Raw genomic sequence first — 72,089 nt, 5'->3', positions numbered from 1 at the left:
TATTTACTTTTCAATATATAAAAAGGAGCCTACCTGTAGGAGCTGTGCAATATTTATTAAAAAATAATTATACTTTGAACACCACACTCGCCCAGCCCAGCCCAGCCAGGAAATGCCCAGAAAAATAGACATGTCTTGCAACAATCCCTGGAGGATAAGAAATCCACAACCATTCTTTAGACCAGTGGTTCTCAACCAGGAGTCCGGGGCCCTCTGGGGGACCGTGAACAGGTTTCAGGGGGGCTGCCAAGCAGGGCCAGCGTTAGACTTGCTGGGACCCAGGGTAGAAAGCTGAAGCCCCACTGCATGGGGCTGAAGCCCACAGCCCTGTGCCCCGCCACTTGGGGCTGAAGCCTGAGCAATGTAGCTTTGCAAGGGCCCCTGTGGCGTGAGGCCCCAGGCAATTGCCCAGCTTCCTATCCCCTAATGCCAGCCCTGGTTTTTATATGCAGAAAACCAGTTGTTGTGACACAGGTAGGCCATGGAGTTTTTATAGCATGTTGAGGGGGGTGGGAGGGGGGACTAAGAAAGAAAAAGGTTGATAACCTCTGCTTTAGACCACAGCAAGCAATAAATTGTATAGTGGAGGACTGTGACAAAGTGCTGGGAAGCAACAGAACTAGCAATCTGATCACTGTTTAATCAAGCAGCGAAGAGTCCTGTGGCACCTTATAGACTAACAAACATCTTGGAGCATGAGCTTTCGTGGGTGAATACCCACTTGGTGCGGGTAACATGCATCCGACGAAGTGGGTATTCACCCACGAAAGCTCATGCTCCAATACGTTTGTTAGTCTATAAGGTGCCACAGGACTCTTTGCTGCTTTTACAAATCCAGACTAACACGCCTACCCCTCTGATATTTGACTGTTTAATCAGTTATGCTGGGCAAGGGGGCTGATTAAGGAGAGGAGTTCCTGATTATCCCACTGCATAGGAAAGTTCCTAACTATCCTACTGCATAGGAAAGATAGGAAGTATGGCAAGAGATCGCCCTGTCTTCACCAGGAGATCTTCAATGATCTGATACTCAAAAAAGAGTCCCCAAAAAGTGGAAACTGGGTCAAATTACAGAGGATGAATATAAACAACATAAGTATGTAGGGACAAAATTAGAAAGGCCAGGGCACAAAATGAGATTGAACTAACTAGAGACATAAAGGGTAACAAGAAAACATTCTACAAATACATTAGAAGCTATAGGAAGACGACAGACAGGATAGGCTTGTTATTCAATGAGGGGAGAAAACAATAACAAAAAATGTGGACACGGCAAAAGTATTGAATGACTTTTTTGTTTCAGTTTTCACCAGAAAAGTTAGTAATGATTGGACATCTAACATAGTGAATGCCAGTGAAAGCGAATTAGGATCAGAGGCTAAAATAGGGAAAGAACAAGTTAAAAATTACTTAGACAAGTTAGATGTCTTCAAGTCAGCTGGGCCTGGTGAAATACATCCTGAACTTTTCAAGAAGCTGACTGAAGAGATATCTGAGCCATTAGTGATTATCTTCAAAAAGTCATGGAAGACAGGAGAGATTCCAGAAGACTGGAAAAGGGGCAAATATAGTGCCAATCAATTAAAAGGGAATAAGGACTACCTGGGGAATTACAGATCAGTCATTTTATCTTCAATTCCTGGAAAGATAATGGAGTAAATAATTAAGCAATCAATTTGCAAACACCTAGAAGATAATAAGGTGATAAGTAACAGTCAGCATGAATTTGTCAAGAACAAATCATGTCAAATCAACCTAATAGCTTTCTTTGACAGGGTAACAAATCTTGTGGATAGGGAGGAAGCATTAGATGTGGTATATCTTGATTTTTCGTAAGACTTTTGACACTGTCTCGCATGACTTTCTCATAAACAAACTAGGAAAATTCAACCTAGATGGAGCTACTATAAGGTGGGTGTATAACTGGTTGGAAAATCATTCCCAGAGAGTAGTTATCAGTGGTTCACAGTCAAGCTGGAAGGGCATATCAAGTGGGGTTCTGCAGGAATCAGTTCTGGGTCCGGTTCTGTTCAATATCTTCATTGATTATTTAGATAATGGCATAGAGAGTTCACTTATAAAGTTTGCGGATTATACTAAGCTTGAGGGGGTGCAGGGGGTCGCAAGTGCTTTGGAGGATAGGATTAAAATTCAAAATGATTGGACAAACTGGGGAAATGGTCTAAAATAAATAGGATTAAACTCAATAAAGACAAATGCAAAGTACACCATTTAGGATAGAACAATCAGTCACACACATACAAAATGGGAAATGACTGCATAGGAAGGAGTACAGCAGAAAGGGATCTGGGGAGGATCTGTGCTGATACAGTCTGAGCTGAAGTATTGTGGCCTGTTCTAGGTGCCACATTTCAGGAAAGATCTGGACAAATTGGAGAAAGTCCAGAGAAGAGCAACAAAAATGATTAAAAGTCTAGAAAACATGACCTATGAAGAAAGACTGAAAAAACTGAATGTATTTAGTCTAGAGAACAGAAGACTGAGAGGGGACATGATAAAAGTTTTCAAGTACATAAAAGTACAAGAAGGAGGGAGAAAAAATGGTTCTCCTTAACTTCTGAGAACAGGTCAAGAAGCAATGGGCTTAAATTGCAGCAAGGGAGGTTTAGATTGGACATTAGGAAAAACTTTCTAACTGACAGGGTGGTTAAGTACTGGAACAAATGGCCTAGGGAGGATGTGGAATCTCCGTCACTGGAGATTTTTAATAACAGGTTAGACAGACACCTGTCAGGGACGGTCTAGTTATTGCATAGTCTTGCCTTGAGTGCAGGGGACTGGACTAGATGACCTTTCAAGGTAGAGTAACCATAGTTCCCAAACAGAAAACAGGATTCCATGTGGGGCTAGCCCTCCCTCCCCTCCCCCTGTGTGGGGCTGGCATCACCGCTCACCCTCTCCCCACAAGTTCCTCTACAACCCAGCTTTTTGACAAAGATGGGTATTTGTCCCATTTGCTCTTGCCAACTGATCAAGTTGGCAAGGGCAAACAGGATAAATGCCCCCTTTTGCCAAAAAAACTGGAACAGCCAGGAAAGGGCTTAAAAAAGGGACTGTCCCTGCCAAAATGAGACATATGGTCACCTTATCTCGAGGTCCCTTCCAGTCCTACATGTCTTTGATTCTATGATTACCAGATCAGATTGGGGCTGGGTAGCTAAAGAGCTAACTAGCACATTTCTTATGCTTATAAGAAGCACACAGGATCTTTTTCAGGGGAAAAGGCAATACACCTCATTTACTGAAGATGCAACAATTAGCATATGCATTCAATCACACCACACACACACTGTCCTGCCAGTCGATGTTATAGTTACCAGTCCATAGTCTGGATCAATCTAGTAGCCCGCTAGGTTGATCACGTGTAGGTGGGAGCTGAGTTCCATCGGTCGTGACAAGATGCTCCAGGGAAGTCTTGGCAGGACAAACCCAAAGTTTCATGGAAGGCACCCTGTTTATATAGTGGGACCAATGAGTTCTGCACTGTCTTGCTGTTATCAATTGTTGTTTGACAAGTGCTTGTTTTCTTAAATTGTCCTTCTCATCCTTTATCTTGTTCTTTCATCAAGTTCCTCAGAGAGTTACCCCATGCTGGTTTTGATCACAGCTATCTTGTCCCCATTGATAGATGCCTGTCTTATCTTTAGAGTCGTCAATCTGCCCTCCTCTGACATTTCAATAGGGGCGTGTTGCAGCCTCCTGGTGCCCTTGCGTCTGTCTCCAGTTCCTCCCTAGCACATCTGGTTCAGCTATGGCCTTCACACTTCTCTCTTAACACACATTCCTCATTCACACACAAAACGGAATTAATTTACACAGAACATTTTGAACAGGAACATCAAGTTGCAATGCAAAAAACCCCAATCATGGCATTCTTTTACTTATTTTAAAATGCTTAAGCCTACAACAAAGTGGTGACCCTCAAAGGTCTGTTACTGCCTTGAAATCAGTCCAGACACAAAGAAATTCTGGCTGATGCATCTCTACCAATGGCGCATTAGGCCATTCCTTTCTCCTATTCATAAAGAGGTCTCGCAAGATATGGTCAAATCATACGTCAATACATTTAATACATGCTACATTATTATCTTCTTATTCTTTATCCTTCATTCTAAATCATACAAAATACAAACATAAAATCCTACTACTACACATTAACAAGGACACTGGATAAAAGAGCACTGGGGAATGGGGGGTTGGGGAGGCGGGGTGGACAGGAGAGTAGGCTGATGGGTGGACAGGTGGGTTAGTAGGGCCTGGCAAAAGGGAATTCTTGGGGCAGACACACCTCCCCCCTTTGGAGAAGGGGTAGTAAAGCTGGATAACATTGTAAAATATTGTGACTGCACTAGTATGTAGAAGTTGTTTGAGAAAAACATTGTAAGTTATATTATCAGGTATCTGATGGAGAAAGAGGTAACCCAGAGAAGCAGTGATGGTTCCCATGTAGTATATAAGCTATTTAATAATTCTCACTCCTAAGAAGATCTCTGAGCAGTCTCTGCAAAGCAAAGAGGCCAGGAGCACTGGGTGACAAGGACTCTTCACTGAACTTCCAGATGCCAACCCCTCCCATTTAAACAAGGGAACTTTTAGCTTTCCCATCTCGGCTGATTTCAACTGCAGCAGTATCACATGAGAGGAAGAGGAAGTGAGGTCACTGCCTCTGTACATTACTTTTTCAACTACTTTAGAAAAATGTGTTGTCTGTTTCTCCATTTGTGGAGATTACTGTACTGCCATAATCTTTTCTTGGCATAAGACATCTCTGTTTTTAAAGACATATAAAGATTTTCTTTTAAACTACATTGAGACCATTTAAGCTACCTCCTACATGAGCATCAAAAGTCAGTTACCAAGTACATATGGTGCTCCAAAATGAAAAGACGAAGAAGCAACACAATATAACGTGGTACAAAGATGCCCACTGCAGCATGGTATAACCAGAGATAGAAATGAATTAGCTAGCTTTAGTCATCTTGCCAGATCACCACACCACTCAGGTAGGAAACAAGATTGGAGAAACCTACAGAATACTAACAGATCTTGGCATAACCCTCCAGTTTAGTTCTAACCCTCTGAAAAATGTTAAGCTATCAGATTGTTTGGAATATACTATTGCCGGTGTTGTCAGAGTAATCCAGGACTACCTCATCCTTTAAATAAACTGATGCTTAGAGCGAGAAGACTTGCCTGTAGAATGCTCCATTTCATTTCTCACATGCAGTAGCCCAGCTAATAATTATTCAGTAATTTAAATCAAGGAAATCGCATGCAGAAGGATTATACTAGAAAACTGTCTATCTTGTTTGACAAATTTATAGAAGCCCACAGACATGTAACCACAACATTTGTTTAACTGTCAAAATGGAAAAAACAAAGACAAGCTGAAGGTCCCCTGTTTTTATTAACCTTACAGATTCTCCAAGCTAGTCATAATTCTAATTCTTTACCTAAAGGCCGATAGTTATATTATCAGGTATCTGATGGAGAAAGAGGTAACCCAGAGAAGCAGTGATGGTTCCCATGTAGTATATAAGCTATTTAATAATTCTCACTCCTAAGAATATACGTTTACAGGGTTGTACTCTGAAGTTTTATTCAGCTTATGTTTGTATTCTGCTGGACACTTGTCTAGCAACATTGACAATGCATGGCTGTGCAGAATTGTGTCTAGAAAGGGTTTAACTCTAATTCCAAAAATGAGCCCTGGTGAAAACCTTCCATGTTATGAGGCCACAGCAAAACCTGTGTACTGTATCCACCACATGGCTTCATCTTCAGCAAAGCAACATTCATTAAAAGCCTTAAGTCTACAGCAATTTGCCTATGGATGATACTCTTTAAAGAGAGCCCTCCTAAAGAGTTACTCACCCACATTAGGCTGTTAATACTCTAACAATTTCAGGTTCAATATAGATTACCACTTTTTTTTTAAGTCAAGTATATGAGCACATGTTTTATGGTAATGGAAGTACAATACCCATCTGTGGAACAGATATTTAATAGCTAGGGTGTTGCATTCTATCACAGGAGTACTTGTGGCACCTTAGAGACTAACATTTATTTGAGCATAAGCTTTCGTGGGCTACAGCTCACTTCATCGGATGCATAGAATGGAACACACAGACAGAAGATATTTATACATACAGAGAACATGAAAAGGTGGGGGTTGCCCTATCCACTCTAAGAGGCTAAATAATTAAGATGAGCTATAATCAGCAGGAGGCTGAGCCATTACACACATTGAATCTATTTCCCTGTGTTAAGTATCCTCACACCTTCTTGTCAAAGTGCCTGAAATGGGCCATCTTGAGTATCATTTCAAAAGTTTTTTTCTTCCTGCCGATTATAGCTCATCTTAATTAATTAGCCTCTGAGAGTGGATAGGGCAACCCCCACCTTTTCATGTTCTCTGTATGAATATATATCTCCTCACTATATGTTCCATTCCATGCATCCAATGAAGTGGGTTGTAGCCCATGAAAGCTTATGCTCAAATAAATTTGTTAGTCTCTAAGGTGCCACAAGTACTCCTGTTCTTTTCGTGGATACAGACTAACACAGCTGCTACTCTGAAACCATACTATCACAGTGTTTCTCCAACTTTTTCAGGTTGGCAACCCCTTATTTGAAGTCAAAATTATTGCGACCTCCTTACACTAACTGTATAAGCATCAGTGATTATGCTAAATCTGCATAATTAATGTGTCTGTGTGTTTAAAGAGTTTGACAGAGAATACTTGACCTAGAAGAGTTAAATTGTGCAGAGAATGGGGGAAGTAAGAGTTTCTTTGTTTCGATTGTAATAAAATTTTCAGCACCTGGTTATCCCCCTCATGGCCGTTTGTGATTCTCCCCACCCTCAGAAACACCCACCCCAAGGGACATAACACACCAGTCAAAACATTTTTCTAGTATGATGATACAATGTTTAATTTGCAAATAATGAGGGAGAATGTTTGTTTAAACCTTTCCAATGACATATAAAGATGCATAAGAAATTCTCTATCAATCTTATTACATTTTGTAAATGTTTATTTTTACATAACCTCAATTTGGGGCCAATAGCATATAATTGTTATTTTCTTGTACATACAATAAAAGAAACAGACCATTATCTACAGTAATAGATATTGCCTTATGTACAAGCAGGGCCAGCTCTAGGTTTTTTCCGCCCCAAGCAAAAAAATTGCCACCCCAAGCTCAGGTGGGGCTGGGGCTCGCAGGCAGCACTGGAAGCGGAGGGAGTGATGTCACCTTCTCCGAACACCTGCAGGGGCTTTACCCCCTCCCCCTCCCAGCCGTGCAGAGAAACCCCAATATAAGAGGTGGCACAAGGCAGCGCAGCAGCCAGTGCGCAGCTGAGGCAGTGCAGCCCCGGCTCGACTCGCCCTCTCCTCCCCAGGTAGCGGCTGGGCCCTGGCAGCTCAGTATCCCAGGGCAGGGGCTTCCCCTTCCCACTGTGGCTGGGGGTGTGGCACCCTCTCCCCATCTAAGTGGCGCAGTTCCGAGAGCACAAGTGCCCCCCCCCAAAAAAGGATGGCTGGAATGCCACCCCGGAAATGTGCCACCCCAAGCACATGCTTGCTTTGCTGGTGCCTAGAGCTGGTCCTGTGTACAAGTATTCTTATTAGCATTTAGCTCAAGGGAGAACACCAAATGTTCTATTCATTTCCTAGGCTTTGTTTTCAGAAAAGGTACTGACAATCTTAGCAGTCAGAGCTTGGCTACACTGGAGAGTTGCAGCACTGGTGGTGGCTTTACAGCGCTGCAACTCACTCCACACTTGCAAGGCACATACAGCGCTGTATCTCCTTGGCTACAGCGCTGGCTGTACGCCACGTCTGCCTGGGGAATAACGACTGCAGCGCTGGTGCTGCAGCGCTGGAGTGCCAGTGTAAACAGTGATTAATCTTACTACGCTGTAACTGACCTCCGGAATTTTCCCATAATGCTTTTAACTAAAGAACTCTCTTTGTTTTGTTATGATGCCTCTCTTTGGTTTGTTGTGAACTCGGGGCTCCTGGAGCTGCTTATCTAAAAAACAAACACCGCTCCTGTTTGCTGTGAATGAGGCAGGCAGAGGGATGAATGTCCACAGCTAGTGTTTGCTTGAGGAGAGAAACAGCACGGCGGGCGGGGGGGGGGGGTGGAAGGGGAAGGGAGTCCCTCGGAGCAGCTGCTTATCTGGTCTGAAGGCTATTTGCATTTAAGAGTGTGGGGGAAGTGGTCGGACTTTGCAAGGCAGGGAACTGACACAGTGTCGGCTCCAAAAATCCACTCTCTCTCTCTCCCCCACGCTCCCTGTCACACTCCACCCCACCCCCCTCTTTTGAAAAGCACGTTGCAGCCACTTGAATGCTGGGATAGCTGCCCATAATGCACCACTCCCAACACCGCTGCAAATGCTGCAAATGTGGCCACACTGCAGCACTGGTAGCTGTTAGTGTGGCCACACTCCAGCGATTTCCCTACACAGCTGTACGAAGACAGCTGTAACTCCCAGCGCTGCACACCTGCAAGTGTAGCCAAACCCTCAGTTATTCATCCCTGCAAAGACACTTGGGCTATTGTCAGAATTTCCCAAATCATCTCTCATTCCAAAACTGCAGAAATATGAAGTAAACTTTCTGTCTCAAAGAAACTGCCACATTTCCAGCCCACAATCACAGATCTCAGGTCTTCTCTTCAAGTATATTTTATAACCCCTACCAACTTATTCAGCGTAGATGTTTATTTACTATACAAACACCAAAAATATAAAACTAAACCTGAATATGTTACGCCTCCTTATTTTGCTCACAAGTACAACTGCAGGTCCTTATAAATATGCTATTCTTCTTTTTGACATACCACTCTCACCCTAAGCATTTCATAAATATTCAAAGTTAAAGGAGATCATATATAACAAATCTCCTCTTCTATTACTTCGAAGAAAGGATGCCAAATGGCATAACAAACTGTAAATCAGTCTTTGGCACTCTCTATCCATTTTCCTAAAACTACAGTGTCCTAAATAATTCACCTGTTTGTTAGGATGACAGACATTTCCACTTCCAAGCAATAACACGATTTGCTCTCATAATTAAATGAGTGCATAATTCCCAATGTAATGTGTTAGGGAGAAGATCTAGCTCCCAATCCTTGGGTCTGGCCAAGCAGGACCAGGAAGGTGGGAAGGGGGCAAAGATGGTTCAACCCACAGTGCAAGTTAGGGCACCTTCAGGGTTATGCTAAATTAAGCCCAGCTGCAACATCTTCCGAAGGTTTTTTCCGGGTGCTGCAGATTGCCAGAGAACAGCAGCATTCTGGACACAATGCACCCCCTAAGGTGGGGTGGCCGAAAGAGGATGACACAGAGCCAGCTGTGCTGGCACTTTGCTGACTGTGGCGATTGCTATAAATCAAAGGAATCCTCAAATAGCCTGCAGCAGGGTCCAGGATCTGGCCCCTTGTAAATTAACTGAGGAATCTAAAGGTGGAGCTCTCCTCATGCTCCCAAGAATCTGATCTCTTATTGCATTTGGGCCACGTTTGAACTGAGGGTGCCCTTTTAACATAAAAGGGATTTCTTTCTTTACTCTTTCTTTCTCTACTATCTGTTTATTCACACTTGTGTCAGTGCACTTGAACAAAGCAGTATTTCGGTTATTGTTTAAAAGGTAATTCCAGAGCAGCATTAAATAGTGATTTCAGATCTGGGGGATGAATGACTAATGCGCCAACACAGCCGTGGGACCTTGAGCCAAGTCACTTAGCCACGCTGGGCCTCAGTTCCCCTCTGTAAAATAGAGATAATAGCACTGTGCTGCCTCACACAGGGTGCTGTGAGGACAAGTTTGTGAGGGGCTCAGATATTATGGTAAAGAGGAACATTCTATGTACTATAGATAGATGACACCTATTGAGGAGGTGGGGAACCAGTGAGGTCTAAGGCTGTACGTATGCTAAATTGGGGTGTATCTTCACAGCACAGTGAGCTCAAGTTATCACTCAGCTGTTATCCTTAACTTGACTCTTGTTCACACAGAAAAATCTGTAGCTTGCCTTAGGTGGTGCTTTAAATGCAGGATAGCTATCTCGTAGTGGGGCTGGGGGAGGGTTTGAAGCTCCCATGGTTCTGATGCTCCAGTCAGTAATGGAGTGGGAATGCAACTGCATGACTTACAACTACTCAGCAGCAGCAAGTCTAGTCACTGTATGCGGCTCACCGAATCTCTCGGTGTAACTTCAGTGTTGTTCTGAAGTGTGGCCGCTTTTGCTGGAGTGAGGCTAGCTGGAGTGCTGTACCTTGAGTGTACTAAGTTGAACTGACTGTGCTGTGAAGACAAACCCTTAGAGTTCAGCTAACCTCAGGCAGTTCTATTGAGGGGGGGCAGAGGGAAAGGACTGTATTTTAATGGCTGCTAGTGGAGAGGAGAATGCATTTAACTTGTTCATTTGGACAAGATATTTCCCTAGCTGGAATGATCCCCTCTTCCTTTGCCAGATATGAAACCCAGCCCATTTCAACCCCAGAATGTAGCCTTGGACTAAACAGACAACAATAACTTGCATCTCAGAGCCCCTTCTGTAGCTCTCATTTAAGTTTGAGATAATACCTCACAGTAAATGTGGAGAGCTAAAGGACAAAGCTCTTGTGTGGTCACTGAAAATAAATTAAAAAGAGAGAGTCTCAATTTTATGCTTAGGGATTCAGTGGCCCAAGTATCATTAGCACTGAGCACCTGTAAGGCTAAAGCCCTGCCTATAAAAGAATACCCCCAAAACTGAAGGTATTTCATTAGTCTGGAGACAAGAAATGTCCCGTATTGAGAACTGAAACTGAGCTGTTAGATGCCTCATGATTTCCTTATGCAACTTGTACATAATCGTGCTTACTTGGGAAAATTTAATTTTCCTTTAGTCATGGCTTATGTCGAGTGAGTGATATGAAATGCATATGCAAGTCAAAACTTCCTTCCTTACTTCTGCTCTTTAGCAGACTGAAAGAAGTTAAAATTTAGCAAATTTTCCCTCAAAAACTACTGTAAGTATCCTACCAGCTCAGATGATAACCCACAGACACTACACTGTCTTAGTTACACTTCCTAATAAAATACCCTCTTGTGTCTTTGTAGAAAAGAGGAATTCTTTTAAATGATTTGGTATACTCAGAGGAGATTATGGCAGAGGAACGTCTGTATGAAATGACAATGTTATGCCATGCTTAGATTGTATGATTTTTGGGGCAGGGATTGGCTTTTCCCCGTGTTTTTACAGCTCCGAACACAATGGGGTTCTAGTCTTTGACTTGGGCTTCTAGGCACTACGGTAATACAAATAATTACTAATAATAATGTCAAAAAGACAACTTAGATACGATGGGTGATATCCTGGCCCCACTGAAGTCAGTGGCAAAGTGTCAGAGTGCAATGCTGGTGCAGGAAATATGAGGCACCACCACCACCATCTCCATCATCCCCAATACTGAAATGGATACTAAAAGCATAGGCCAGGCTTCTGCTGCACTGAGCTTGCTCAGTTCTCCCTTCTCACTTCTGCAAACTGATAAACACAGAAAGGCAAGACAAAGTGAAGATTAAAGATGTGCAGACACCACATGTGGTACAATCATGCAACACATATGTATGGCAATCGAGTGAAAGGGGAAGGGATACCATTGGTTTTGTAAGAATTGTTCCCAGTGGCAAGTTTTCATTGCAATTGACCAGAAAAGCCTCAGGATCTTTAAAAAGATATGGGTGTCTCTGCACCTGCAGTAAGAATACAGTACTATAAATCTGATTCTCATTAAAGATGGAAGAATAGTCTCAATCATCCAACTGCCCCTATATGATAGTCAAGTTACTTTAATATTCTGAGCATCCTCAGTTCTTATGGTTGTTTGCAGTTAAATCTGTATCATATTGACTTTCTATTTCCTGTTGTTTATGGGTACAGCTACACTGCAATCAGAGATGTGATTGCAGCTCGGGCAGGCATACCCACACTAGCTTTAATCTAGCTAACATGGATAGAAACAGCAGTGAAGACCATGGCATCAGCGCAGGCTGTCCAAGCCCACCTGGTCCCCCTGGATACACGCTCACATTCCTAACCTGTGCTGAAGCCTGCATTGCTACATCTTCATTGGTATTTTTAGCATGATAATTAGATTAAAGCTAGTGTGGCTAGGCCTATCCAGGCTGCAATCACACCTTCGAGTACAGTGTAGACATATCCTATGTAAGGAAATATGGCACAAATTGACACTATGTACCCTTCATCTTTCACAGACATAATTCATGTTTTTTTAAGACAGTATGTTCTAGAGGCTAGAGAACAGGGTTCTGAGTTGGGCATCTGACTCTGTGGCTTTGGAGAAGTGACTTAACCTCTGGATCGGATTCTGATTAAATGCAAACCCAAATAGAAACATTTCCATTATTCGTATATTTTAATATCAATGGAAACCGCTTTTAAAACAAATAAGCAGTCCGGCTGTAGTGTCTGCAACACAAACATTGCAGGATTTAGAATCTGAAGGAGAAACTGACTTCACTGCTTTTCATTGTCCAAGTGGAAATAATGCAAAATATGAAACAGCATAAAGTGTGAAATTTGGATTTTTAAAAAATCTTTTTGTTTAGCTATGCTAGTAAGGTTTTAGTTACACAGGTAAAGAACTGTGTTTGTTGGCAGTACAGGCTTCTAACACTGACAGTGTCCCATCAAAACGGAGTACAGTTTGTAGAAAAAAATAGTTCTAAGTGAAAGAGGAAACAAACTGCCATTTTGTAGCTGCCTTCTGCGACACTGGGAGCAAAGTTCCTTTCAGAAGCCAGCACCAGCCATAATGCAGCAAGGGCCAGCTCCTCAATGGTATTTAGGAACCTAACTCCCATTGATTTCACTGGAGTTAGCTGTCCAAATATCTCGGAGGATCTAAGCCTGATTTCTTTTCAAGATGTGCTTTTGACAGGTGTTTTCAGCCTTTCACTTCTCATGAAACCCCACCCCCAGCATTCAAACCACTACTCGGTGGTATTCCAGAATCCTTTGTGACAGCTCTCAGGGCTCTTCCAAGGTGAACCAGCACAATGACTTCTGAAGTGCTCCTTGCAGAGAAAGAGCACATCCCCCAAATGCTAAGAATACCTGACATGTCTTGAGGATCAAACTCAGTAAGTTAACTCCTAGTTGATTAGATTTATGTCTGAACTACAACTTGACTCGATTCCATGCCACTTCCTATGCAAGGATAAAAGTGCCCTTTTGTGAAATCACTTGGGCTCTCTCTGAGCACAGCAGTCTACCCACACACTACCAAATGTAGAAATGGGGCCTTCCTGTGCAAATGCAGGGTTTTTGTAGTCCTGGTGGGGACACAGGTATTTTTGTGAGCATATCCACTGTACCCTCATTGGAAATGTTGGCTCTTAATAATTATCCAGCTTTCAAAACTGCATGTACTAGGAAACAGATCAGAAATAGCCATTTCCTCCGGTACTGGTGCAGTGGGACATCAAAAGATAAATGCAGAGAAAGAGCATAAGATAATGTAACAATACAAAACCTTATAAACAGGATGAGCCACTATTTTCGTCTCTCTTATTTTGCTCAAAATAGTTGATCTGAGAAACAAACAAATTTGTTTCCCATACATTTGTCAGCCATATGGAAATAAATTCAATAGAGATTCAGTTTCTATTTTTCTTTTCACATAAGGGTGGTCCTGCTCCTGCTCTCATTGAAGTTCACAGAAGTTTTGCTTTTAACAATAGGAACAGGGACAGGGCATGCAAGAGCATATGTTGTTTTTTCTACATTCAGTTAGTTGCTCCAGTGTTATAGATCAAATAACAGCACTTAGCTTTTTAAAAGAATGATGTAATGTTTTCCTGTAAACTTCCTGTTTAACTTTGTGGTATTGCTCCAGAGAGGAAATATTGTTCAGTTTACTGAAATATGGATTTTGGCAATACAGCATCTTTGAGCTGCCCTGAGCTGGCATATTGAGAAATAGTTCATGTTACAATCTTGATTCTTGCATTCAAATGCATGCAAGATTCTGAGACGACAAAAATAAAGCATATAACCAAGAAGTTCATCTTGAGATGAGAACTGTCCTGTAATAATACATCCTCCAAAGCAACTTGTTACTAGATACCTAGTCTGCAGCAAGGCACATCTCTCTATCACCCAGCCTAGGTCACACTATAGTGGCTTCAGTAGTAATCCCACACCCACTCTTGCAGTGTGGAATGGAAATCTGTTAACTATAATGCTTCCAAGGTTGCACTGACTTTAAGATAATGATTTCTATTCTATACTATTGCACATAGGGTCTTATACCACCCTCATCACCATAGTATACGAGTACCTTCCACTGGTGCATTATGTGACATGACTAACATCAGAGCATGTGTGATTTGTTCTCTCTTTCATTGTCGCCCCAGGAGGAGAATTGTGTGTAGAATGGAGTGTTGTCTTTGATAGGATTTGTATTTTATTTGTTTGGAGTTATTTGATGTGTATGTTGCTATGTGTTTATATTAGAGAATGCAAGGTGGAAAAAGAGCATTTTGCCCTTGGAGTGGAAAGTTTATGATGGTTCTTAGTTCCTGTGGGAGTTCATTGCATGGTTTCGGACAGGCCCCTGAGAGAGCTCTGTTTCCTACACAGGTGAGATTTACTCTTACGGTAGAAAGTTCTATTGTGCCCGAGAAGCAGAGCTGTCAAAAATATTCTTCATCTTGGAGCTTTACACGATCTGTTAGATATGCTGGCCCCAGCAATTGAGCACCTTGAAGATAAGGACCAAAACCTTGAACTAGACTCAGTATTCTAAGGGAAGTGAGACTAAAGAGCGAAGGACGCATTTGATGTGCTCACAGTAGACCTATATTCCTTTGTCATCTCTTATCTGTACTATAGCAATGATGAGAGATGACAAAGGAATGGATAACTCAAGCAAGGTCACCATCTGCCAGGAGGAGACAGTCTCCTAGCCAACCCGAGATGTTGCCATGTGATCGCATGGTGTCAGTGAGGCACCAAGCGAACTCCGAAACGACAGTTCTGCACAGTGTGCCTGAATGGATTATCATGGTAATCAGCAAAAATGCAATGCAGGAATTTCTCCTACAAAAAGCCAGGCCCCTGCTAGTTTAGTTAAAGGAAAATCTCCAATAGCTGTAGGATGAAGAACTGTGTGAAAACTTCATAGCAAATCCCCTGTAAGTAGGAAGAATTCACATTTCATGATGGAATTGAAACTCACCAAGGTTTGCTGAGGTGTGCCACCTCCCCACAGCTACATAACCCACATATGTGTGCTAGATTCAAAACTGCCTAACAGACTGACGGTTCATCTCAAATAAAGACGATGTCACGGGTTTATTTACTCCCACACAAACTTTGTGCTGGAGGAAAGAAAGTCTCCTGCCGTATTTGTTTTCAGGATATCTTCATGGAAAAGAATAGATCACTTCTCAGGGGGTCTCAGTCTGCGGCAGAGAATTCAGTTGCCAAATTTAAGATTCTTCTTCTATTTTATCTCCCCTGAAGGGTTCCTAAGGATGGAGCACTTATGAGGAAGTGGGAGGAGAGTTGGCTGTGAATTTACCAGTGAAACAGAGGATGGAAAATGCCAATTCACTGAACCTGAAATGTTTCACGGAAACCTATCAGGTTCATCAAACTTTCAACAAACCACAGGCGGAGTTCCAGTGGAACAAATGCTTCTCCTTCTGTCTGCACACTTTTTCCCCAAGCACACACACATATACACAGAGCTGCAATTGATTCCCTAGTCCCTGAGTTTGCAGTAAGGGAATCCCTGAAACCACATGGTTTAGCTTCAGATCAGAGCTTGCCATGTAGCCCTTTGCCTTGGGCAATGGTTTCGATAGTTTCCAGCTATCTCACTACACAGAAGGACTTAATTGCTTCTTTCACTGAGCACAATCATTGGCTTTAACCAGGTTTGTGATTGTCTGCAGATCAAAGACCTACTTGACAGCAGCCATTCTTAGAATCGTAGGATTAGAAGGAACCACAGGGGTCATATAATCTAACCCCCTGCCAAAATTCTTGATTTGTTGTGCCTAAACCATCCAAAACAGATGGCTATCCAGCCATTAACACCTACTTGTATAAAACCTTCTAGTATAACTATATTAATATCTTTCCTTAGTTTGATTTTCGTATTAAAGAGACAGCAGTTCTGGAGAATCCTAGAGATTGTTTTAAAAACAGGAATACTTGTGGCACCTTAGAGACTAACAAATTTATTTCAGCATAAGCTTTCGTGGGCTACAGCTCACTTCTTCGAATGCATAGAATGGAACACACAGACAGAAGATATTTATACACACAGAGAACATGAAAAGGTGGAAGTATGCATACCAACTGGAAGAGGCCAATCAATTGAGATGAGCTATCATCAGCAGGAGAAAAAAGAAAAAAAACAAAAAAAAACCTTTTTTTGTGATAATTGAGATGACCCATAGAAGGTGTGAGGAGAACTTAACATAGGGAAATAGATTCAATTAGTGTAATGACCCAACCATTCCCAGTCTCTGTTTAAACCTAAGTTAATTGTATCTAATTTGCATATTAATTTGAGTTCAGCAGTCTCTCTTTGGAGTCTGTTTTTGAAGTTTTTTTTGTTGCAAAATTGCTACCTTCAAGTCTGTCACTGAGTGGTTAGAGAGGTTGAAGTGTTCTCCCACTGGTTTTTGAATGTTATGATTCCTGATGTCAGATTTGTGTCCATTTATTCTTTTGCGTAGAGACTGTCCGGTTTGGCCAATGTACATAGCAGAGGGGCATTGCTGGCACATGATGGCATATATCACATTGGTAGACGTGCACGTGAATGAGCCCCTGATGGCGTGGCTGATGTGATTAGGTCCTGTGATGGTGTCACTTGAATAGATATGTGGACAGAGCTGGCATCGGGCTTTGTTGCAAGGATAGGTTCCTGGGTAAGTGTTTATGTTGTATGGTGTGTGGTTGCTGGTGAGTATTTGCTTCAGGTTGGGAGGCTGTCTGTAAGCGAGGACTGGCCTGTCTCCCAAGATCTGTGAGAGTGAGGGATCATCTTTCAGGATAGGTTGTAGATCTTTGATGATGTGCTGGAGAGGTTTTAGTTGGGGGCTGTAGGTGATGGCTAGTGGTGTTCTGTTATTTTCTTTGTTGGGCCTGTCCTCTAGTAGGTGGCTTCTGGGTACTCTTCTGGCTCTGTAAATCTGTTTTTTCACTTCAGCAGGTGGATATTGTAGTTTTAAGAATGCTTGATAGAGATCTTATAGGTATTTATCTCTGTCTGAGGGATTGGAGCAAATGTGGTTGTTTTGATACAGATAGTCCATATTGTTACAGTAAAAGGATCAAAAGCCAACAAAAAAATAACTCCAGAGGATAGCTATTAGTAGGAAACTGGCTACAAATGATTAAGTTTTTTTCCTGAAAAAAAATGTGTCAACTTCCTGCCAAGTAGTTTTAAAAGGGTTATCAGTACAGTCCATTTTATTATGGGCACTTAATGCTGTAAGGCTTTCTGTGGAGATCTATGACTATTTTGTTGCTACAGTCTGTTGTCGGTTGCTGTGACCCAGGGAGCCCCTCAATACCAACTGGCAGAAGGCCACCAAACCATAACTCATATCATACCTGACACACTCATTGCACCAACTACTGTTGTCATAAGCTCTATCTAAAAGGTGTTGTGTAAGGTGTCATATGCAAATTGATAACATATTGGTAATTAATATTACTGTGTGATGTATGTACGATGGTGTATAAAGAAACAGATCTGTGCTGGAAATTTGTTCTTAAAATGTGTTTGGCAGACAGTGCCTAAGCCTCGCCTGGGGGCAGGATTTCACTACCCGCCAGATCGGCGGGTAGTGATCAATCTATCGGAGGTCGATTTATCGCGTCTAGTGTAGATGCGATAAAATTGATCCCCGATCGCGCTCCCCGTCGACTCTGGAACTCCAGCTCGCGAGAGGCAGAAGCAGAGTCAACGGGGGAGCGGCAGCAGTTGACTCACCACCATCCTCACGGCCAGGTAAGTCGACCTAAGATACGCTGACTTCAGCTACGCTATTCGCATAGCTGAAGTTGCGTATCTTAGATTGACACCCCCCACTCCCCGCTAGTAGACCTGGGCCTATGCAAAGGCTGTTTCACAGACTTGACTGTGTCTCCAATGTAAATTAGGCAAGGTGTGAGCTAAGACAATAAAAAGCACATTTGCATGCAAGGTAAACAAAGCCATCGGGCAAGCAAATGAGGGAAGATGACCCCTTAGCCATCTTAACAGGGGATGGAGATTGCACCCCTCAGGAAGCCTTCCTGCCTCTTAAAACAGGGTCAATGAACTTTGGGATGATATAAACAGAGGCAAAAAGCCATTTTGTCATCCATCATTGGAGGGACGATTGGATACAGGACCCTTTGAGCCTATGAAACTTGGGTCTGCTAGTCTGGAGGGGGATAACTTGAGGTAAGCAAGGAAACTACTCAGGAAAGATTGTAGCTTGCTAGAATCAAGTTTTAGTCATTAGAAAGAATGTTTGTTTTATTTGTAACCTTTCCTATCTCTTTCACGCCGATGTGTAATCACTGAAACCTATGTTCTTTGTTAATATATTTATTTTTATTTTATTACAAAACCATCTCAAAGTTGTGTATTAAACTGAAGTATGGGCCTTCAGCCAATCTATCAGGCTGGTGTGTGTGCTCTATCCCCTTGGAGGCAGTAAATTTAATAAGTTCTGTGAGGGTCCAGTAAGAGGGGCTGACGGTGTCATTCTGCAAGGAGTAACCAGGCTGGTGGAAGCCAGGGTAAGGCAATTGTGCTGTGAGCTGCATGCTGCTGTCAGGGCTCTGGGCCAAAGCTGCACAGGACAGAAGCACCCAGGGTTACAGGGCAGGCAGCAACACAACAACCCCTTACTGGTCTGAGTGAAACCCCAAACACTACAGTTACCTTGACTCGATGACCTCTCGAGGTCCCTTCCAGTCCTAGAGTCTATGAATCTATGATATTTTATACTCATATAGCATCATTTCTGAAGGATTACAAGGCACTTTATCAACATTAACATGCTGAACCTTTTCACCCCCTTATGCAATAGTTAAATCTTATTTCTATTTTACATAAAGAAAAACTGATGTATAGAAATGTTGTTATTGGAGCCATCTCGGTCCCAGGATATTAGAGAGACAAGGTGGGTGAGGTAATATCCTTTATTTAACCAGCTTAAAGCTTGTCTTTCTCACCAACAGAAGTTGGTCGAATAAAAGATATTATCTCACCCACCTGGTCTCTCTGTACAGAAAGATTAGCTGACTTACCCAAGGTTACAGAGGAAGTTGTGGGAAAGCTGGCAATAAACCCTAGACGTGTTATGTTCTCATTTTGTACTTTAATCACAAAGCTCTATTTTTTCTTTACTTTTTGTTTTGTTTTTCTCTTGAGAAATAGCTGACTTTTAAAATATATTCTTTTAGGTATAGAAATTTGGTTTTATGCAAGCATAGTCTCTGGCTCCCTACCCAAGTTCTCTCCCATGTGTTGTCTTCACCATTGTTTACTGTATTTATCAATTTCAGTGTTCTGTAGACTAGGGTTTATAAAGGGCCATACTTCAGTGAATTTGTTGGAAGAAATTTGAGTTTCATCTGGGATTGGGGTCTAATCATACCCACAATTGGGATAAAACATGAGAGTTAAGAAGACTGTTAACTCTCTTTTGAAACAATCAGAGTGTGTGTTGGTAAAATATCTAAGGCACCTAATGCAATCTCAGAATCTTTATTTCTTTTATACCAAAAGCCACTTCTCTCTGGAGGCATGCTTACTGGATAGGACTGGAAGTTAGCTGATCTATATAATCCATGAGATGCATGGAGCTATCAAGAACTATGGTTCTGATTCTGAGCCATATCTCTGGTGTGACACAATCTAAGGAAAAGAGGGTATCAAACTAATGCCTCTAGAATTCTAGAGGTAGCTAGGAGCTAGGTTGGACCCTACTGTTTTTTTTAATTTACAGAAGCTGTCAATAATTTTGTATGGAGCTATCAAGCATCCCAGATTAGCCTAAGTGCAAAGGCTGCCAGAGGAATCTGCCAGGATTTTGTCCCCTTTAGGCCACTCAAGTAGAATGAAGAGACCGGAAAGCAGCCCAAAATTAGGCCTGTATCCAGTATCCAGCCTGTATCATGACACTAACTCCCTCCCCACTGACCTCCACTTCACCAGAATTCCCAGCCTTTACCACCTATTTGTCAGCTTTTCTCCCACATTGCCCATTGCACGTGGAGAAGATGCTCTGATAAAATCCAATCAGCCACTACCTTATCTTCCCTCAAATCCCTCCTTAAGACTCACCTCTGCCATGATATCTACAATCCCCAGACTGCTGACCACAGCTAGGCAGAGCTAAGATGTGACTATTTTTCTTCCCCTTTCTATCCTTTCCTACTCCCTTCCTCTGTACTTGTATGGCCAATAAAATTAATTAATTAATTTAATTAAAAACCCTGTAACTAACAAAACTGTGCCAATTCTTCACCAATTTCATTTGCCAGTATGCTGCTATATCTCCATTTCCCTGTTCTTCATCTGTTTTGCCAGGACTACCCTTAAAAGTTTTACTAGTATAACTTTTTAGTTAGGACTACACATTTTTACCAAAATTGTTGTATCAGTAAAAGCTCCAGTGTACATGCAGATGGATAAAGGTGCCTTATGCTTGTATAGTTATTCCCTTTCTATATAAGAATAAGCTATATTGGTATAATCCTTTTATACAGGTATAATTGTACCCACTATACTGGTATAGTTGAAGTGGCACATCCTTTACATGTAGATAAACCCTCAGTGTCATGAAATTGCAAGGTTTTCAGGGCAGAGATTGTCTCTTTATACAACACCCAACATAACAAGACTTCCACCCTGACTGGGGCGTTTGGCTGCTACCATAATAGAAAAATTTACTGCTAATAATAATGGTTATTGTACTTCCACCAAAGTCTGTGTATCACTGCTTGCGTTAACACTGCAGGTATTCAACAGGAAAGCCTGTGTCTGCAGGGCATCAGAGGTAGGTATCCCAGTGATACACGCACTGCTGTCCAGCATGATGCTTTTCAGGAACTTTTCACAAAGTATTGCGAGATGGAAATGACTCACACAGGGATTTCTGGAAGCTAGGAGTCAAGTTCCCAGCATACAATTTTCTCCATCCCATAATGCCATCACTGTCCCATAATTTTTGTGTTTTGTTTATTTATTTATTTTTTAAATTCCACAAACCCATTCAGCACTTTTTGGTGTCTGTCATCTCTGAGAGAAGCATGGAGCACACTGAGCTCTGCACTGTTCTCATGACGTTGCTGATACAGGACACATAACTGCAGCACTTCCTGTGGGTTTGCAAGTGTGCAGGGCCAATAATCATCTCTTGCTATGGAGGACTGTGACTCTCAGCAATGTGCAGGACACAGTGGATGGATTTGTGGTGAGGCAATAGACAGTATGCTGTGACTCTCTCCAGGGGTATCTCACCACCACCTACCTGCCTTTAGCGTGAGGAAGTCCTGTCTGTGCCTGCTGTGAATCAGCTCCCTGAAACCACCAGCCTCTGGCAGCACAAGCATTACCTTCCAGGCCTTGCTCTCTCTGTACAAGTAGTGATAGCCACACACCAAACCCTTAATCCTCAGAGCATTCCCTGTAGTGTCCAGCCCCTTATCCACTGAACACTCACAGCATTACCAAGCCTGCTGTTCCCAAAGGAACAGTACACACCAGCTTGTAAGATTCAACTCAAGACCACCACTTTGCTTCACACCCCAGTAGTTGGGTACAGTTATAGGGAAAACAAGAATAAGTTTGTTATTAAAGAACAGAGATTCAAGTGATAATGAATAAGAATATAAAAAACAAATGACTATGTATAAAACAAAATCATAATACGGTTTCTAGAGACTAAACTTAACTAGCTAGTTACTCTCTTGTCTAAAGACATTCATCTCACCTAAAGCATTCATCATTCATCTCATTTTCAACTAAGCCTGGTTTTGACCCCTCTTTCATTAAGTAAACTCTCTGCCCATTTTCTTCCTAGGTGAAGGATGACAAGGTGTATTATTTGTCCCCCAAATATAGTAGAGCAAGCCTTTGATTTGAACCCCAAGATAGGGTCCCCCACCTGCTGTTTGTTTCTTCCTGTTATTCTTCTCCTTTTGAAGTTTTTGCACTCCATTAATATTCAGTTCAAACTGGTGAGAGGAGACCATTGTGAACTACACAAGACTTAATTTAGATGCAAACAGACAGCTAGATAAACATTTCTATCTGATGAAAACCTGTTTTTCACCTTTTCTCATGACCAGTCCATAGACACAGACCCTTAAGAACATAATTGTCAGTATGTTTACATAATTCCTCACACAACATCCATGCATGCATATTACAATTAAATTGGTGACCAATCTGACACTGGCTTTTATTTTAAACCTTACACAACACTTTCTAGTGAAGTAGAATATGCATGCCAGACTCACAAGATCCCTGTAACCCTTCTGCACTCTCTTGCCAGTTGGCATTAAGAGGTTCTTGGGTCTCACATGCATATCCCTATTTGGGCACCAGTCCACCTTGTCAGAGAGTACATCAACAGAAAGGGCTACCTTTCTATGGTTATGCAAGAGTTGGTGGATTACCAAAGGTACTTCACCAATATCAGTGTGGGCTGGTCAGGAAAGGTGCATGACACTTGAATCTTTAAGAACACAGAACTGTTCAGAAAGCTACAAGCAGGGACATTCTTTCCCAACTGGCAGATTACCACTGGTGATATGGAAATGCAAATAGTCATTCTGGGGCACCCAGCCTATGCCGTGGTCCCCTGCCTCATGAACCCATACACTGGCCACATTGACAGCACCAAGGAAAGATTCAACTACCAGCTCAGCAGGTGCAGAATGACTGCTGAATGTGCAATTGGTAGACTAAAAGGATGCTGATGGTGTTTACTCACGGGATTGGATCTCAGTGTGAAAAACATCACAATGGTTATAGCTGCCTGTTGTGTCCTTCATAATATCTGTGAGGTAAAGGGGGAAAAGCTGCTGCCAGGGTAGAGGTGGAGTAGCTGGCTGCTGACTTTGAACAGCCAGACACAAGGGCCATTAGAGGAGCTCAGCATGGAGCTGTGCAGTTGAGAGAGGCTTTGAAGGAGCACCTTAATGCTTAGCCGCAGAGTGTTCTGTGCTGGACTGTTCTCTGGTTCTGGAGCTTGGGTGCAGGTAGGAATTGTGTAGTGCTTACTGTACATTTATAAACATGACTGTGTATGTGTTCCTGAACATGAGTCATGTGATGTCCCCTGTACATTTACAAGTACTGTGTGTCAGAGACAGGGAGGTGGATGGCCATACCTAGTGGTCAATCAAGCCTAATGGTCAGAGCAGGAGTTGGAGCCTAGGGTGAGAGCCAGAGTCAAAGGCCAGATGCCAGAGCCACAGGTCACAGCCAGAGCCAGGAGTTGGTGGCCAGGGTCAGAACTGGAGTCAGAGAGCAGATACTAGAGCCAAGAGTCGGAACCAATGTCAGAGGTCAGAAATTGGAGCCAAGAGTCGGAACCAGGTTACCTGGAGAGAGGCAAGGCAGGAGCAGGACTGAGGCCAAGGCAGGAACAAGCAGGCACAGGAGCTCTAACAGCTGTGGGCAAATGTTTTGAGCAGCCACTGAACTGTTGCTGTTGCTGTAGCTGTACTTAAGAGCTGGTCTGCTGCCTCTTCCAACCGACGAGTCAGTGTAGCCAAACAGGCAGCCTATTACAGGTCAGCTGTGCATGTTACACTGCCTGGAGATGGGCTGTGCTGCAGACCCTACTTCCTGACATTTTGTGCTTTTAATACCACTAAGCGTTCTGCAATAACATGCTGTGAATGAGATCATAGAATACCAGGGTTGGAAGGGACCTCAGGAGGTCATCTAGTCCAACCCCCTGCTCAAAGCAGGACCAATCGCCAGATAGATTTTTACCCCAGTCCCCTAAGTGGCCCCCTCAAGGATTTAACTTACAACCCTGGGTTTAGCAGGCCAATGCTCAAACCACTGAGCTATCCCAATGAATAAAGATAACATTATTCTCCAAAAACAAATTTATTGAGTGGCAAAACTTGTGCAAAAAACAACAAACTTTTAACATAAATGAATGAAATGGGATTTTAAAATTGGAAAGACTGCAAACATTTCTGTCCATTTCTGTTCACAATTGTAGTCTGTTGTGACTACATAGGCAACAACCGTGGTTCTCAAAGGTCTCTGTATGTGAAGCTGTGGTTTTCTTTGCTGTCCCTAGAGTGGAAGCGTGGGGGTACAGATGTACCTTGTGATGCCACATGGTATATTGGAGAGTTATTAGCAAGGAGTTCTCCAAGGACTGAAAAGGGTGGTCCTGTGGGTAAACGGGGATCTTCAGCATCTGTGTTTGCTGCCCAAGAAGACCCATTATGTTCTTGCGCATTTATCTCTCCTTTTCTTGGTGGGATTCCTGGGCCCTTCACCTGTCTTTCTCCATGCTATCAGTCATATTTGCCTTCTAGGACCACTGTTCACAGTCTGATGCAGCATTGGCTTGTGGAATCTCACTGAATATGTTCTCTTCTTTTTCCTCATCAGTGTCAGGCATTCTGTGGATGTGGAGGGCACTCCCCTCAAGGCCACAATAGCAACAGCAGCTGATAAAAACAGACAGATGGATCACTGGATTTACAGTCACAACAGAAAGGGAAAGATATATTTCAAAACTCCCTTCCCTTACTCCCATAAAACCTTTTAATAAGACATATTTATTGGCATTTCAGCTTTGGTGTGTCTCTGCACAGCACCACTCCACAACCCCAGCCATGTAGTATCACCCACTTAGGAGTAAGGTGAAGGGGAAGGAAGGAATTTCAGTTGCACAAAACAATAAAATTTCAATCCCTAAACTATGGGTATGAATATATGGCAATGCACTGAGTATTGGCACTATTTTCCACCACTGGTTGTAGTTTTAGCTGATATTTTACTCCTGAGGGTAACAAAGCCAAAGAGAGCATAGCTGCTACTGGCATCCTAAAGCAGCTCATGCCCAAATGCTGCCAGTCTGTTTACTGCAATGGTGCCAGCCAAATTCATCCAATAGTGGTGTGGGAAAGTGTCCTACTGCAAAGGAAGAAAAGACAGCCATCTCTAGAAACCTTAAGGAGAGGATTGCAGAGTACCTCCATGAAAGTTTTATACAAATTTCTCAAGAGGATACAAGAAACATCCCTTTGAACATAAACAAAGTGCTCTGCATGCTCCCCTTCCCCTCCTCACCCACCGCCTAACCCAACAGGGGAATGAAAAGCAGGTACGATCTCTACCTCTGTTTGTTGTACCACTACCTCTCCTCGTATGAATAAAACAATGAAAAGTCAATACCTATGTCTTGGTAGCTTGGGGATGGGCCAGGCAACATCTTTAAATTTAATAATTGGAAGGAAAAACACATGTACACACATACCCAAGGGCCCTTCCCCTTCATTGGGCTCCTCCATGCATGGCTGACAGGACTGGCTAGACTGTAGTGTAGTCGTGAACAGGTCCTGGCTTGTGGTACCGCTGGAGCCCCCTGCTGCATCTCCCTCCTCCGCTTCCATCTCCTTGCTGTTCACAGCAAGGGTCTCGGTCTTGGGCTCCTTTGAGGTATCCGGTCCACAATTGTCTGCAGGGTGCTGGTGGGGTCTCTGCCAAGTATGGCATGCAACTTGTAAAAGCAGCAGGTCTGCACCTCAGCACAGATTGATTGTTGTGTTCCCGGGTTTTGTGGTGTGACTGGTGCAATTCCTTCACTTTCACAGCTGCAGATCTCTGTCATGCTCCTTTGCCGGCAATCTGTTCATAGGTGTCCACATTTCTGTGTCTGGTCCATAGCTGTGCTTCCACAGCCTCTTCTCCTCACAGGTGAAGGAGATCTAATACCTACTGTCTATTCCAGACTGTACCGCACCTAGTCCGTGGAGCTAGCATGGTCAGTTGGAAGTTGCACGCACCAAAAGACTGCTGTTAGGTGTGCTCCCCAAGGTGGACAATCAGGAAAAGGCATTTCAAAAATGCACGGGGGGGCAGGGCTTTAGCCGGGGAGGGGGGTGGCTTCCAATCTCCATGACCCCTGGGCAGTGGAATTCATAATGGTGCCCAGAGCAGTCACTGTCAAGCATTGTGGGACAGCTGCAGGAGGACTGTTAGGGTCAGCACAGGTGTCTACCTGCCCCAGTAGATCGACCATGGCTACACATTGAGGTGGTGGTTTTACTGTGTTGCCATAAGAGGGCACTTATGTCAGTTGGAGGCATTTGAGTATAGACACATGCACAAAGGTCAACTCAAGGCGACTTATATCAACCTAACTTTGTAAAGTAGACCAGGCTTAAATGTAACACCCCGTTTCCTATATATTCTTCCAATATTCTTTTTACATGCCGCAACCACTGAAGCTTGGATCCCCTCAGCTTTTCTATCATTTGTACCACCTTCACATTCCCCCTAATTTGTTCATTCCAAACATTGTCCATTTTTATAACACCAAGCACCCATCTTAACATTTTCATTTCCTCTATATTCAAGATCTTCTCCTCAGTGCCCAGCATTCAGAACCGTACAAAAATGCAGGCCTAATTAAAGTCTTGAAGATCTTACTTTTCAATTTGATGGACATTCTCCTAATGCAGATTACTCCACTTACTTATCTCCATTTAGTCCATGCCTTTCCTGCTCTGCTAATAGGTTCATCGAGTTCACCATTATCTCAAATTATCAAACCCTAGGTACTTGAACTTCTGTATCTTTGGTAGTGGCTCATCCCCCAGACTTATATTTTGTTATCTTCCTGCAATTTACTGAATCTAGAGACCATATACTCTGTTTTATTTTGGCTGGTTTTCATGACATTTTTTTCAAGTATGTGTCTCCATTTCTCTCAATCTTCTTCCACTTTTTCTTTGCCATCTCCCCGCCCTTCTCCCAGCACTAAATCATCTGCAGAAAGCATGTTCCAGGATACCACTGTGGATGTTAAAGTGCATGAATCACCAATGTGAACAAAAAGGGGCTTTCTCCACATAGCCTAAAGAATGACACAGTCATTGGGCTAAATTGATTTTTTTTAACTGGTTGTTGGGTCCCAAAGAAAGAATTTGAACTGTATAGGTCTGATTTTGTTAGAAACTTCTTGATTATTCCTGACTTTTGTATATATATATAAACTGGAGTTTCATCTCTTTCAAACCTTGGTTTAGAGTTTTCTTTAGACATGGGAAGAAAGTTAAACAGAAGTAGGAGGTAAATAAAATAAGTTTTCAAATAACTACAAAGTCTTACTAATAACAATTTTAAACAAGCTTTCCTGTCAACAGGCTTTTCTGTCATTGACTGAAGCTATCTACATTATAGCTTATGTCAGCAGAATTTATGTCCTTCAGGGATGTGAATAAACTACTCATTTGAGCTTGAGCGACATTAATTACACAGACATAAGCACCAGTGTGGACAGTGCTATGTCGGCGGGAGAGCTTCTTCTGCCACCAGCATAGCTTCTGCACTCACGGAGGACTTAGGGTTGCCAGGTGTCCAGTTTTTGACTGGAACCTCTGGTCAAAAAGGGAAACTGATAGCGTCCGGTCAGCACAGCTGACTGGACGCTGAAAGTCTGGTGACTTACAGTAGCCAGCATCCACTGCTGGGGGGTGGGAAGAGCAACAGCTGCTGCTGGAGCCTGGAGGAGTGGCTCTGTTTAGCAGATGCTGCTCTTCCCACCCCCAAGCCTGACAGAGAGAACTGGCTGGCTCCCAGACCAGCCTCCAAAGTGGGTACCGGTGCCATCTGGAGGGGGGGTGTAACCTGCCTTCCCCCCACCACCCTGCTGTGCCTCAATTCCCCCAGCCCCTTGCTCTGGGGACCCCCCTGCTCCGCTGTGCCCCAGTTTCCCCTCCCCAGTCCCTGGCTCCAGGGACAGACCCTCCCCTTGCCCCACTGGACCTGATTTCCCCTCCCTAGCTCCTCGCTTCAGAGATGGACCCTTCCCCCTACTGTGCCCTGACTTCCCCACCCCACCCTTGGCTCCAGGGATGGACCCCTCCCCCTGCCCTGCTGTGCTCCGATTTCCTCACCACAGCCCCTTGCTCCAAGGACTGACCCTCCCGCCTGCTCTGCTGTGCCCTGATTTCCCCACCCCAGCCCCTTGCTCCAAGGACTGACCCCGGCAATACCCTGCTGTGCCCTGATTGGGCAGGTGAGCAGGCTCCACATCAGCTCCTCCCAGTCCAGATACAGCAGCAGGGGCAGGGGTGGAGAGCAAGGAATGGAGGGGGGTAACAGGTGGATGAAGAGGCGGTATTCAGTTTTCAGGGATTAGAAAGTTAGCAACCCTAATGGAAGTGGTTTTATTAGGCTGACAGGACATACAGTGTCTTCACCAGACAAATTGCAGTGCTGTATGTGTAGATATGCATTGAAAGTTCCAAGTAAAGCCTGATCCTCAGGTAGAAAAAACTCCATAGAGGCAGGGGCGGCTCTAGACATTTCTCCGCCCCAAACACGGCGGCACGCCACGGGAGGCACTCTGCCGGTCGCTGGTCCCGCGGCTCCAGTGGACCTCCCGCAGGCGTGCCCGGCTCGGGGAGGTAGTCCACCTGCGGGAGGTCTACCGGAGCCCTGCCTGCCGCCCTCCCGGTGACCAGCAGAGTGCTCCCCACGGCATGCCGCCCCAAGCACGCGCTTGGCATGCTGGGGCCTGGAGCCGCCCCTGCATAGAGGTTTACAGGCGCTCTCCCTGCATAGTGCTGGAAGGATGAGACCCCGGCTGTAGCTAAATCTCAAATTAAACATCTGATTTAGTTGGGGTTTGTATGTTAATCCTAAATTCTGTAGTGCTGCCTTTCATGCAAGTACCTGATCTCTAAGAGCTTTACAAATAAAACTTGACACACCCAATCATCGAATACAATCAGAGAAGATTAGGGTTGGAAGAGACCTCAGGAGGTCATCTAGTCCAACCCCCTGCTCAAAGCAGGACCAACCCCAACTAAATCATCCCAGCCAGGGCTTTGTCAAGCCAGGCCTTTAAAACCTCTAAGGAGGGAGATTCCACCACCTCCCTTGGAAACTCATTCCAGTGCTTCACTACACTCCTAGTGAAATAGTTTTTCCTAATATCCAACCTAAACCTACCCCACTGCAACTTGAGACCATTGCTCCTTGTTCTGTCATCTGCCACACTGAGAACAGCCAAGCTCCATCCTCTTTGGAACCCACACCCCCTTCCGGTAGTTGAAAGCTGCTATCAAATCACTCCTCACTCTTCTGCAGACTAAATAAGCCCAGTTCTCCTAGCCTCTCCTCATAAATCATGTGCCCCAGCTCCCTAATCATTTTCATTGCCCTCCGCTGGACTCTCTCCAATTTGTCTACATCCATTCTGTAGTGGGAGGCCCAAAACTGGATGCAATACTCCAGATGTGGCCTTACCAGTGCCAGATATAGGGGAATAATCACTTCCCTCGATCTGCTGGCAATGCTCCTACTAATGCAGCCAAATATGCCGTTAACCATCTTGGCAACAAGGGCACACTGCTGACTCATATCCAGCCTCCTGTCCACTGTAATCCCCAGGTCCTTTTCTGCAGAACAGCCACTTAGCTCATTGGTTCCCAGCCTGTAGCAGTGCATGGGATTCTTCCGTCCTAAGTGCAGGACTCTGCACTTGTCCTTGTTGAACCTCATCAGATTTCTTTTGGCCCAATCCTCCAATTTCTCTAGGTCACCCTTCAGTGTATCTACCTCACCCCCCAGCTTAGTGTCATCTGCCTACTTGCTGAGGGTGCAATCCATCCCATCATCCAGATCATTAATGAAGATGTTGAACAAGGGAGGCATTTCTCCACACAATTCAGCATCCTCATTCTCTGTAAAAAAAAATTTAAATATAATTTAAAAAATAAATCAGGTGCATTTTAAATCTCTTCTTAAAGGAAACACAATCCAGTTGAGTAAAATACCCACATTTAGGAGATGCATTACATTCTTCAGGACAGGGAAGGAGCATCTTTTTGTTCTGAGTTTGTCACAGACTGTGACTGTGGGTTTGGCTACACTTGCAGCTGTACAGCGCTGGGAGTTAAAGCTGTCTTCATACAGCTGTGTAGGGAAAGCGCTGCAGTGTGGCTACACTGACAGCTACCAGTGCTGCAATGTGGCCACATTTGCAGCAGTGCTGGGAGTGGTGCATTATGGGCAGCTATCCCAGCGTTCAAGTGGCTGCAATGTGCTTTTCAAAAGAGTAGGGTGAGGTGGAGTGTGACAAAGAGCGTGGGGGAGACAGAAGAGAGAGTGGATTTTTGGAGCTGACACTGTGTCAGCTCCCTGCCTTGCAAGTTCAATTGACCAGTGTAAGTCAGTGTCATGTGAAATAAACATGGTTCCTGTCCCTGAAAAGAAAAAGAAAAAGTTCTAAGGACTTGAAGAAACACAGCACCAACCTTCAATCATTTTAAAAGTTTCGACCCCTTCCCCCACCTCTCTCTCATTCACTAAATGCAAATAGCCTTCAGACCAGATAAGCAGCTGCTCCAAAATGGACCCAGCCTCCCCGGGCTGCTTCTCTCCTCAAGCAAAAACAGTCCCCCCCTCCCTGCCTCTGCTCCAGCAAACAGTAGCTGTGTTTGTTTTTTAGATAAGCAGCTGGGGGGGAGCCCTGAGTTCACAACAAAACAAAGAGAGGCATTTTTTACTTAAAAAGCATTACGGGAAGGTTCCGGAGGTCAGTTATAGCATAGTAAGATTAATCACTGTTTACACTGGCACCCCAGTCGTTATTCCCCTTGCAGAGGTGGAGTACATGCAGTGCTATGTGCCTTGCCAGTGTGGACGGGGAGTAAGTTACAGCGCTGTAAAGCCACCACCAGCGCTGCAACTCTCCAGTGTAGCCAAGCCCTCACAGTAGGGCCATGAACCTCAGCTGGGGCCCCAAGGCGCTAGCAACAGAAATAACGATTGGTGTAATGAAATGGGGGGGGGCAGCGTCTCCTTCTTCCCCCTGAGAAATTATACTCTCACATATTAATTACTGTGATGGGTTTGCAATAAAACACCTAGTGCCCGCGGTTGGGCCAATCTGCCCCATGTTATTTGCATTGCAGCTGCCCTGCGAGGCCCGGACCAGGCTGAGGTGGGGGCATTCCGCTGGAAACTGCACAGACCTAGAAATGAGCCCTGCCAGGCCTGTTTTCACGCTGTCCGTGGGCAGGAACCACACACACAAACACAGCTGCCGGCTGGGGCGCGCGACCGCGGCAGCTGGCGGCGGGTGGGGGGAAGGGGCTATGACGTCACTCCCCACACCGCCCCCGCCGGCTCTCGCGCTAGCGCTGCCCGGGTTTCTGGGAAGAGTCGCTGCTTCGCTGAAGCCCGGAGGCGTCTGCGCTGCGCGGCGCGAGACCGGGGCGTTCGGGCGGTGGCGCGAGGCGCGCGGCCGACGGCAGCACGAGCCCGGTCGCTGGAGCCCCCGCGGGAGGATGGCGCCGCCGGAGCTGCTGCTGCTGCTGCTGCTGGGGCCGGCGCCCCTCGGTGCAGGTGAGCGCGGCGGCTTCGCCGGGGGGCGGGTTGTGGGGTCTGCGGCGCCCCCGCCCGGCCGCGTGTCCAGCCTGCGGCCTCAGCGCCCCCCCGGCTCTGCCTGGCCGGGCTGGGTCTGCCGCGCCCCGGGCCGCCAGCGGGAGCAGCCCCGATAGAAGCGGAGAGACAGGGCGGCCCCGGGCGCCAGGAGCGATGGGCCCAACGGGCTGTTAAAGTGGGTTCCTTAAACTGCCCTGCGGTGCCTTTTATTTAGCGTGACAGGGGCCGCAATGTGGGTCCGTGCCGTTCATTGGGGAGTGAATTAAACTAAACCGAATCAGGCTGTGTCTACACTACAGGATCGCCCACCTCGCTTCTCTTGGCGTACAGCCAGCGCAGTTATTAAATCGTGTGTGTGTGTGTGTGTGTGTGTGTGTGTGTATATATGCAGCCTTGGCGCTTTGTGTGGGCGGTGAGGGTCTTCACCAGGAGCCTGTGTATCATTGTATTGTCAGTGTGGGGGAATTGCGGGGTAGCTCCTGAAAGCCTGTAACCATAGAGGTGAGCAACCCTGTGTCTACACTGAGGCTGCCTTGACCCTAATTGCATCCCGAGGTGACGTGTTGGGGGAGCGGGCTCAAACAACCCCCAGATTTTTGCCAGGATAGGTGTTGGGCTGAGTGTGACTGAAGTGATGTGCTTAGGAGAGGCACCAGCACCTAGTGCTCCTGCTGAGCCCTGCTAGGAGGTGCCTGGGGCAGCCAGGAGAGTCTGGGCGGCTCCAGGCCCCAGCACGCCAAGTGCGTGCTTGAGGCGGCAAGCCACGGGGGGCGCTCTGCCGGCACCGCAAGGGCGGCAGGCAGGCTGCCTTTGGCGGCTTGCCTGCGGAGGCTCCGCTAGTCCTGCCTGCGGGAGGTCCGCCGAAGCCACGGGACCAGCGGACCCTCCACAGGCAAGCCGCCGAAGGCAGCCTGCCTGCCGTGCTTGGGGCGGCAAAATGCCTAGAGCTGCCCCTGCTGGGCGGGCATCACAGCTCCACCAGAGGGAGCACGGGGAAGCCCACTGCCTCCCATCCCTTCCTCACCCACAGCTGCAGTTACCAATGCTTGGCAGTAGGTGGCTGGAGCCTCTGCCCGCAGCAGGGAGGCAATGGGAGAAGAGAAGAAGGAGCTGTGATGAGAGTGGAGACAAGTTGGTGCCAGCTTGGAGTGGTTGTGGGAGGCACAGGCAGGGCCGGCTCTAGACCCCAGCGCGCCAAGCGCGTGCTTGGGGCAGCCTGCCGCCAGGAGGGCCGCAGGCGGTTCCGGTGGACCTGCCGCAGGCGTGCCTGTGGAGGGTCCGCTGGTCCCGCGGTTCCAGTGGACCTCCCGCAGACATGCCTGCGGATGCTCCACCGGAGCCGCGGGACCAGCGGACCCTCCGCAGGCACGTCTGCAGGAGGTCCACCGGAGCCGCTGGACCGGCGACCGCCAGAGCGCCCCCGCGGCGTGCCACCCTGCTTGGGGCGGTGCAATTGCTAGAGCTGCCCCTGGGCACAGGAGGAGTGGGAAAGGGCCCAAAGGCGAGGCGTGAGGCGGACATGTGCCCCCACCAACCTTTAAATTATGCCCAGCCCATTATCAAGAGTTAAGTGTCGCCTCCGATTACATCGACCGTGACGCCACACTGCTCAGGGAGGTGGTGTTACTATATTGGAGTAAAGAGGCACTTGCATTGGCAGGAGCCAAATTTAAGTGAAAACACTTTCACAGCTAGGTCAACACAAAGCAACTTACGTTGACCTAGTCCTGTTGTGTAGGCCGGGCTCTGTGACACAAGGTGGGTGAGGTAATATGTTTTATTGGACCAATTAATTTTGGTGAGATAGACAAGCTTACACAGAGTTCTTCTGGTCTGGGACAGGTACTCAATGTCACACTTAATTACAAGATGGAGCAGTCATGGTGGGGAAGGAAGGGAGGAAAGATGCTGGAGTGGGAAGGTTAGCAGGTTATTGATTGTTGTAATAAGCCATAAATCCAGTGGCCCTATACAGTCGATGATTTTTAATGTTTAGCAACGTTCTAAATTTAAGCTCCCAGGCTTGTCTTTTGAAGGTGTTGTGTAGGTTTCCTTTGAGAATGAGGACAGAGAGGTCAGATATGGAGTGATCACGTTGTGAAAAGTGTGCACCCACTGGGTGATGTGGTATTTTTGTCTTATTTTCTGTGTGAGTTCATTCGAGAGTGTAGTGATTGTCTGGTTTCACCCACATAGTTGTTGTTTGGGTATTTAGTGCACTGGATGAGGTACATCACATGTGATAGGCATGTATGGGACCCATGGATCTTGAAAGGAGCGTTGTCGAGGTTGTTGGTCATTGTACCAGTAGAGAGATGTCTGCAAGTTTTGCATCTGTTGTTCTGGCAGGGACTGGTGCTGCTTTGAGTTGATGTGTCCTGATCTGCTGAGAACTTGCTTCTGATGAGGGGTGTGTGTGTGTTGCTGGGGAGAGGATGTTTGAAGGCCGGGAGAGGAGGTTCAGGGAAAGATTGAAGTATGAGTTGTAATTGTTTGATACCCCATATAGGTTCCATTGTGGGATGATAGGTGACAACTTAGTTCCTTTTTCCCCTTAGGACTGGAGAGTTGTTAACAGGCCACTTCACCTTGAATGGTCCCTTGAGATATGTGGTGACTACCTATGCTGAACAATCTGTTTCCTCTTGTATTTTGCTGTGCCACTCTGAGGGCTTGTCTACACCATGCAGCTTTTAGCGACAGGGCTGTGTCGACACAGCCTTGCCAAAAAAGGGTGTTTACACAAGCCAAATTTTAGTGACACTTTGTCATCACCTTTGCCATCAAAATACTTCCACCCCTGCAAGTGGCATTCAGTTTGTCGGCAGGAGAGCGCTCCTGCTGACAAAGCCGCGTTCACACTGCCATTTGCTGTGGCAAAACTTTTATCTTTCGGGAGAAGCTTTTTTAAGCACCCATGAAAGACAAAAGTTTTGTGGACAACTTGGCAATGTAGTACCTTTCCCAGACCTGAAGAAGAGCTCTGTGTAAGCTCAAAAGCTTGTGTCTCTCACCAACAGAAGTTGATCCAGTAAAATATATTACCTCACCCATCTTGTCTCTCTAATATCCTGACATCAACATGTCTACAATACCAGTGCATAAACTGAATTAAGGCCACTTCAGTTCTCATTGAGGGCAACCACACTGGGGTTTAATGTGGTTTAACTTATGCACTTCAAATTCACACTTGAATTCAGATTGATTTTTCTTGAGTGTCCTTGTGTAGACAAGCCCTATGATTCTCTGTCCACTGTAAACCAGTAACACAAGCCCCATTGGAGACATCCTTGACTCCTCCATCTCCCTGTTCACCGTAGCCAGCTACATCAAGGTAAAGCTACAGATTGCTTGGTCTGCACTCATGTTTTATGACGTGTCAGCTATCATGTGCTAGGTATCACCTTGTAAAAACAACTCCATTTTTCCTGGGGTAGATGTGCTCTAAGAGGGCTTTTGAATTGTGTTCAGGCAAGGGCTTGTGTGCATGGCGGGGTAATGCACACTATAGTGTGCAATTTCTGAACCATACTAACATATTGCACACCAGCATCTTGGTCCGTGTAGACCCTGCTGGGGTTCATTAAAGGTTTCCTAGTGCACTTTAACATAGGGCTGGCTATATTATTTTATCACAAGGGAATATTTGAATATAGATTGAGCAGATGAAGGGATTTAAAAAAAATCCATGCAACCGTGGATGGTTATGTAATGCAGAGTGATAATCATCATGTGAATTATCAATCTGTTTGAATTAGGACTCCCCCCTTTAATGATTTGGCACTCCTGTCTGTATACTTTATTGGCTTTTCTTATTGTAAAATAACTCTCAGCTAGTGTTCATATAGGGACACTGAGCACTTTCATGTTCTTCCACTTGTTCACAATATTAATGTAAAAAGTGATATTAATAAAGACAGATACAACTCAGAGTTTGAAATAAAAAACAAAAAACGCCTTGATCACACAAAATACTATTATTTTTTCTTACATTTATTTTAGTGTACAACTATTGTTGGCATTTGTGAGTGTATCTCTGTTGCAGTGGAGAAAAGAAATGGGAATTCTCAGGTCTTTACTGAAGGAGTTGGAGTTTATGGGAAAGGATGTATGTTTCATTGGGTGTTAAGAGGGGAAAGAGGCATATGGAAAGGGGTGTACAAGGGTGGTCTGCCTATCTGGGGAGCTGGCCACCAGTGACATTCCTTAGACATTACTGCTACACTTGTGTTTGGTGACACACTCAATCTTGTGTGTGTCGTCTTTTACAAAGATAAACTCTTTAGTCGTCCTATGAATAGATGAAATAACCTTTAAAACTGGGGCTGAGACTGAAAACAAACACAAGATAACTTTAGATGTGAAAATAGTTTCTTGTGGTTGTCTGAAGTTTCTTTTCCATGATGTGTTAATGTCTGACTGTAATATTTTCCAGTGAAATAAACTATTTGTGTGTGAGAGAACAAAAGGGAACCCTCAAATAAATGTTTGTTATGAAAGTGCTTTGAGGATTTCTCTGAAGTGAACTTAAGGGTGCATGGTTTGGGCAGGACTGCCCAGAGGGGGAGGGCAAGTGAGGCAATTTGCCCCAGGCCCCGCAGGGGCCCCCACGAGAGTTTTTCGGGGGCCCTGGAGCAGGGTCCTTCACTTGCTCCGGGGGCCCCAGAAAACTCTCTCAGGGCCCGGGCCCCCGGAGCTTCTTCTGCTCCGGGTTTTCAGCAGCAATTTGGCGGCAGGGGGGTCCTTCCGCTCCGGGATCCGCCGCCGAAGTGCCAGGTCTTCGGCAATTCAGCGGCGGGGGCTCCCTGCCGCCGAAGACCCCAGGCCCCCTGAATCCTCTGGGCGGCCCTGAGTTTGGGGACTTTCCATGTGTACATATGTACAAATGGAGTGAGATATGTGGCAGTTCCTTTGAAGTCAAAAGGACATGGCCAACTTCAAAATCACACTTCTGTCTGGAGTTTTGTACCACCTACCGTTATAGTAATCTTAGGGAGTAACTTGTAAGTAAAAAGTCAATGAAACATTTTTTCTATTTAGTTTTGCATTTGACAGCACTGTGTATAGTTAGTTTTACTGATTCTCTTGGATAGCCAGCTAGCTCCTAGTCCTGCAAACATTCACATTTATGCTTAACTTCACACCATGAGTATCCAGTTGAGTTAGTTGTGAATTCAATGGAACTACTCGTGTGCACGAGGCTAAATGTGTATAAGTGTTTACATAATTTGGGGTTTTGGTCATTTTCACCTTAGCTGAAAAAAACATTGTAAACGTTAAGAGGAGAATAACTTTGAAAAATAAAATCAGGACAAGCTCTTTAAAGATGCTCTATCAGAAACTGGATTTTTTTAAAGTAATCATTTAAAAACATTAAAGTTGACAATGTCCCTTTAAAGATAACATGAGCTGCTTTAATCTGCTTGTGTTAAAATAGACAATGCTTTTTTTTTTTTTTAAAGTAAAACCTTTATAGTGTTAGAAGGTGAATGCTTTTGTTGAAGAAAACAATATGCTAAATTTCATGTTGTTCTTTTCACCCAAACCATAAATAGCCCTCCCTTTTTACACCTCTGCTCTCTGGCCCTGGAAATATCCAGTCACTCTTTAGCTACAGTTTTTCCTCTTCCACTGTTACTAGTCTTTGCCATAACATGGTGTCTAGCTAAAGTAAGAGCATATGTTTGTGGCTGGAGCTGCTCTGCTAGACAGATGTTTGATTAGTAAAAACGTTATTTCCTCCTTCCTTCCTGATCATCATACAACATAAGCTTCTTAGCATACTGTATATGGTTAACTGAAAAGAGTAGTGAGTTTGAATGTGTTGCAGAATTTCTTAGATATAGTCCAGGGATTCTCAGACTCGGGGTCACAAGGTTATTACATGGGCGGTTGTGAGCTATCAGCCTCCACCCCAAACCCTGCTTTGCCTCCATCATTTATAATGGTGTTAAATATATAAAAAAGTGTTTTTAATCTAAAAGGGGGGTTGCTCTCAGAGGCTTGCTGTGTGAGAGAGATCACCAGTACAAAACTTTGAGAACCACTGATATAGTCCATGAAGGTTCACTGAACTTCTTTCTCTCCAATTCCTGTGATCTCATGAATTATGGCCCCAGGAGCTAACACTTTTCTGCTGATAGCACTTGACATCTTTAGCACCCTCCCCCCTTTAAAAAAAAAAAGAATTTGGCAGATTTTTCTTGTGGGATACTTGGTTGAACTTATGACTGTTACATTGGACAAGCATGTTTTCTAAAATAGATTTTAAAAATTTGTTGTAACAAAGTAAAAGGGATACAATCAATATTTGTATATTAAACTAAGCTTTATTACTGATATCCCATTAGAAACGTAGTGTATTTCTATTCTGAAAAGTGGCTGAGAATTTTTTTGAGATTCCTGATTTACTGCTTCAGTGAATTCCAGCTCAGAATTGCTCAGTTTGTGTCTCCCCCTACCCATTCCCTGCCCTTCCTGTCAACCCCTGCAGTCTAAGCCTGGATGCCAAGCCAAAAGTCAAGACTACGTTCTTTTTGGCTCACAGGTCATTACCAGTAATAAATATTCAGTTCAACCGCTGCCCTCTATTACACCTGTGACCCCATTGTCTTCAATTAATGCCCATAGTTAAACCTCTGCTACCCTATTCCTTTCACTGAGGGTTGCATAATTCAAAGACAATGATGTCGCAAAAGTGGTCTTGCAAATGGAATTTATTTAACCACTGTAATGTTACATGAGTAAGAAAATAATCTTTCATTCTCTGTTCATTTTGTTTATCTCTACTTTTCAGAGCAGACAGTAGTAAAAATGTGATCTTTTTCACAAAATTGTGCTCATATGTTCTTGCATACATACAGAGTACAGATCTGCTGAGGAAGAAGGAGCCATTTTTACACACTCACCCTTCAGAGTGGAAACACTTAAGTTTTGATCTGAAAACAGATTAGATTTTTCTCTCATCAACTATGCAACTTCTTTTTTCTAATATCTGAAAATGGAGGCAGCTTTCTGGAAATCCTCTACTTCCTGTGTACTGGCAGGGTGGTATGTTCTTGTGCCATGCATGCTCTGCACCAGGGATCGGCAACCTTTGGCACGCGGCACGCCAGGGTAAGCCCCCTGGTGGGCTGGGCTGGTTTGTTTACCTCCTGCGTCCGCAGGTTTGGCTGATCGCGGCTCCCACTGACCGTGGTTCGCCGCTCCAGGCCAATGGGGGCTGCGGGAAGAGGCACAGGCCAAGGGATGTGCTGGCCGCCGCTTCCCGCAGATCCCATTGGCCTGGAGCGGTGAACTGCAGCTAGTGGGAGCTGCGATTGGCCGAACCTGAGGATGCGGCAGATAAACAAACCGGCCCAGCTAGCTAGGGGGCTTACCCTGGCGGGCCGTGTACCAAAGGTTGCCGATCCCTGCCTTGCACTATAGAATTAGGTAACAGTCTTTCCTTCCATTTCTTAAAGGAATATTTTATTAAAAAAGTGGGATAGTTGCTGTCTGAAGAGTTACCATATGTTATGTATAAAACAAATAAAATAGAAAGCCTGCAAGTTTCATTTTGTTTATCTCTACTCTTACACACGCACAATAACTGTGTCTTCCCTTTGCCTGCCACTATTTTCCTTTCTTCAAAATAACAACAAAAAATCTGTTCGAGACTGATTCCCATTTCCTCCCCATCTCCAACCTCCTGAAATAAAAAGATGCAGAGTATTGGTCCATCTTCAGTCTCTGCTCATCCTTGTTTGTGTCTTGATGCATTTTTACCCTTTTTATGGAGGAGACTAATCTGCACTACTCTTGCTCAAGAGGAAATGTTGCATTGCTGCAAAGGAATCCCAGGGTCATACTGTGTGGAGAAGTCTTTGTGGTGATTGCATCTCAAAGTATATTGTAGCAGGGAGAAAGCTCATAGATCTTCTGGGTCCATTTTACAGCTGTGGAATGGTAGAAAGCAGCAGAGGCACATCTAGTAGAGCTTCTGCCCAGATATCCAAGTGTTGAAAGCTGGCACTGCACTTGCTTTTTAAATGCTTTGGCTGACATGCATTCAGAACCAGTGAATTCTTCCATGCACGTCTTGAAACTCTGTATAAAAAGAGAAAAAAATGAATCCCAATTAATAGAGATTTCTCCTCTGTAACAAGCTAAGAAGCCGTGAATTATCTTGCTATTTCAATAGGCTTGAGTACTTTTTAACTGTACTAAACTTGGTATTCTATTTTTATTTTTAACATGTAAAGATTACTGTTGTGGAACTGATGTCACACATCCTTAAACTTTGTGCACAATAACATTTTCCCCAACCTCTTCCTGTCTCTCCCCCTCTCCCTGCTCCAACATTTTTGTAGGCCAGATGAATCTGACGAGCCCTCAGAATGTTCAAGTCGATGTTGTAAACACAAATTTCACTCTAAGATGGAGCTGGGGTAGTGAGAATGACTTCAGTGTGACATTTTCAGCTCAATACCAACGGTAAGCTTACTATTTTACTGTGAGCCAAAATTATTTGACATCCATTTCTACAGACGGTAAGAAGGGGAAAAAACAAAATAAAAACCCACCACTGCGGTTTGTTTGTTTATTGGTATAAAAATTCTTTAAAATAAGCAGAAGAGCACACTGGTGAGCCAAGAAAAGTGATGCTTTTATAGTGGTTTGTGCGCTTCTTTTCATCACTGTGTATAGTTTGAGCATGTAGCCGCATTTTTAACATTGTAACTGTTTTTGGTTACAAGAGTTTCAAAACATTGATGTTAGTGTTTTGAAGTGGTACTAATCTTCTTTAATTCACGGAGCTTTGGGAGTCCTGGCCTTCTAGCAGTGCATCCTTACACCCAGGCTGTCCCAAAGTGTGAACTGCTAAATTTGGGAATCTACAAGCATTTTAGGGGAATTTCACTACACAGTGCCTAGTCAACATCATCAACTGTTGTGACTCTGGCTGGTGCAGTAGTCCTCAGTAGGCTATGCATGTTTGTTGCAACACTTGGAGTATCCAGAACCATAAGCCACTGTTACCTGCAAGGCAAGGTTAAGACTAGCAGAGTCTCAAGGTGTATGCTGGTGAAGCCGATAGACTGATGTGGCAGGGAGCTGACACACAGTTTAAGCTCCAGCAAAACTCTCCCTTGCTGAGGGGTAAAATGCAGAGAATCCCAGTTCCTGAACCCCCTAGAAAACCATTCCCCTACAGCATCCAGACCCTGTCACTTGGTGCCCACAGAAATACCAAGTGCGCTGTCTCAAAAAAGACAGACTACGCACCAGTCTGTTGGCTCAGCTGAGATTGCACACTTCACTTTAATATAACAGCACTGATGTGATTACGAAAACTAAAATTAAATTTATTAATGAACAGAGATTTAAGTGACACTAATCAGATAATATAAATAGAAAAGAATACAAGTAAAACAAATAAAACACGCTTCCTAGTGTCTATAATTTAACAAATTACAATCCTGGTCTCAGGCAATTTCTCACCTACAGTCCATTTTCAGCATCCTCAACCCATGTTGTTGGGGGACCTACCTTTCAGATTCCAAGTGTGTTTGGCCCCTTTTTGTCTCTTAAGTGATGGATGCACAAAGGAGTCCCCTTTCTTTCCTTTTATAATCTAGAAAACCTTTGAAACGTATTTGAAAAATAAACCTAGGAAAAGTTCCTCTCTCCTGTTTCTTGTTCTTCATGGTGCAGGTGCCAAGCCCCTTCATTCTCTGGTCAACCTGCTTATTCAATTGACTTGATCATTTTGTTTACCTTAGATGCAAATGTACTTTTATTGTCCTTTTCTTGTAATCAAGCCATACTGTTTTTCTCATCTGCCTGTTAGCTTGATCCATGGGGCAAGTATCGGCAACCTTTGGCACGCGGCTTGCCAATCCCTGATCTAGGAAAAGCTTGTTTATCAACTGCCTCCACAACATTTTTAACATAAGAATGGCCATACTGGGTCAGACCGTGGTCCATCTAGCACAGGATCCTATCTTCTGACAGTAGCTGGTGCCAGATGCTTGGGAGGGAATGAACAGAACAGAGAAGATATCAAGTGATCCATCCCCTGTCCTCCATTCCCAGCTTTTGGCATTTTGATGATTAGTGACGCTGTGATTGGGTGTAAAGGCTGCACACGGATGAGGAAGGGGCCAGAGAGGACCTGGCAGCAGGGTTAACCCCACCACTCTGGCCCTGTCAATCATGGCTGATAGGGAGGAGGTCTTTAAAAAGGAGGAAGCTGCAATCAGCAGTGGGGGAAAGAGCAGGATCACCCTAAGCAGCAGACTGCAGGAGTGACTCCTGACGCTGTGGAGGGAGCTTCTGGGCAGGAAACCTTCAAACTGACCCTGAGGAGAGTGCAGTGGACTCTCAGGGCAAGACAGACAAGCTGAGCCCATCCCAGAAACCAAGCCAGAGCGATTTCCCCAAACCCATTGCACAGGGGCTGGATTGTTGGCAGCACTATAGACTTGCCACTTCCCCCACCCCCATTTGCTGGGATCACAAGGAGGGAGTATCCTTGAATGTGTGGGAGTTCTTGACTTTCATTTTGATCTTCCAGTCAGAGAGACTTAAGGATCTCCACAAAGGGATAGAACCCCCCTGGTAATAGTGGGGAAGTGGGGCCTGGGTTGTGACCACCCAGTGTAGTTCACTGGATGTGGTCAGGTTCCCCCACTGCCTGAGCGAGGAACCATCAAGGACTGCATTATAGACACTCGGAGCATGGGGTTGTGTCCCTGACCACCTTGGCTAATAGCCACTGATGGACCTGTCCTCTGCAAGAGCATATTAAGAACATATTTCCAGCATATGTGTATATATATATATACATATGCTGGAAATATAACTCCTTATACACAACTCATACGTACATCACACAATGATATTCATGACAAGTGTCACCAGTTTTCATATGATACATTCCAAGACATTGTTGGGCTAATTATTCTGACTCTGTGTTGGTTGTAGTGAGTTTACCAGACCTGTTGGGATTTATTGTTACATAACCATGTGCCCTTTGCCAGTTGCCATAAAGGAGCTCTTAAGGTCACAGTTGGATGATGTGATGACTTATGTGTGGGGCCCTCCCAGCCATGAAGTCTGCTCTCCTCTGTGAAATCTGCCAGGGAGGGGCAGGGCTGGGGGCACCCCAGCCTGGGCTCCTATCATGCACCAGACTCTGGCTGCTAGTCCTGGTGGGGCTGGGGACTTGCTTGCTTTTCTCTTTCAGGGTGCTCCTGGGGCCGGTGAGACCCACCTCTGGGAACCTCCCACAGCTGCAGGAAGCCCCACACCTCCACTGTGTCCTTCCCCCATCGCTCCCCAGCGGTGGGCAGAGGAGTCATTGTACATGGAGCAGCAGCAGAGTTTCTTGCAGATTGCGGGGGGAGGGTGGGTCCCAGAGGTGGATCTGACCCAGCCCTGGGGGCAGCCCCTGCAGGAGAAAAAACAGTCCTATATCCCTCTCCAGCCTGGCCAAGACTAGCAGCTGGAGCCTGATGGATAATAGGACCCCCCCGGCTGGGGTGTCCCCAGCCAACAGCATCAGAACTGGGGTGGCTAGGGGGCCATGTCCCTCCACTGTTTAATGTGGGCATAGTTTGGGGGGCAGAGGGCAGCATTGCCCCCACAAACTGCAAGACTTGCATAGTTATCAGCTCCCCTGCTGCCTGCAGTGTGCAGTTGCTGTCCCCTGCCCCCAAACTATGCCCTTGTTAAAAAGTGGGGGGGACATGGCTCCCAGTCCTGCAGTTCCAGCGCTGGTGCCTCCCCCACACTTCTAAAAAGGTTCTGGCACTCCTGTCCCCAGCCCTGCCCCTTCCCATCTCCAAGCCCAGTGCTCATGAGTTAAAGGGGCATTGGACTGGTTGGAGGGGGGGCATGGTGCCCCCAACCACAGGGCCCTGGGCAGTTACCCACCCATAATGCTGGCCCTGCCACCCCCCCCCCAAAGTGATGGTCCCCACCATACCATGCAACCTTCACATCAGCGCTGCCCCCTGTTCTCCAGCTGCCCAGGTCTGAAGGCAGCATCTCCGTCAGCAACAGCTCAGATGTAAGGGTGGCAATGCTGCGACACCCCCCCCCCAATAGCCTTGTGATACCCCTCCCCCACAATCATCTTATTGGTTGGGACCCCTATGCTTATAGCACCCTGAAATTTCTGATGCAAGTATCTGAAATCATGAAATTGACTACTTTTAAAATCCTAGGACTGTGAAATTGACCAAAATGGACACTGAATTTGGTAGGGCCCTAATTATGTATCCCTGTGTATATCTGTAGGTCTGTACCTGTGATAATTTGAATGTTCTTAACATATTGAAAAAGTGCAAAATAGCGAATGCTAGAAACTTGAGAATTTCACTATGAAAACACAAAATTATGGTTCCCATTGCAGCCAGGACACTGACTCGTGGTACTTCTTTGTGTTTGGGAAACACAGTAGAATTAAGTGTCTGAAAATTCATTCCTAAACTGATGCACGCCTATGAAGCAACCGTGGCATAGTTCCTGCAAATCATATATTTCCTGTGTAGATGTTCCCCAGTATTGGTATGCATATCATTTGTAAAAACACATTCAGTAGTAACGGTGCATACAGAAAGAGAAACATTGGCTGGTTGATCTTAATTTACAAACTTTGGTCATCAGATTAAACTGTTTGTATATCCTTATTTTCAGTTAGCTCCTTTTTTTTTTTTTTTTTTTTAGTTTGTGCTTCTTGCTTCTTTCTAATGTGACTACTATTTCTCATGACCCTTTCCCAACAAATAAATTCACAAATTTGTCTGGCTTAATAGCAACTCCGTAATTAAGATGTCAGAGAAAGAATCATATTATGTATTTGAACATGAAGATTTGGTGTGCTTCTCTTTATTTTTTGGGTGGGAGAAAGGTGGCTTCAAAAATACAGGTTTACCTCAGAAACATGCAACTGTTGAAGACAAAATATAGTGGTTATACAAGTTTTCTCTCAGTTTTCCAGTTTTTTCCTCTTTTAATTATGAGTCTCATCTCTCCCCTATTATTTCTGCCACTTCCTGATGTCTGAATTGTCTTTTGGAGACAGGTGGTTTTTGGTGAGAAGCCCAGTTCTGATAGGATAGAATAGTTCACTCTCCTGTGTTTTCATTTTATTCGGTTTTCTTTTTCCCAATTGTTGTTTCTGATTTCCTATTCTGCCTCCTTTCCTTCATTTCTCTCCTTCCCTCCTCCAGTCTACTCTCCCCTCAGCTATACTCTTTACTATTCAGAGCTCTCACTCATTGTTCCCCCATCCGTTTCTTTTGCCACTTAGGTCTCCTCCAAGCACTTTTTGCACCCCCTATTCTATGAGTGCACCTGAGGGGTAATAAAATACACCCCAGTTTGGTAGTGCACTCAGGGTTTAATCCCAGAAATGATAATCCTGAAATGATCTTTTTTTTTTTTCCCCCTCAAAAAGAACAGGAGTACTTTTGGCACCTTAGAGACTAACACATTTATTTGAGCATAAGCATTTGTGGGCTACAGCCCACTTCATCGGATGCATGGAATGGAACATATAGTGAGGAAATATATATACATACAGAGAACATGAAAAGGTGGGAGTTGCCCTACCAACTCTAAGAGGCTAATTAATTAAAATGAGCAAAGAGTCCTGTGGCACCTTATAGACTAATAGACGTATTGGAGCATGAGCTTTCGTGGGTGAATACCCACGCATGCATCCGACAAAGTGGGTATTCACCCACGAAAGCTCATGCTTCAATATGTCTGTTAGTCTATAAGGTGCCACAGGACTCTCTGCTGCTTTTACAGATCCAGACTAACATGGCTACCCCTCTGATACTTAATTAAAATGAGCTGTTGTGTTTAAGTGTTGGACTAGAAAAGCAAATTGCCAGCATGTCTTGGGGATTCCTTATTCAATAATTAACCCAGACTAGCATTCATAAAGTAACCTAAGTTAGACAGGTTTCAGAGTGGTAGCCATGTTAGTCTGTATCAGCAAAAACAACTAGGAGTCCTGGTGGCACCTTAGAGACTAACAAATAAATTAGGTATTCTAGAATTCTGAGACCAATTGAATATCTTTTTGACCACCAGATGGTGCTGATCAAAATACAAAATGAATATTTACATTTTCTTTTATCACCAATAGAAACCTAATTTTATTTTTTTACTTGAAGAAGATTTGAGAATTATGAGGAAGAAGAAGAAGAAACAGATTGGAAAGAGATATCTGGCTGTCAGAATGTCACTGTCCTAGAATGCGACTTCTCCTCAGCAATGACAGCTTATTTAGATTCCTATAATGTGCGTATAAGAGCTGAAAAAGGGGAAGAAAAATCTCTGTGGTCTACTACTTTATCATTTGTACCATATTCAATAGGTATGTACTACATATGTACTTGGTTATTAAACAGGTTAATTATTTTTCAACTTAATGGTGTTACAGCACAATATAAAATACAGTGTAGATATTTGTATTCCCTATTATTATTATTATTTTATTTTATTATCAGCTCTGCTGTTTTATAGAGCAACTTCCTTTTATGCTTTTAATAGTAGTATTTATATAGTAACTTTCCTGAGATCTTGTCCAAACACAAGTTGTGCTGTTTTAAATAACTTGACTAAAGCAGTACAAACCCCTTCCATAAGGATGGCTAAATCCCATTTGTGCCTTTGAAAATCTCACCCATAATTGCTAATTTCCCAACCTTTACTAAATTATAGCACTGTATGAAATATGCAGTGAATAGCCTTTTATATTGCTTGGACCATGTTATTTCTATTATCAAATATGTAATTAAATATTTACATTTAATCTAATTAGTAATCAAAATACCTGTGAAGTATGTAAGTTAAGATTATTTTGAGACCCTTAGCTCTGACTATTCTGACTTGCATGCTTAAAGTTATAAGCTTAACATTGCTAGAACATATCTAATGTTATAAGCAGCTTTAAGTGATTGTCATGGAAAATTTATGACCGATGAGTCCACCATACATAATGTGTGTCAGTTATTCTTCCCAACTTTTGAGCTATGCAGCACTCCAGTGGTAAAGTGTGATGTAGGGCCCTTTGTTTTTGCAGGTCATGGTTTTCTATGGTGGCCATCTCTATGCTGTACCCACCCCAATGAATTTCATTCCTAACATTAGGGAAGAGGCAGGATGGTCCAGATTGGGGGCAAGCCAATTCCCTGAGTACCATATGTGTCATTACCCCTGTGCTGATATTGGCAAATGTATTTGAGAAGCTAGCGTTCCAGCAGTCCTACCTTCTACCTTTAATTTACCACGAATGATAACCTATATACAGCTAAATCCTTCCATTAATATTGGGTTCGTTCTTGGGGAATGAGCTTTTTTTAAAGTAAGTCTTTCTTGTAACCTTATTCCACAAATTTATGATTCTTCATTTCAGAATCAGGCAGTTACTGTGATATTGTTACAGCCAGTAAGTATTAGTTTAACTATCTTCAGTCCCAGATAACACTTGGAGTTCATTCAGTTAAACTACAGTTAGATTCTACCTGAAGAACTTAAAATTAAGTACTGTAGGCAGTTCCTTGTAGTTTACTTGTTCAAACATGTAACTTCTGATTTTTCAACAGTTGTTGTGCTTCATGATAATGTTTAATTTTTGCAGCTAAAATTGGTCCTCCCGGAGTGCAGTTAGAATCCATAGATGGAGTGGTGAAAATCAACATTTCCCCTCCAGAAGAAAATCAGAACAGAAAAATGTGGACAAATGATCTAAGTTTTACCTACAATGCAGTGTTCTGGGAGAACTCATCAAATGCAGAGGTATGATAGGGATTAAAATTAAGTTTAAAATATTGTTTTATTTACTTCAGTTGCTGAGCCACTTCCTAGAATTAAATTCTGCTTTTTATTATTTTATACATATGATATATCCTAATTTCTGTCTGTAGCTTGATACATTCACGGTTAAAAAATAAAGTGCATTGATTTGCTAGACTGTATTACATCTCTTGCTCAAAGTTTTGGTTCGGTTGCTAATGTCATTAAGCTGGTCCATGCTTAGTTGCTTAAGAACATAACAGCCATACTTGGTCAGACCAATGGTCACTCTAGCCCAGTATCCTGTCTTCCAACAGTGGCCAATGCCAGGTGCTTCAGAGGGAATGAACAGAACAGGCAATCATTGAATGATCCATCCCCTGTTGCCCATTCCCAGCTTCTGGCAGACAGAGGCTAGGACACTCAGATCATGGTGTTTTAGCCCTGACTGTCCTGGCTAATAGCCATTGATGGGCCTATCCTCCATGAACTTACATAGTTCTTTTTTGAATCCTGTCACAGTTTTGGTCTTCATGACATCCACTGGCAACGTGTTTCATAGGTTAACTGTGCATTGTGTGAAGTATTTCCTTTTGTTTGTTTTAAACCTGCTGCCTATTAATTTCATTGGGTGACCCTTAGTTCTTCTGTTATGTGAAGAGGTGAATAAGGAAGTGTTATACACTATCTCCACACCAGTCAAGATTTTTATAGACCTCTATCATATCCCCCCTTAGACGTCACTTTTCCAAGCTGAAAAGTCCTAGTATTTTAACCTCTCCTTCATATGGAAACTGTTCCATACCTCTAGTCATTTTTTGTTGCCATTCTCTGTACCTTTTCCAATTCTAATACATCTTTTTTGAGATGAGGTGACCAAATCTGCACACAGTATTCAAGATGTGGGTTGCCATGGATTTATATAGCGGAATTGATACTTTCTGTTTTATCCTTTTCCTAATGGTTCCTATCATTCTGTTAGCTTTTTTGACTGCCGCTGCACATTGAGCGGTTGTTTTCAGAGAACTATCCATGATGACTCCAAGATAATTCTTCAGAGGTAACAGCTAATTTAGATCCCGTAATTTTGTATGTGTAATTGGAAAACATTATCTCAATGTGCTTTACTTTGCATTTATCAACATTGAATTTCATCTGCCATTTTGTTTCCCAGTCACCCAGTTTTGTGAGATTCCTTTGTAACTCTTTGCAGACTGCTTTGGTTTTAACTATCTTGAGGAGTTCTGTATCATCTGCAAATTTAGCCACCTCAATGTTTACTCCTTTTTCTAGTAATTTATGAATTTGTTGAACAGCACTCCTCCCAGTACAGACCACTGGGGAACCCCAATATTTACTTCTCTCCATTCTGTAAACTGACCATTTATTCCTGCCCTTTGTTTCCTATCGTTTAGCCAGTTATTGATCCATGAGAGAACCTTTCCTCTTATCCCATGACTGCTTACTTTGCTTAAGAGCCTTTGATGAGGGACCTTATCAAACGCTTTCTCAAAATCTAAATACCACTATATCCACTGGATCACCCTTATCCACATTTGTTGATCCCCCTCAAAGACTTCTAATAGATTGACAGCAAGATTGGTATGGCAACTCCTACCTTTTCATGTTCTCTGTATGTGTATACATAGCTCCTCACTACATGTTTCATTCTATGCATCCGATGGAGTGGGCCGTAGCCCACGAAAGCGTGTGCTCAAATAAATTTGTTAGTCCAAGGTGCCACAAGTACTCCTGTTCTTTTTGCAGTCTAAGACAGTTCCTCAGATTTGTCACCTAAAAAGAATGGCGCAAGTGTGGAAATCTCCCTCACATTGTTTACAGTAAAGATGCAAAGAATTCATTTAGCTTCTCCACAATGACTTTATCTTCCTTGAATGCTCCTTTAGCACCTCAATTGTCCAGTGGCCCCACTGATTGTTCAGTAGGCTTCCTGCTTCTAGTATACAAAAAATTTTACTGCTAGTTTTTCAGTCTTTGGCTAATTGCTCTTCAAATTCTTTTTTGTCCTGCCTAATTATACTTTTACACTTGATTTGCTGACATTTATGGGCCTTTTTATTTTCCTCAATAGAATTTAATTTCCAATTTTTAAAAGATGCCTTTTTGCCTCTAACTGCTTCTTTAACTTTGTTTAGCCATGGTAGCACTTTTTTGGTCATCTTAATATGTTTTTTAATTTGGGGTACACACTTAATTTAAGCCTATATTATGGTGTTTTTAAAACATTTCCATGCAGCTTGCAGGCATTTTACTTTAGGAACTGAACCTTTCAATTTCTGTTTAACTAGCTTCTTCATTTTTGTGTAGTTCCCCTCTCTGAAATTAATGCTACTGTGATGAACTCACAGCTCTTAGCAGGCTTTTAGAGCTCTCTGTGAGGCTTAAGAAGGGAATTTGAAAACTTTGCCCAGTTTCCCTGCATGTCTGAGGCAAGTGATCATTAATGTATTCTTTAGAATCAATATACACAATACTTATCTCCCAACTCCACACAACAGTACCAGAACAAGTGCCGGTCAGATTAGATGCATACTGAGATGATGCGTATGTCCATTTGGGAGACCTACTGTGTTTGGGCATTTTTAAAGGAAAAAATCCCAAGGCCCTCCCAATACATTCTTGCATTCAAGAAAAGGTGAGTGACAAATCTGTCAGTCCAGTTAGCTGAACTTTTACTAAAAAGTTTAGTGATACAAGTGCAGTAAATCTTGTCCTCAGTATGGAGCCTATAATTTCTATAGAAGAATGGATTTTATGTTACTCTAAATAGTTAATGAACTAGAACAGGGATCGGCAACCTTTGGCATGCGGTCCGCCAGGGTAAGCACCCTGGCAGGCTGGGCCGGTTTGTTTACCTGCCGCATCCGCAGGTTTGGCCGATCGCGGCTCCCATTGGCCGCAGTTCGCCTCTCCAGGCCAATGGGGGCTGTGGGAAGTGGTGTGGGCCAAGGGATGTGCTGGCCACAGCTTCCTGGCGCCCAAAGGTTGCCGATCCCTGAGCTAGAAGGTAGAGCCAGGCTTAATGTGAAAACACTTCCATGAACAATGTTTTAAGGATGATATATCTGCAAAGTTGAAGACTCAGATCTTCCTCAGACCCTGCCCAAAAATGTCATCTAGACTTTTTGTAGTGGACTCTTCTTGACTTCAATTATTCTTTGGCTAGAAGTGGTAAATGGGGATTGGGCAGTCTTGACCAGTTAGTCCGTCAGTGGTGTGTTGGTGATGATCAACGTACCTAGCATTAGAGGGACAGGGAAGATGATCAATTTCAACTTTTATTGAATCAACTTCTGTTGATTAGAGAGACATAAGGCTTGTCTACACTGGCAATTTACAGCGCTGCAACTTTCTCACTCGGGTGTGAAAAAACACCCTCCTGAGCACAGCAAGTTTCAGCGCTGTAAAGCACCAGTGTAAACAGTGCAGCGGGGCTGTGAGCCACGCCTCTTGTAAGGGTGGGTTTTTTTAGTGACTCTCTGCCGTGACCACACAAGCCATGTTAAAGTGCTGCCACACAGCAGTGCTTTAGCGTTGCCAGTGTAGACTTAACCCATGCTTTCAAGCTTACACAGAGGAGTTCTTCCCGTCTGGGAAGGGTACTTCAAGTGTCACAGCTAAATAAAAGGTGGAACAAATTGTTTAGCATAAGTAGTTAACACACGTTTCAAGGGACTATTAAAGGTGATGTGGCCTGTTAACAGGCCTCCAGAAATGGGGGAGAGGAAGAGGGTGGGGGGCAGCTTGGAGGATTTGTTAGTGGGTTATAGATTGTTGTAATAAGCTATAAAGTGTCTATTGAGTCCTTAATTTTTAGTGTCTAGCAAAGTTATGAATTTAAGCTCCCAGCCTCCTCATTTTAAGATATTGTGCAGGTTTTCTTTGACCTTTCAGTCCTCATTCTCAGATATAGAGTGATCACTTTTTGAAATGTTCACCCACAGACAGTGGGGTATTTTTGTTTTTTATCATTTTCTTGTGAGAGTTCATTCAAGAGGGTAGTGATCATCTGGTTTCACCCACATAGTTGTTGTTGAGGTATTTAGTGCACTGGATGAGGTACACCATATGTTGTGGTAGGCATGTTTAGGATCCATGGATCTTGAAAGGTGTGTTGATCATCATAGCAGAGCAGATATGTCTGCAGATTTTGCATCTGTTCTGAGAGGGTCTGGCGCCGCCTGAGTTGGTGTCCTGGTTTGTGGGGAGCTTGCTTCTGATGATGAGCTTGGAGAGGATTTTGGGGGGGTTGTTCGAAGGCCAGAAGAGGGGGTTCAGGAAGGCATTTATTTCAGGCTAGGGGTCCCCATCAAGTATGGGTGGTTGTTGTTTGATACCTCATATGGGTTCCAAGGTGGGGTGGCAAGTGACAACTAGGGGGTTATATATAAAACCTCATCTGTCTGCACACCTCTAGTTGTCAGCTACCACCCCACACTGGAACCCAACTCAAATGCCCCAATAACAACTATGTGGGTGAAGCCAGACAATCCCTACACTCTCTCAAATAAGATGAGGCAGGGAGCTTAAATTCATAACTTTGCTAGACACTAAATATCAAGGACTGAATAGAGATGTTATGGCTTATTACAAAAATCTATAATTCAGTAACACCCCCCAGCTGCTTCCCCCCCGCCCTTTCATTCCCCCCTATGACTGGAGTGGTGTTAACAGGCAGCTTTGCCTTGAATGGTCCCTTGAAATGTATGTTAACTGCTTATGCTGAACAATCTGTTCCACCTTGTATTTAGCTGTGACACTGAGTACATTTCCCAGCCCTGAAGAAGAGCTCTGTGTAAGCTCGAAAGCTTGTCTCACCAACAGAAGTTGGTTCAATAAAAGAGATTACTTCACCTACCTTGTCTCTCTTGCCTTGTCTACACTACCACTTATACCAGCAAAATGTATTTCAGGGGAGTGGAAAAAAACCACCCCTGAGTGACATAAGTTTTGCTGGCATAAGCGGTAGTGTGCACAGCGCTATGTTGATGGGAGAGCTCCCTCCCATCAGCATAGAGCAGCTAAATGAGTGATCTTACAGCGGCAAAGTTGCATTGGTACCTCTGTAAGCTTGCTAGTGTAGATATGGCCTCTGATTTCCTGGGACCGACGTGGCTACAGCACCACTCTTCGGCTGTGTCTACACTACGCACCTTTCAGTGACACAACTGTGCTGCTACAGCCATGCCACTAAAAGGCACACAGTGTAGCTGCTGTTTGCCGGCAGGATCCCAACGAGTGGCAGTAGCTTTGTCAGCAAGAGAGCTCTCCTGACAAAGCGCTGTGCACACTGGTGCTTTTTGTCGGCAAAACTTGTGGTGTTTTTGTTTTTATTTTGGGGAGGGGGTTCCACACATATGAATGACAAAAGTTTTGTTGTTCAGGTTCCAGTGTAGACAAAGCCTTTCTCAGTAGAGCTTAAAGGACTTTGCAGAGGAGAATAAGTATCGTTATCCTCATTTTACACACTGGAAAACTGGAGCACAGATCCTCTATAGCTAGCATGCCATAACACTCAGGGTGAAAGGATGCAAGATCTTACCACTTCTGAAAGTAAAATCCCATTTCTTATCTTTAGAAGAGAGGTATATGAATTGGGTATATGGAAGGTCTATACATTTTAAAGTAATTTGTTACCATTATTTCGCTGAACAGTACAGGCTGACCTTTTCCTCATTTTTTATTTTCTCTTCTATCTTCCTGCTTTGTGGCAGGGAAAGGATTTATACATTTGTCTGACTGGTGTAGGAAAGTTGGGAAGATCTCAATTATCAGATAAGAAATTACCTTTCAGAATGTTAAGAATAGAGAGAAATTATGTATCGTTTAACATGCAAAAAAACACTACAGCATAAGAAAAATATAAATCTATTGCTGGGATTACTTTCTATAGCAAACTATTATCAAATAGGGAACTATTTAAATTCACTTCAAATTTGCAGAAAGCGTTACAAAAACATGGAGTCAGTTTATTTTGTTCAGACATGTAAAGCTTTTTTTCTTTCCATTCTGTACTCCTTGTAAGTTTCAGGTGAGTTTTGCGTATACTGTAGCTTAAGATGGTTCACAATTAATTCCCACAAATTAAATGTGCAAAACTACATTAGCATGCCAGTAATATAGTATGCATGAAATATTACCTTATCCCTAATATCTGAATGTATCCAAATGTCATATGTGCGGGTGATGTCAAGAACAATTTCCTTAATATGTTGTTTACAATTGTTTCTTTATGTATTACCCATTACAGCCAAAAAGCAAAACTATTAATCGCAGAGACACAATTTATGATCTTGCACCAGAGACTACTTACTGTCTGAAGGTTCAAGCACGCATAACTTCTGAAAGAAAAGTAGGTTCCTTCAGTCCAGTGTACTGCATTAAAACTACAGATAAAGGTAAGGAATAAAAATCCTTTAAACTCTCTAGTAATCAAATCCTACAACTAGCTTGATAGATTGCAAAATCCATTGCTCCAAAGTAGTAGAACTGTGCAAAATTACCAACATTTCAACTGATTTCCATGTAACCTTGATAATCTGAACATCAATTATCCAAACTCCCTGTTATGGACAGCTTAATGTCTTTCAGCATCTATTGAGGCTTTTGATAGTGAAAGGAATTTTCAGTTACCCAAACATATTCAGTGTCCACCATTACATTTAGATTATCATGGTTCTATTGTGCTCCTAGATGCAGAAACAAATATTCCCATATTTGTGAGTTTGGTTTAGGATAAAACTGTTCAATTCCTGTAAAATATTGTTGTGCATATGTGGAAAAACTGAATCCATTTAGTTGAAATGTTTGATTTTGCCAAGTTAACATGCTATTTTTGTGCAAACCCTGACTTTTTTTGTTCTGAAGCCCCAAAAAGTGATTTAGATTGTATTTGCTTGCAGCTCATGAATTGTCTTGCAAAGTGCATTTATCATCTGTCCAAGTGACTTATTTTTTTTTAAATAGACATATGAAGAGTGTAAAATCCTTCCAATTGTGTATGTAGGAATATAGGACTTTTAGTACTGAATTAGACGAGTGGCCCACCTGGTCCAGAATCCAGTCAGAGTGTGATCAGTCCCAGATGATTCAGGAGAGGTAGAAGAAATCCTTTTGGAGACAGTTATGGGATAACTTTCCCCAGGGAAGGTTTCCTCCTTTTTTCCAGAAGCTGGAGCTGATTTATCCTTGAAACACTTATTTTAAAAGTTTCAAGTAACTGATGAAACCCAAATAAATGATTTTTTTCATGGATTACAAAAATAAACAGTTAAAGCAGTAGAAGAACAGTACTAAATCTGCTACCTCAAAGCAGAAACAAGTACGAGTTTCAAAAAAGAATTATCCTCTTAGTGCCAATGCCCTAGTTCAGTGGAACTTGCAGGAAACGTGGTAGATCTGAGTTAGGGCTTACTGAACAAATAAAACTAACATATATTGATAAATGCTGCTTTCATTCTGGTAAGAGAGAAAAGACCAGGAAATAATATTTAGTTAGTTAGCTGTCTTCTCAAGAAGAATTTCTAATGCAGTTATCTAATTTGGAATTTTAATAGGATTAACATCCCTCTTCTTGCAGAAAGTGTCATGGTAATGTTCAACTGTGTAGGGCTTATGTTTTTCAGCTTGTAAACTTTGGTTAAATTATCAGCATTACTGTGTTGTACATATAGTAGACGTCTTTAAAACCAATAAATAGCATCATTCAAAAAAGTGACATGAGACCTTTAATGACAACAAAGGTCTGTACATGGTTTTATGTACCTCCACCAGAGTGCCCCGCCTCATAATACCACTGTTGAATATTTGGTTCAGTACTGTCCCTCGGGAGGGGGAGCGTGTTCATCACCAACACACTTTCATGTAGCAGCAAGATTTTCCTTGCTGGTATCCTATCCAAGTGCAGACCAAGTTCTATCCTGCTTAATTTGTGACATCTTTAGAAAAAGTCCACTAGCTATGCTGTCTTTTATTGGTTTGCTATGGGGTTTCTTACTCTGGTCCATTAATTAACAATGGAATTCATGATTTTATGTTTAAAGTATGCTATTGCTATGGTTTGTCACAGACGGCAGCCAAGGAATTGGAATCCGAAACTACTTTTTATATGGTAATATAGAATATATTTATTGCTAACCTCAGTTTCAGTTTGTTTTGCTTAAAGTGAATTGTCTATTGTTCCAGATTCTTTACTTTTATATAGCTAAATTTTGCACGGTGTAAAATCCCCCAGATTTGAGATAATGCTATGATGAGAACATCATCAGTTGCATCATAGTGTTCTTTATTTGCAGATCTTCCAGAATATGTAATTTTGTAAACTTGTATTCATGTACATTATTCCAGCCAGATTCTCAGTGACACTGACTTCTCAGCATATTTCCATATTCTAACATTTTTGGGCTGTCTAATATTCTCTGTTGATTTTAAAAACTGATGCTTTCCTACAAAACCCTTCGAGAGCTACATACCACTATGACTTAATCAGCTGTGTGCGCCCACTGCTATGATGGCAAATCACCGAATATTTTAAAGTTCTATTCACACAGTTATTTAAAATATACTATACAGATTTTCTTACTGTGGGGAAAAATAAGTATACATGACTTAAGACTTATTGACGATGGTGAGTTTTGTTTTCTTTGCATTTTAGCGTGGAATGTACTACCTTATCCAATGAATGTGGAAGTTCATGCTTTGAACATGAAGTTTCTTCTATCCTGGGATAATCAATATGATCAAAATGTGAGCTTTACTGTACAATATCTCAGGTAAGTTAAATAGTTTTTAAAGCTTTGCTGCTTAAGTAGACTTTAAACTTGACTGTTCTAAATTGCCTTTGATTAGGCCTATGAAGCTAAGTATTCCTAGAAATTCAAGTATGATATTCGGAAAAGTATCTTGATGTACTCACTGAGGTAATGGATACTTCATCCAGTCACCCATGTGACTTACAAGAATAATACCAATGTTTGATCATTGAAGTTCACAGCACTCAGTTTCTCTCTGAAGTTTTGAATACCTGCAGGCTAGGCTTCTAAATGTGTACCAGATACTGTTTCGATAAGATGAACGCTCACATTTCCTAATCTGTCTTAACACCAAGGAAATTGGTGAGTTGAAGTTGAGAACTTAAACATGTGAAAGTCAGAAAATGCAAATGTTAGAGTCCTCAAAGAAATTTTAACATACCCACATTACATATACTCTGGGATTTTCAAACACTATTAATGGTTAGGCTGCAAATATATTTGGGGTATGTGCAGTGAGTGCACAAATGTTGCTGTCCTCATCTAAATTTAAATGTCCTGATTGGTTCAGTTTTTCACTGAAAATGTTGCATTTAATTTATTTTCCCCACTCTTCATTATAATTAAGAATGAACATTCCATAGAAAAGATTGAGTTCTGATGGAATGCTTTGAGCATGTCAGCAAAATAGTTGACACAGAGCTGCATGATACAGCTTTGGACTTTGAAGAAGTCTTTGACATAAATTTATACATTCATTGCATGTGTTTGCCTAGAAACAGTGAACAGGAATGGACGTAGTCATTCAACTGTAAATTAAATGAAAAATATTGTCAGTTTGATTAGACTAGGGTGTTCATATTGACCACAAAATGTCATTTATTCTAGTGCATTTTTAAAGAGTCTTTCTGAAGACTATTCAGATAAATGGATCACTATTTCTGGATGTGAAAACATCACTACTGCACAGTGTGACTTCTCATCTGACATAGTCATTAGTGGAATTTACTTTCTCCGTGTACAAGCTATGAATGGATATAATAAATCACGTTGGTCTAATGAAATAAAAGTGGATCCTTGTGTAGTAAGTAAGTGGATATATTTTCTTCACCATTTTTTGTTTCTCAGTTGGTTTATACATCGTTAGTATCTGCATTCAGTATATTCATTTTCATCTTTAATATATTTCTTATTTTTATAGTTCCCCTGTAGAAACACTGGGTGAAAAACTGGCACCACTGAAGCCAGCGGGAACTTTTTCCATTGATAAGAACATAAGAAAGGCCGTACCGGGTCAGACCAAAGGTCCATCTAGCCCAGTATCTGTCTACCGACAGTGGCCAATGCCAGGTGCCCCTGAGGGAGTGAACCTAACAGGCAATGATCAAGTGATCTCTCTCCTGCCATCCATCTCCATCCTCTGACGAACAGAGGCTAGGGACACCATTCTTACCCATCCTGGCTAATAGCCATTTATGGACTTAGCCACCATGAATTTATCCAGTCCCCTTTTAAACATTGTTATAGTCCTAGCCTTCACAACCTCCTCAGGTAAGGAGTTCCACAAGTTGACTGTGCGCTGCGTGAAGAAGAACTTCCTTTTATTTGTTTTAAACCTGCTGCCTATTAATTTCATTTGGTGACCCCTAGTTCTTGTATTATGGGAATAAGTAAATAACTTTCCCTTATCCACTTTCTCAACATCACTCATGATTTTATATAGCTCTATCATGTCCCCCCTTAGTCTTCTCTTTTCCAAGCTGAAGAGTCCTAGCCTCTTTAATCTTTCCTCATATGGGACCCTCTCTAAACCCCTAATCATTTTAGTTGCTCTTTTCTGAACCTTTTCTAGTGCTAGAATATCTTTTTTGAGGTGAGGAGACCACATCTGTACACAGTATTCGAGATGTGGGCGTACCATGGATTTATATAAGGGCAATAATATATTCTCAGTCTTATTCTCTGTCCCCTTTTTAATGATTCCTAACATCCTGTTTGCTTTTTTGACCGCCTCTGCACACTGCGTGGACATCTTCAGAGAACTATCCACGATAACTCCAAGATCTTTTTCCTGACTCGTTGTAGCTAAATTAGCCCCCATCATGTTGTATGTATAGTTGGGGTTATTTTTTCCAATGTGCATTACTTTACATTTATCCACATTAAATTTCATTTGCCATTTTGTTGCCCAATCACTTAGTTTTGTGAGATCTTTTTTAAGTTCTTCACAATCTGCTTTGGTCTTAACTATCTTGAGTAGTTTAGTATCATCTGCAAACTTTGCCACCTCACTGTTTACCCCTTTCTCCAGATCATTTATGAATAAATTGAATAGGATTGATCCTAGGACTGACCCTTGGGGAACACCACTAGTTACCCCTCTCCATTCTGAGAATTTACCATTAATTCCTACCCTTTGTTCCCTGTCCTTTAACCAGTTCTCAATCCATGAAAGGACCTTTCCTTTTATCCCATGACAGCTTAATTTACGTAAGAGCCTTTGGTGAGGGACCTTGTCAAAGGCTTTCTGGAATCTAAGTACACTATGTCCACCGGATCCCCCTTGTCCACATGTTTGTTGACCCCTTCAAAGAACTCTAATAGATTAGAAAGACACGATTTCCCTTTACAGAAACCATGTTGACTATTGCTCAAGAGTTTATGTTTTTCTATGTGTCTGACAATTTTATTCTTTACTATTGTTTCAACTAATTTGCCCGGTACCGACGTTATACTTACCGGTCTGTAATTGCCGGGATCACCCCTAGAGCCCTTTTTTAAATATTGGCGTTACATTAGCTAACTTCCAGTCATTGGGTACCGAAGCCAATTTAAAGGACAGGTTACAAACCTTAGTTAATAGTTCCGCAACTTCACATTTGAGTTTTCAGAACTCTTGGGTGAATGCCATCTGGTACCAGTGACTTGGTAATGTTGAGTTTATCAATTAATTCCAAAACCTCCTCTAGTGATACTTCAATCTGTGACAGTTCCTCAGATTTGTCACCTACAAAAGCCAGATCAGGTTTGGGAATCTCCCTAACATCCTCAGCCGTGAAGACTGAAGCAAAGAATCCATTTAGTTTCTCCGCAATGACTTTATCATCTTTAAGCGCTCCTTTTGTATTTTCATCGTCAAGGGGCCCCACTGGTTGTTTAGCAGGCTTCCTGCTTCTGATGTACTTAAAAAACATTTTGTTATTACCTTTGGAGTTTTTGGCTAGCCGTTCTTCAAACTCCTCTTTGGCTTTTCTTATTACACTCTTGCACTTAAGTTGGCAGTGTTTGTGCTCCTTTCTATTTGCCTCACTAGGATTTGACTTCCACTTTTTAAAGGAAGTCTTTTTATCTCTCACTACTTCTTTTACATGGTTGTTAAGCCACGGTGGCTCTTTTTTAGTTCTTTTACTGTTTTTCTTAATTTGGGGTATACATTGAAGTTGGGCCTCTATTATGGTGTCTTTAAAAAGGGCCCACGCAACTTGCAGGGATTTCACTTTAGTCACTGTACCTTTTAACTTTTGTCTAACTAACCCCCTCATTTTTGTACAGTTCCCCCTTTTGAAATTAAAGGCCACAGTGTTGGGCAGTTGAGATGTTCTTCCCACCACAGGGATGTTGAATGCTATTGTATTATGGTCACTATTTCCAAGCGGTCCTGCTATAGTTACCTCTTGAACCAGCTCCTGCGCTCCACTCAGGATTAAATCTAGAGTTGCCTCTCCCCTTGTGGGTTCCCATACCAGCTGCTCCATGAAGCAGTCATTTAAAGTATCGAGAAATTTTATCTCTGCATTTCGTCCTGAAGTGAAATGTTCCCAGTCAATATGGGGATAATATGAAATCCCCCACTATTATTGGGTTCTTAATTTTGATAGCCTCTCTAATTTCCCTTAGCATTTCATCATTACTATTACTGTCCTGGTCAGGTGGTCGATAATAGATCCCTACTGTTATATTTTTACTAGAGCATGAAATTTCTATCCATAGAGACTCTATGGAACCTGTGGATTCGCTTAAGATTTTTACTTCATTTGAATCTACACTTTCTTTAACATATAGTGCCACTCCTCCCCCTGCACGGCCTGTTCTGTCCTTCCGATATATTTTGTACCGTGGAATGATTGTGTCCCATTGATTGCTCTCAGTCCACCAGGTTTCTGTGATGCCTATTATATCTATATTCTCCTTTATCACAAGGCACTCTAGTTCACCCATCTTATTATTTAGACTTCTGGCATTTGTGTACAAGCACTTTAAAAACTTGTCCCTGTTTATTAGCCTGCCTTTTTCTGATGTGCCAGATTCTTTTTTATGTGACTGTTTATCATCTGATCCGGCCCTTACATTATACTTCTCATTCCTCTGCTCCTGACTATAACCTGGAGATTCTCTATCATCAGACTCTCCCCTAAGAGAAGTCTGTGTCCGATTCACACGCTCCTCTGCAGCAGTCGGCTTTCCCCCATCTCCTAGTTTAAAAACTGCTCTACAACCTTTTTAATGTTTAGTGCCAGCAGTCTGGTTCCACTTTGGTTTAGGTGGATCCCATCTCTCCTATATAGGCTCCTCCCATCCCAGAAGTTTCCCCAGTTCCTAATGAACGCGAACCCCTCCTCTCTACACCATCGTCTCATCCACGCATTGAGACTCTGAAGCTCTGCCTGCCTACCTGGCCCTGCGCGTGGAACTGGGAGCATTTCTGAAAATGCCACCATAGAGGTCCTGGATTTCAGTCTCTTCCCTAGCAGCCTAAATTTGGCTTCCAGGACATCTCTCCTACCCTTCCCTATGTCATTGGTACCTACATGTACCACGACCACCGGCTCCTCCCCAGCACTACACATAAGTCTATCTAGATGCCTCGAGAGATCCGCAACCTTCGCACCAGGCAGGCAAGTGGATACCAGTGGAGCTGGGATTTCACTCCTGGCTTGAAAATAGCAAATTACTTACTAAAATTGAGATGCATAGCATCTTCTGCACTTTTTGCATACTTTAACTTTCCTCATTCATTAACTATATTACATTAATAATTTTGTTATGTAAATCTTAGCATACCAGATCATAGCAGGAGTCCCTCTAATCTGGCATTTGCTTTGGATGCAGGGTGAGTTCCTGATGTCAGAGAAGGGGGAAACTAGAAAACCAGTTAATTGTGGTGTGCTGTAAATGTGGGAGAAGGGATTCCTTACAGATCTGGTCCTCATATGTATGCTAGTTTATGCTCTAAAGTAGGCACAGTTGGGAAAGTAAATCTCATACTTTCCTGGTGGACTCTGTTTTTCTCTAAATGGACAACCTATCCTAAAATCTCAATGATATATTTTACTTTTCACCACAAACTCTCTGTATAATGTTTTTCATGAGTAATGTACCCGAATGCATGGATGCTAAATATCTAAACTGTATTCTGAAACTCATTCACCAAAATTTGGGTTATTGCTGATTATGCACTATATGTATCTTATGACTTTAAAAACAAACTTTGTATTTGTGGGTAATCTAAGCACTATACCCAGATGTACAGACACTCTTTTTCTCAACCAATGTATTATATTTTTTTTTAACATTAGCTTTAATAAAATTTTTATTTCTAACTAGTGGTTTGCAACTCCCAGGGAAGTTATAAAAATGACGACTGGAGAGAGGGTTGCAAGGCACTGAAAACTTTACTACGATCTAAAACGGGTTCTCAAACTTCATTGCACCGCGACCCCCTTCTGACAACAAAAATTACTACATGACTCCAGGAGTCTGAAGCCTGAGTCTGCCCAAACCCCACTGCCCTGGGTGTGGAAGCCCAAAGTCCCAGGGCTTCAGCCCCAGGTGGTTGGGCTCAGGCTTTGGCTCTGGCGCCCCCATTAAAATGGGGTCACGAACCCACAGTTTGAAAACTGCTGATCTAAAATAAAGAAAATCTTGCTCTGGCACTCCTTGCACACCTTACTTTTCAGTGTCCTCTATTTTGTCAACCTTTCAATGCATAAACAAATTATATAGGCTTATCAGTTTTATCATTTGTTAATTTTTTTCAACACCTTTACATTTACTGTCGAAGTGTTTTATACTTCAAGTTAAGGAGTTTCAATCTGTAAAGGCTGAGAAAACATTACCTTATAACAGTGGTCACCAACCGGTTGGCCGCGATCACCGGCAGTGCAGTGTGGTTGCTGCTAAGGCACTCCCTCTGCCTACTCCGGCCCCAACCTGCTCCCGGAAGCAGCCAGTGCAGATCTGCGGACCCAGGGGTGGGGAGGTAGAGGTCTCCTTCTGCACGCTGCTCCTGCCTGCAAGCACCTCCCCTGCAGCTCCCATTGGCTGGAAGAGCTGTGGGGTCGGTGCTTACAGAGAGGGGCAGCACGCAGAGCCACATCCCCCACAGGGGCCGCAGGGGTGCATTGGCCCCTTCCAGGAGCGGTGTGAGACTGGGGTAGGCAGCTGCCACCAACTGGGAGCTGCCGGAGGAAAGTGCTGCCCAGCAGGAGGCCACACCCCAACCCCCAGCCTCGAGCCCCCTCCCGGAGCCAGCACCCCATGCCCCTTCCTGCACCCTGAACCTCCAGCCCTCTCCTGCACCCTAACCCCCCCCCCCCAGCCCAGTGAAAGTGAGAGTGGGGGATGGAGTGAGCAGGGCAGGGCTTTGGGGAAGGGGTGGGATAGATCCTGGGTTGCCCTTAGATTCAAAAAGTGATCTTGGGCATAAAAAGGTTGAAACTCACTGCCTTAGAAGATTTGGCTTTTCTTACCCTTTTACTGAAGGCTGAAAATCAATAATGCTTCTCACCTGACTTATACCTCTGGGGGTAAAAAAGGAACTGCTTCCTAATCCAGTTGATCAGTTTAAGAAGCACAAAGACTGTCATAGTCCTTGTAATTGTTGCTGAGTGGTAGATTTGAGAGCCTTGCATGCAGGCTTCCCATTGGAGAAGAAATTGGTGGTATGGCGTCTGGGTATATTAGTTCAACTTGTTTGTTTTATGCTATATACACCAATCTTTTGAACACAGGTGATCACAAATAGCGTGCATGTCCCCTTTCAGAAATCGCAGTATATAGATCAGTGTCTGGTTCTCAGGAAGAAGCTCTGCCCCAAGAATTGACTTTAGACAGAGGAAATAAGACAGAGTGCAAACTCTCCTGCTGTTTGCAACAGCTTCCCCAACAGAATACATAATTTACCTCAAAAATTAACAATAATACAGCAATTCTTCAAAGAATGGATAGTGTTTGCACATTAAGGAAAAAATAACTAAGTCTAATAGTGCCATCTGGTGACTGATACTTGTTTTTATCTTGCTAGTATAAATAAAAATATTTTCATGTTTTCATTAGCTCTCCCTATTAAATTAAACTATCCAGTCAATATTGCAATGCATGTTCTAAAATTTCAATAGCTCTATTTTGACTGATATATATCACAACTTCAAAATATCATTCAGAGTGTGACCGAAAGCTCAAAAACAACAAATACAATATTAATGCTGAAACATTAGGGTTAAACGTTTACATCATTGTGCCTGCTTTCCCATCTCCCCCTATTTGTTTTTGTAAAGGTACTAGTAAAAGCCAGATTTCTAGCCATAAATCTGAAAACCTTTGCTGTTGTTATGGGTTTAATCACAGCCGTAACATTTTTTACTTACTTGTTTTAGCTAACAGATTTTTAACTTTTTTGTGTGTGTGTGTGAAATCTTTTTAAGATGAAATTGGCCCTCCAAGCGTAACAGTAAGCTCCAATAAGGATTCACTTCGTATCCAGCTCACTCCTCCAGGAGAGTCTGAAAATAAGTCCATGAGTGAATTTTATGACTTAGCTTACCGCGTTCTGTACTGGAAAAATTCTTCAGATACTGAGGTAAAAAAAACTTTTTCAAACTTTTTTAATTAAAAAGGTGTAATAATAAGTAGCATGATTTTAATGTTACACTAAGACCTTCCCCTTAAAAATTTTAATTTAAAAAAGAGCCTTGTATATGATTTTCTTGTTGCAGAGCTCACATAAAATGTAAAATCTTGCTGGGATATATACATCATAAAGTAGGCAAAAAGATGGTAATATTGGTTGGTTGATGACCGTTATCCTTCATGATATTGCATCTGTACAGTCATTTTAGGAATCTTGCATGAATGGCTGCTGATGGATCATTTTTGAATAGTTGACTGCATGGCTCTCTGGAAGCAGTTTATTTAGGATCTGACCCTGTGCACATTGAAGTAATTGATAACGCTCCCATTGACTTCACTGGTGCAGGATCGGGCTTTTAGAGAAAAAAATTGCTTCAGTAAGTAACTTCTTTCTGAAGTTCTGTATTGGTAGTTTTATGGCCACTCAGTTAAAAAAAACAGTAATTCTTATATCAGTTAGTCCAAGATGGAACAAAAAAGCTGGCATAATACTAGTTAAACTATTTCCCTGTTGATCTAAAAATATTCTCTTTTTTTTAAATTCTCAGCACTGAAGTTTGTATAGCATTTCTAGTTAATTCAGAGCTAAGGTTAGACTGAATTTCTCTGCATTTATAAATTCACACATTATTTTTAGTTGACATTAAAAATGAAAAATCACATCAAAAACTTGTGTAATAAACTCTTTAACTTTGTTTTACAAGACTACAATAAGAATGCACATATGAAAAGAGATCAGAACACTTTAAACATACCAGAAAGTTTGATGTCTGCACAGCACAAAGTTTGAAGTGTACTTTTGCAAGTACCTTTGCAAAATAGTGAAAATGGTTAGTTTGTGGATTAATACTTTCTAAATGTGGTGTGATAGACCCACGCCAGTTGGATACAGCAGAGTAGCAGAAGGCAGATATACTGACCACTGGATTAAGAGTTTTCTGTTCCCTGACTGACCAGAGCAGGGGCTGCTCCAGGCTAATGAGAACACCTGACTCTAATTAACCTGTAACGAGTCAGGTGAGGCCATTCAGTTAATGTGACCACCTGACTCTAAGGCCCTGCTGATACTATAAAAAAAGGGCTCACTCAAGTCAGGCAGAGGAGAGGAAGTGCGGCTGAAGGGCTGGTTACTGAAGACACCCTCAAACCATCGTTAAAGGAGCCCTAAGGTAAGGGTGAAAAAGGGAGAAGCAGGAGAGCTGTGGGGAAGTGGCCCAGGGAAATGTAGCAACTCTGGCAGTGAAAGGTTGGCTGCCAATAACTGCTACCATTAGGGTCCCTGGGCTGGAACCCGAAGTAGAGGGCAGGCCCAGGTTCCCCCCAATCCACCACTACAGGAACAGCTCCTGGAAGGGGAAGCCAGGTCCCTGTCAGGACAGGAGGCTGAACAGAGACTGTGGGAGTTCTCTCACCAACCTCCTTGCAGCCTATGATGAAAAGGGCTCAGTAGACTGTAACCCTGGCCCTAGAGAGAAAAGGGCTACGTGGAGGGTCACAGAGAGCCACTGAGGCTAAGCATAAACCGCCTAGAAGCGCAGGACCCACGGGAGCAAGGTCAGAGCTCTTCCACAGTGGTTTTGAAATTGAAACTTTTGATTTGAGAGTGAAGTATAATTAAAATTATACAAAAATTATTTTTTCAGTATTGCATTGCCTACAATTTTTAATACAGTTGAATCAGTCTTGTACTGTTTTTTACTTGCATTTCTTATTTTTCTTTCAGGAGAAAATCAAAGAAGAAGAGCAGTTGTTATTCACAATCTCTGACTTGACACCCTTGGTTTTATACTGTTTGAAAGTGCAAGCATTTTCACCAGCATATAAAAAAGATGGTCATTTTAGTGATGTGGAATGTATTAAAACACTTAATGGTATGAAAAGTTTAAATATATGTTTGGGATATATTGAAACTCAGTTCAGAAATTTTTATATAGAATGGATGAAACACTTTAGTAAATCCCAGGTTCCTCAAAAGAAAGCTTATTCTCTGATGCTTACAATTCTTTGGAATTAAGAGCTGGATTCTGCCACCCTTACTCATGTTAAAACACTTAGTGTCTTACTCCACAAATCTACTTGATGCCAGTGGAAAACCCACTTGATTTTGCAAGGTGCTGAGAATTCTAGCCCTGATTGTTTCAATGATCTACATACCTGCTTAAAGTTAAGCGCACACTGCAGTACTTTGCTGATTGAGGCACCTGATGAGATGAAGCCTTAAATAGAGAAAACAATATCCTGATTAAAGGCAGCAGAATGGTCCTGTGACAAACTGCTGGGGATACCTAGAGCTGTGAGACACTGTGCTACCCCTTTCCATCTGAGCTTAAACTTAATTTTTTTTAAGTTTGTATTTCTTCAGCAGGTGAATTTCTTAAAATACATTTGTCTCATTAATGCTTAAACTAAATTATTGTGGAATTTGTTGCCACAGGAAGTCACTGAAGCCAAGAATTTAACAAGTTTCCAAAAGAGATTTGATATCAAGAATATCCAGAATTGTTGTTGATGACAAATTTTGGAAGGGGTATTAAACTTCATGCTTCAAAGTTTAGGGCAATCTCAACTATTAATCAGGAAGACACCTATGTGAGAGGCAGATTGTCCCACATCTGCCTACTGTGTGGTTCTTATATTTTGCTCTGGAGCATCTGTACTGGCCACTGTCAGACAGGGAACTGGACTAGATGGACCTTGGCTTTGATTCAAAATGGCAGTTTCTGTGTACCTATATTTGGTGCTGAAAACCTTTTGCTTTGTTTCAGTAGACTGCTCTAAGCTATTGGGATGGTGTGAAGATTTATTCATGTTCATGTAATGCTTTCAAGAAGTAAAACACTGTGTAAATGTGAAGTTTTATGGTGTAGCCTTTACATTGTATATGATCTTTAAATGTAAGATCTTGGTGATAGGGCACTTCATGAATATCTAGATAGATTAATGATTATTTCCTTATTTTTTTAGATAAAATTTCACCTCTGACTATTTTGAAAACCTTTGTAATCGCCATGGTTGCCTTCTTCTTTTTTGCATCATTTTTGATTTTTGGTATATATTATATATCTAGACGGATCAGATATGCATTCTTTCCATCATGCAAACCTCCTTCAAACATAGAGGTAAGGTTTTGACTGTCTTTCCAAGAATGTAACTTTTCAAGGATCAAAGAACACTAGAATGTCATCACATAATATATCTGATTCATTATTCTAAAGAATAGTGTCAGGGAGACTTGCCAGATTAGATACCAAGAGTTTAGTGATAAAGTATGTGAATTAGATTGATATCTTGTGATTATTACTGATTTCTCTAAATCTGTGATAAGCAGATATTTCAATTTGTATGGAAAAAAGGGAAAAGCCTATTGAAAGCCATTACAAAATAACATTTTAAGATTTCTACCTTGTCAAGCTGACCCAAAGAAGGGGAGAAGTCCGTTTCAAATTTTAGTTTTAAATAAAGGAATACCTTTGTGCAAATGTTTTTTTTCTTCCAAGCTTCAGGTTTTGCTTTAAAAAACCTACTTTTTATAGGACATTACATCCTCTAGTAGCTGATGGATAAAGAATAAGTGGAGTAGATGAGAATGAAGGAAGTTCATGAGGAGTGCTCCTCTGAGTTCCTCTGAGTCTCCAGCTCACGTTCCATTCTCCTCTGCCCCTGAACACTCCTAATTGCACTGTGGTTGATGGATGAGGAGCTTAATTTTTGTAGCTGTTGTAGACAGGTCCGTTTTCCGTCTTTATCTCCTTTATTCATCTTAGTTCCATTTTTACCTGTTTATTCGGATGAGGGATTGGTTTAATGTATACTTTTTCTCCCTTCCTGCTAATGCTGAAGGTAGTGAAAAAGTTAACACAAGACTCGGCCAAAATGATACCAGTCACTGTAGTGTGGCCAAGACAGCAATCGTACATGAACCTCCTACTCCTGCAGAGGGAAATACAAACCTCTACCAGTAATGATGGACTTGCTGTCCCAGTAGAGGGAGGATCTTTCATCCAGATCCAAAATCACTATATCTAGTGTCATGGATGATAGGACTTAAAACAGATTTTAAGAAACCTTGTTCTGTAGGTGTGCAACATGTAATAATCCAATTCTAGAAAAGTAGACTAGAAAAATGTTATGATTTTAAATGGGGAGAATTTTTTATGGCTGACTGACTAGGATATTGATCCTGTATCCATTCCTATTCAATATATTTTAGAATATTTATTACACTTAAAATCTATGGGTTAATCTGTTTCCTCACTTAGTCCACTTGGCAACAGTAGCAATTTTTCATTTACCTATTAATGATACATATTTTTTTCATATTACTGTTAAAAGGTTTTTCAGGGTTTATTGAACTTGTAGCTGCCAGTAGGAAATCCAGTTCCTCCATGGGGTCTAAACTTTGTATTAATGCAGTTATCTCCACCATTCAAACCTCTCTCCATAAAAACAACTTTATAATAGGAGTTGCAGTTCCATAATTCTTCTAGATAGACTGTGTGTTTTGATGGTAGACTCTTTCTACTGTTTTTCATAAGGACAAGGTTGTACCTAGACCTCACCCCAAGTTTATCCCAAATCTCAGATTTTTATGTTAATCAGTATACTGGTTATCTTTCCTGGATCTCATGCTCATAAGGGTGAGTGTAGATTAGCGTTCAGACATAGTTTTATTGTTATCTGGCTAGAACTAGGGAGTTTAGGCCTTTCCCAAATTGTTCATTTCCTGTGCTCGAAACTTCAAGGGCTGAGCTGTTTCTGCACAGCCCTTGTCTAGACAGCATATAGAGTAGAGTTAAGATCTCTTCTCTCTCCTCCTGCTGGTCTCAGAACTCTCTCAACTAAAGTGGTTGGTACCTCTGTGGCATGTTAGGCATGTTTCTCTTTTTGAAATATGTAAGCTGCCATTTGAGGTTCATGTCTCACTTTCATTAAACATTATAGTTTAAATTTGGTATCTAGATCTGATGCTCAGTTTGATAGAGCAGTGTTTCAATCTTTATTTAATTAGGACGCTATGTGCCTCCATCCTTAGTTTGGCAAGCAGTATTTAACAATCTCATGAGAGGGAATGTTCAGTAGAAAATAATTAATAAAAAAAAAAAAAAAAAAAGTTGGTTACTTGTAACCAAAGTTCTTTGACATGGATTCTGTATACTCACACTCCCTGCCTGCCTTCCCCCTTCTGTGGAGTCCTAATTAATTCCTTGCTCTATGGGGGACAGGTGGGACTGTGTCCCTTTTTGTAGCCTCCCTCTCAGAACATGCTCAAATGTTGATGGGAGGCTTAGGAAGGGCACACAAGCACTCTGGCACTGCCACGAGAAGATCCACTGTCCAAGTTGCACCAGTCAGTGCATCCCAGGAGTGTGAATATGCAGAATCCATCTTGAACTCCAGTTACAATTAAGTAATTTTCATTTTTCCCTTCAGGGTTGATGAGATGAAGTTCTTTGACTTCACCCATCTGTCCAGTTCTGGAACAGTATGATGAAAGGAATGTGGTTACATCCCCTCCCTATTCTCTAGTATATGAAATGATGGAGCACAAATATCTTGTAAGGGAGGGATGCCACTGGCACTTTCTCCCACCCAAACCATAACCCTGTCATCATTTAAGCTGCAGTGACTGAAACCAGGAGTAGGTCAGGCTCAGGGGTAACTACGTTGAGGACTGTATACAAGTAATCATGGAACAAAAGGAAGCCTTTTTCTTCCTTCCAAATCATAAGCTCCACTTTTACCTCAAAATAGTTCCCACCGTCATGGGGTAGTTCCTATAAACTGTCTTCAGTCTGTACATATTCAAGTAGTGTTTGTATGGAAAAATACTTTTTGAAGTTGTATTGTTGTTCACATAAAACGTAGGTTTGCTTGAGAGCGCCCTTTTCCTCCACATGCACCTTCACAAGGTGCACACGTTATGGCTCACAGCGTTCAATTGCTGAAGTGTTGCAAGAATCAGCTTTCACAGTACTCTCCCAGTTGCCTTTGAGAATGTTATGCTGTTGACAAGGTGGAATGTCACTTGGACAGTGAACCTTGTTCCCAGTGCACTTCTGCCACAATGAAGCCCTTAGCACATACGGTACATAGTGCTTTACAAACATTAGCATCAGTCAAGTGAATTAAACAATATATCTACTATCAAATTATCTGTAAATTGAATTGCAAGGCAAAATTTCAGCTGTTTGTGTCAACTGTAGACTGGCAACACAGTTCATGTAATGCTTTTTATTTATAAGTGTCCCCTTCAGAGGAAACAATTTAAAATATTTTAGTCTAGGGTTGAGTTAACAGTTCACTATTTGTAAAGTACTGAGGGGCATAAGACTGGATGGAACTCCTTCCCTTATCTAAGTGCCCAGCACCCACTGTCTCTCTTTCAAATTTTTCCTCAGAACCTTTTCTCCCCTTGCAAAGCATGCAAATGCTAATCCACATCAGTTTAAAACAAAAAACGTACCTACTTATTACCACCACTTCCCTGTCCCCAAATGCACTAAGTTCTTTCTCTGAGTCTCAAAGTGTGTACTTGTGTTGGTGTAGTAGCTCCCTGCTCCAAAGGGCTAGAGTCTGTGTAGTCTTTTGTATTTTGCTGAGCACACTGTTAGCAAAGTAAAAAAATGAGAAATTAATTATGGCCATATAGATTGATAGACTGTAAGGCCAGAAGGAACCACCATGATCATCTAGTCTGACCTGCACATTGCAGGCCACAGAACCTCACCCACCCACTCCTGTGATAGACCCATAACCTCTGGGTTATTGAAGTCCTCAAATCATGATCTAAAGACTTCAGGTTACCAAGAATCCACCATTTACATTAGTTTAGAAACATATCTAAATACATTTTGTAATACTTGTCTGTATTTACATACCAAAGCAACCTTTATAGCTAAGTTACTAACTCCAAAAAAAAAAAAAAAAAGGTGCCATACTATCACTATAAGTAGAGGCATCATTGTACCACAGAATCTAATGGGAACAAGATTGCAAAGCAGCTGCATTAACCAAAGCCATATTTAAGCTTATAACTAATAATTTTGTTTTTCCTCTCTCCTTCCATTCTCCCCATCTGCAGTGCCTTGGTGGACAACCTTTCAACAGTCCATATCTGTCAACTTCAGAGGAGCCAACAGAAAATTGTTGTATAATTGAGAGTATTGTTATAGAGGAAACAGATCAAACTGATTTTAAAGACTACAAACACTCAAAACAGAGCACTCGAGATTCAGGAAATTATTCTAATGATGATGATACTTCTGGAACTAAAGTGTTAGAAGAAATGCTAGAACAGGAAACAGCATAACTGAAAATAATCTCAGACTTGAGACTGGCAGCCTAACTAGCAATTTGCTGTTCTTATTACATATGAAAGTCATTGCCTGACAAAGGCAGGCTGATAGACTCATAAACTTTTAAGGTCAGAAGGGACCATTATGATCATCTAGTCTGACCTCCTGCACAACGCAGGCCACAGAATCTCACCCACACACTCCTGTAACAAACCCCTAACCCATGTCTGAGTTACTGAAGTCCTCAAATCGTGGTTTAAAGACCTCAAGGTGCAGAGAATCCTCCTGCAAGTGACCTGTGCCCCACGCTCCAGAGGAAGGCAAAAAACCTCCAGGGCCTCTGCCAATCTTCCCTGGAGGAAAATTCCTTCCCAACCCCAAATATGGCGATCAGTTAAACCCTGAGCATGTGGGCAAGACTCACCAGCCAGCAGTCAGGAAAGAATTCTCTGTAGTAACTCAGATCCCACCCTAGCTAACATCCCATCACAGACCATTGGACATATAACTGATGTCAGACTGTTGGTCCTAAAGTTTCCAATTTTGCTTTTCAGTAGTGCAAAATGACTTAAATGTGAGGAA

General features: G+C 42.7%; 1 protein-coding gene across 3 annotated transcripts; it reads left to right on the top strand.

The window, feature by feature from the left end:
* Nucleotides 1-31,482: 31,482 nt before the first annotated feature.
* IFNAR1 (interferon alpha and beta receptor subunit 1) lies at nucleotides 31,483-71,751 on the top strand. 3 transcript variants are annotated; one of them, XM_039541649.1, is made up of 11 exons: nucleotides 31,483-31,696; nucleotides 40,087-40,210; nucleotides 45,913-46,112; nucleotides 47,379-47,536; nucleotides 53,805-53,952; nucleotides 56,208-56,325; nucleotides 57,193-57,392; nucleotides 64,008-64,162; nucleotides 65,936-66,083; nucleotides 67,177-67,331; nucleotides 71,294-71,751. In XM_039541649.1, the coding sequence occupies exons 1-11, from the start codon at nucleotides 31,639-31,641 to the stop codon at nucleotides 71,519-71,521; spliced, it is 1,692 nt and encodes a 563-aa protein (XP_039397583.1). In that variant the 5' UTR covers nucleotides 31,483-31,638; the 3' UTR covers nucleotides 71,522-71,751. The 3 variants fall into 3 exon arrangements, with proteins under 3 accessions (XP_039397583.1, XP_039397578.1, XP_039397589.1); XM_039541644.1 differs by having other exon boundaries at nucleotides 45,910-46,112; XM_039541655.1 differs by lacking the exon at nucleotides 31,483-31,696 and adding an exon at nucleotides 31,882-31,910 and having other exon boundaries at nucleotides 45,910-46,112.
* Nucleotides 71,752-72,089: the final 338 nt, after the last annotated feature.

This window comes from Mauremys reevesii, linkage group 1 (assembly GCF_016161935.1).
Source record: "Mauremys reevesii isolate NIE-2019 linkage group 1, ASM1616193v1, whole genome shotgun sequence".
Taxonomy (NCBI): Eukaryota; Metazoa; Chordata; order Testudines; family Geoemydidae; genus Mauremys; species Mauremys reevesii.
This window is presented reverse-complemented; position numbering and strand designations above follow the sequence as displayed.

Coding starts and splice junctions, on each gene's coding strand:
- IFNAR1 (XM_039541644.1), top strand. CDS start 31,639: ATGGCGCCGCCGGAGCTGCTGCTGCTGCTGCTGCTGGGGCCGGCGCCC. Junction 53,953..56,207: donor CATTAAAACTACAGATAAAG/GTAAGGAATAAA, acceptor TTTGCATTTTAG/CGTGGAATGTACTACCTTAT. Junction 66,084..67,176: donor ATGTATTAAAACACTTAATG/GTATGAAAAGTT, acceptor TTATTTTTTTAG/ATAAAATTTCACCTCTGACT.